The following is a 72,089-nucleotide window of genomic DNA, read 5'->3' as shown; positions in this document are numbered from 1 at the left end:
CTGTTGGATTGAGCTGTACAGGTGTACCCAGTAAAGTGGCTACTGAGTGTGAATGTTATGTTTGCTTCATATTCTGCATGTTGATAATTTCTATTCTTATTCTTCCTACCATTCCACATCATATGAATCATGTAATGTCAGATTAATATCTACATCTTCGCAGAGTTCTCAAGGTCTAAAGCTTCCCTGCTCTTAATCTCATTCTCTGTCTCCCTCTAGTGCTAAGTGGTCCCTGACTGCTGGAAACTTTTAAATACTCTCACATTTCAGCTTGAAAATAGGAATGAGACCGTGCTCACAAGATAAAGACAATTTTGTGAGTTGTTCTAGTTTAGTATTACACTGCTGTGGATGCACATTATACCCTTGAATTAATTTCTCACTGGTTGACCTCTCTCCATCTCTTGAAGGTTTGATTTTGCTGCATTTGAATCTTTTGATTTCTGCACCTGGTTAATCTCATATGTTGACCTTCAGGATATCGAGAGAAATGATGTGGACACTGTGGAGAATCAACCAGCATAAACACACAGGAATGCATCGTACTGATTAGACTTGTCAGCTTTTTTTTTTTTTTCATTTGAAATATTCAGGAAATCATGGGACATGCTTTTCTTGCTGGTTGTTCCAATATGTCAAAGTGTTTTACCTAAGAACAGCAAACACACACAGGCACACACAGTCACACACAGATTCATCGGGCTTTGGGATCCAACAGCTTAGCATGAAAGCAAAGGTGAAACTGAATCTGTAAATTGCAGAGCAGGGAAAAGGAAAAAGAGAGAGAGAGAGAGGGCGAGAGGGATAGACAGAGAGCTGTTATCAGAGCAGGGATGTGTGTAACATCATCCCCCTACTAGAGTTTCCTGATCGGGTCACCTGACCGCTGCCTCGGGGTGTGATTGGCTGATTGGTTCTAGCTGCCAGGTAATGATGTAAGGTGAGTGTGTGGGAACGGGAGAGGGTGATAAACCTGTGTGTGTGTGTGTGTGTGTGTGTGTGTGTGTGTGTGTGTGTGTGTGTGTGTGTGTGTGTGTGTGTGTGTGTGTGTGTGTGTGTGTGTGTGTGTGTGTGTGTGGGAACACGGTAGGTTGATAACAGCTTTTCCCACTGCTGCCATATGACCCTCTCACCTGCCCACCGAACACTGGTTATCACCAAATCCTACACAGCAGGAGGTCTGTGTGTGTATGTGTGTCTGCAAATGTGGGTTTGTGTGTCTCTCTGTATGTCTGTGTATGTGTGTGTGTATATGTGTGTTCATTGGTACTTTTGAGTGTTTGAATAACCTGAGTGAACAGTAAGTGCAAGATTGAGAGGGAGAGTTTTGCAAGACCAAGAAAAAGAAACTAGAATCAGAGTTCAACAAAGAAATCAACCATGCACAAAATGTTACAACACTGCTTCAGTAGCAAGATGGAGGTGTGTTGCCGAACTGCCTGATTATTATATTCAGCACACTGTTTGTGTATTTCAGTTAGAACTAGCGTGTTATGTGTTATGTTGTTTTATCACAGAGTACGATCAAATCTATTTGACTGCTGAATCATGGAGCAAGGACTGTGGATTTTGTTGCAGTAGAACATGATAATGACCAACTTCAACAAGTACTTTAAAGTGCTTGTTTCTTCAAACTGGTGAGGTTTGTGGGGCTGCAACCAGCACATTTTGTGTAACAAATCCAACAAGCATGAATACTTCAAGCAGTGATTGGTCAGGTGAGAAAGTAAGCACTATTTGAACTTATCTCTTTCTCCCAAGGGCTTCTTTTTTTTTCTATGCAACTACTTCAATCACATTTACGTGCAATTGCAACACCATGAATGCCTTCAAGGAGACACTATCCCCATATGTACAATTATTCATTTGAATGGGGCCCCGGTGCAGTCCAGGTGCCAACGCACAGAGCTCTGGCAAACAATCACAGGGTTGTCTGACAGAAGAGTTTAACCTGGCTCAGCCTTTGCTGGACCACAGTGTGGTGTCATCCAGCAAGGTGTTGAAGTGGCCAATTAAAAACATGCAACTGCACATTCCTGGTTGATTGCTTTGTAAATTGAAAGCTGCATTTCCTCAGTTTAGATTAAAGAATTGCAGCGGTGATAACTTTTACAGAGTGGTACAATCCTTTCACACTGTATGATACTACTGTGTAGTGTTTCTGGCATCTGATAAACCTTCAAACTCAAGTATCTGTTCCTCAAACTGGACTTTCTGGATCATCTCAGTCTCATTGTTCCCTGAACCAATACACCCTGACCAATGATGTTTAAACGCAGAGCAAACTAACTTTTGTCTTTAGGTGTGGTCAGATTACACTTTGTATGAATTAGCTTGTTCAAATCATGGCCTTACCCCAACCAGTGACTGTGTCAGCATATATACAGTATAAGCAGATATCACTGAAAGTATTTTAACCTATTCTTCAAAAAAAAATGAATGAATGAATGAAAATAGGTGAGTGTGTGATTTTGGATCGACCTCATGCCTGCACTAGGATTTATCTGATTCTTACATGTTGAAATAATTGATAGTTAAATTTTACTACCATAACCTCCTGCAATGTTTAATGTTCCTACCTGGTTACTCTAACACACACACACACTCACACACAAACACACATACACCACCATCACCAACAACAGCTCCCAGCACCTCCCACCACAACCATCATCACCATCCAACACAGTTCCCATCCTAGTTGCCCAAAACCTTAATTGATCTTGGCCTTCAGTTCAGCATGTGTGTGTGAGTGTGTGCGTATGTGTGTGTGTGTTTTCTGGACAGAGGGAGAGTGAGACAGGGGGAGAGGGAGTGACAGTCAGTGGGAATAGATTTTCTGGGAACTGGGAGCCCCTATGAACACCACACTACATTTAACACACAGACACACACAGACATACACACACACTCCTACCACCCCTCAGCCCCCTCACGCTGGAAGAAGCTGGCTGGTTCTCAGACACCTGGTCATTACCATTGCTAATTAGGTACCATTAATCAGGCCTGTATGAGTGTGTGTGTGTCTGCGCGCGCATGTGTGCGCAAGTGTGTTTTTATGCATGTGGGCATGCATGAGAACTAGACAAAACAGAAAAAAAAAGCAGTTTTTAAAAGACGGGAAGTGGCCAGTTATTTACAGACTCAAATATATTTAACATTTCCAAAAAAAGATGCATGTTTTCCTATTTACTCTTAGTCTAAGTAGAGGATTATGGAAAATGTAGGTCTGCTTGTTCCAGTGGAACATTCCAACATGTATTTCTATTTAATGATGTATTGGAAAATGTTCTGTACATTTTTCATACATTTCTCTGCAACTCAGTCACCATATTTTCTATCTTTCAGGAATTTAGAATATCTAGAAGTTAAAATTACATTTTTTTCTAAATCTTTTTCCTTTTAATCTTTTTTTTTTTTTTAATTGAACATTTTTCCACACAGCATGAGTTTCTAATGAGTGACCAACCAGCTGGTCAAAGGGGTTGAAGAGGTTACATTGCTGCACACAGAGCCTCTCTCCTGAGCATTTCTCATGACAGACAGATTAACACACATAGCCATTATTCTGTGTGCGTGAGTGTGTGTGTGTGTGTGTGTGTGTGTGTGTGTGTGTGTGTGTGTGTGTGTGTGTGTGTGTGTGTGTGTGTGTGTGTGTGTGTGTGTGTGTGTGTGTGTGTGATGATAATGAGCGAGATGCATCAGTGAGCTGTGTCATCCAAGGGCATTAAGGAGGGAGATGGTTTGAAATCAGCACAGACACACACACCTCCCACTGTATCCAGCACATTCCTCCGGTGTTAGCAGAGGCAGCCCTTCCCAGCTCGGCTCACTCAGCCCAAAACAATAAATAAAGAAACAAACACTGAGGGAAACAAAAAGCTTGCCATGTTCTGAATCATCTAATTGGAATTCACTGAAGCAGATAAATAATGTAAGAATCAGCTCAGACATGACTGTACTGTAAACATCTTTGGCTGCAAATCTAACACACAGTTGATGAAGCTGATGATGATTATTAAACATGGTACTTACTGGGAGCATTTTTTCCCAGTACAACTCCAGAACTAATGAGAATAATTTCTCTCCATGCCAGTGAACTAAAAAGCACTAGCATAAAATGGCCATGAATATGTTTCTTTTACTCCATAAACCAACACAGTAGCAAAGCAAGTTTGGTGTTAATGTTAAGGTTTGTTGTTAATTCAACTTTTAATCTGATATTCAGGCAGATGAAACCCATGGCAAGTTGAAAAACTAGGGCTCAGCAACTGTCAAAAACACTAAACCACTTTATATTCTGTAATCTAACAGCAATTCTTTATTTTTTCTTCTTTCTGCGTCTTTTGCTTAACTTTTCTCTCTTCCTCAAAACATGTAAGAAAATATAAAATATTTTCTTACATTCTGACATGCACTCACAAAAAAACCTGTTTGTGTGTGAGATGCCATTAATACAAAGCTTATTGTTTACAGAGTACAGAGCTACTAGACAGGACCCCCCCCACCCCCCCCACCCCCCCAACATAACCCCTAATACCAAACACTCACACAAGTACACACACATATAACTGCACACACTGTGTTTGATGACCCCTGACCAACCCTCTCTTGTTAAGCACAGGAAATTCCAAATGGGTGTAAACAGTTGTTTATTAGAGTCACTGCTAATTCACACACACACACACTTACAAAGCCTCACGTATTAACTCTCAGCATGTGTACACTCACTTAAACCATGCTTGCTCACACACACACATACACACTCTAAAGGATGCTTTACAGACAGCTACTGCGGAGTGTATGTAGGTGTTGTCACCTTGTTATCAGTTGCAGTTATTACTTCACACCTCTGCTACATGAGATTAATGTGACCCCACACATCAACACACACAGAATTTCAGTGTGGTGTGTGTGTGTGTGTGTGTGTGTGTGTGTGTGTGTGTGTGTGTGTGTGTGTGTGTGTGTGTGCGTGAGTGCGTGTGCGTGTGCGTGTGCGTGTGCGTGCGCGTGCGTGTCTGTATGTGTGTGTGTCTGTGTCTGTGGTCAGTGTGTTTCAATATATTTCACGAGCTAGTTGATTCCAGTCTTGTACTAGGATTTGACATTGCAGCTTTCTTATGGACAGTGTGAATTTAAATGGATGAAAAGCATCAGAATATGTAAGATCTTGCCACTTGCATGAAATGTAAAGTAGTGGGGTAAAAAAGAACATCTAAAAAAATGTTACCTCTGAACAATTTGCCAATGCATTCATCAGGAACATTGTCTATCTGGGCTGTATTACCATTTTCTATTCTTTTAACCCTTGCAATAAATACATGTGATCCGGAAATGTCAAAGGAGAGAAATCAGTGACTGATCAGAGTGTCCTGATGATGACCTTAGTGTCCATCCTCTGTTGACACGAGAGTGATGGTCCACTGCGTCTCAAGTGTAAATAAAGCTTTTCATATCCAAGAGGTCTAATCAGGTCTGGCGGACTGTCATAAACCAATCGGAGGAGAATTAAAGCAGCCAATAGGACAACAGGGAGAAGAGCAGATCAGTGCCAAACAAAGCTGCACAATAAGACAGAAACCACCTCAGACAAAAGAGTACATTTACACCGGAGAATGAGACTGAGGGTTATTCATCTGTTCTGCATTATTAATAGTATGTTTCAAAAATAGCCTCACGACTGTCAATATTCATTATGACTAACAGTTTTTAATGAACTGGATGCATTGAACACTGTGTGAATCCAAAGAAAAGCCAGGTGGAGCTCACAGGAAGTGCAGCCCATTAAGTCATTTATGTGACACTGTAACCTAGTTAGCAATTAATCTTTTGGTGACAAGAAAAGAGCTTATTCATTTTGTTCACTCAGAGGTTGGTCAGTTCATTTGGGAAAAAGAAATCACATGTTATGAAATCTGCATATTCCCTTATTCCATCATTTCTCTTCCATTTCCCCTTTGTGGAGTTAAATTAGTCAAAACATGTAACCTGGGCAGAATGGAAGCTGGTTGAAGCATTGAAATAAACCCCCAAATCATGCTAGTTGTACTATGTATCATGTGGTTTCAACTTTCCTCTCAATCAGCACTGTATGCTTCAAGAAAAACTGAAAAGCTGAAATAATATTCCCTAAAAATACAACAATACTTCTACACAAAGTCGTCTTCTACAGTCTGTTTTCCTCCTAACCAGCCGTAGCTCAATGTTTGAACCGTATAACAGCAGATAAAACCCATTTGGCAGATCCAAGGCATGTGGGAGCCAGATTACCAAATGCTCCACACCACATTAGTCCCATATTACATTAAAATCACAGCACTTTGGGTTTCATTTCAAAACATACCCAGAAATTAAAGCATTAATTACTGTAATGATGGTAATCTGAGGGAATGTGACACCACGTTAGAGCATGACAGATTTAGAGTATTTCTGAACAGGGCTAATTTAAAAATGGTTTAATTCTTGCGGAGGTTTGAAGCTGGTAGGAACCCTGGGGTATTGTTTGACACGTTGCCATGTCAACTAGATGGCACACCAAGAAGTTCTCTGAACTTATTTGAACTTGTTCAGTCCAATTGAGGACTGCAGGGTGGGCAGGTTGTTTTAGACACAGGTCCACATTTAAAAGGTTTGTTTCTGTTGACGTGAACCAACCAACAACCCTGCTGTGAGCAAGTCTGATGCAGGAAAACCTTAAATGCTGATAACTTAATCTGTTTTGGTTCTCATACCCAACAAGTACATGATGCATTTGGTTGCAATTTTGATGAGTAATGCTGATACCAGAGGATCAGAAACAGATCAGAGAGTTTGAACATTTTAGAGATTTGTTACCCACACCAAAATGCCTCGCTGTTCAAAATGAGTTTGAGCAGAATCCTGCAACCAAATCCACCATTTAGAGAAAGACTAAGGACATGGCACACTTGAAACAGCTAGTTCATTCGAAGTGCCATTTGATCAGGTCTAAAGGCTAGAGTGTTTATGGCAGTTAGAATGGCTAATCTCAGTGGCACGGCGAAAATCCTGTCTTTCTAGTGAGGCACAAGATACAAAAGACATTTAAATGGGTATAACACAGTTTTACACTTATTTGTATGCAAAAACAGAAGGAGTTGCAAAAAGAACAACAAAAAAAGATTTTGAAACCTCTGCACACCTGACTAGTGGCTGCATGAACATGCTTTTTGGTTTGTTGGAAAAATCAGCCCACCTCATGCTAACCTCATGTAGGGGTGGATGTAGAGAGTTTTAGATGCTGTTCAACAATCCAACAAGCTCTATGTTTGAAGCATACTGATCCCTTTGGCCTTGTACTGAGAGAGAGAGAGTGGTTAGAGGTCAACAGCACCCTCACATTTAAGAACAAAATGTTAGCATCTTGAAGTCGGTAGGATCAACAATGGGAAAGTGCATCTAAATTTTGTCAGACCCCATATCAAGGTAAGAAAATAATGGCAGTGGAGACAGAAGACAGAGACAGACTGGTCTTTCAATGAGACTCTGCAGTTCTCTTCATCTCCACAGAGCCTACACTGATTTTCTGATATACTGGATTTTGAAGTGGATGGAAATCAGTGCTGCCTGCCTTCATAGCTGATTCAGTGTTGATGGTCAGGAAAAGCCCCAGAGGCTATGAACTGACTTGACTTGGCATGAGCCCGGTTAGTTTGAAGGCCACATCGATGTGAGCCAGGGATCACACATGTTGCTTAAAAGGATTAATTGGAAAAGGTTCTTCATTTCATTCAGGCCATGTGAACAGTAACAGACTGTAAAGCAGCAGAGTCAAGTCTTGGCTCGCGCAAGTGCACACACACATACACGTGTGTGTTTGTGTGTGTGTGTGTGTGTGTGTGTAATTCAGAACCAGAAGTAGCACCAATTCGCTAAGTAGTCCAGTTGGAGTGACAGAATGACTAAATGGTCCAAAACGGACAAACAAAGATCCATATGCCCATGCTGTGCATATGCCAGCTAGCTCTCTCTCTCTCTCTCTCTCTCTCTCTCTCTCTCTCTCTCTCTCTCTCCCCCCTCTCAGCAGGCCAAGTCAAATCTTGTTGCTAGGTTTTACATGCTGGCAACTCTCCAAGCCACTCATGCATTGGAGTGGACTGTTGGACTCTGTCAGACACACACATACACTGTCTTTCTCTCTCACACACACATGCAGCCATCATATTTATCATGCAAAGCAAAGTGAAAGCTCCCATTGATAGCACAGCCGAAGCGAGACGGCAGTAAGACAGGCAAAGAGGGAGACAGGCAGAGTGAGAGGGAGGGAGACATTTCTCTCTCCTTAACAACCATCATCTTTAATCACCACTTCTAATTTCTCCTCCTGTTGGCCGTCACAGGCTCCAGCTCCGACCCCCTGTCCACGCTATTAGCATTTTTGGAAAGTGAAGTGAAGTTTTGAGGAGGTAAACCACTCACTGTTGCACTGATATAGCACCTTTGCAGAAATATTACAGTTTATGTATGTGTGTGGTGGGATTTAGTCTCTGTCATTTGACACTGACTGAGACATTAAAACTGCTACAGTAAATAATTTCATTATTAAGATTGGATCAAAGGATTTTGTGAAATCTGAAATGCGTCTGTCTTAGTGACAAACCCACAGACAGTTATCACCCGACTCTGCAGTTCCTTTCCTGTCCACAGAGCATTTTAGAATCTTTCAGCCTGTTGTTTTTGGTCTTACAGCCTCTAACTTTACTGTTTTCTTTCTGTCTCAACAGTTTTATTACCATGTTTCCAGTGGTAGCTGGAAGCTCTGATAAACCCTTTATACACTACCTGCCCAGTCGCTGGTCTCTGTGTTCCATTTAACACAATCAGGAAATTTGTGGATTGCTATGAAGCACGAAAGGAGTTTCATTTACAACATGAGTGAAGCATCATGATTTTGTTTTTGTTTTTTGTTTTTTTTTTGTTGTTTTTGCAGGTAATTGTTTTCTCGTTGAAACACTACAATTTCTGAGTTTTAGTCTCAAGCTAACTTAGTCTGAATGCTGACAGATATTAAAGTGCTTTGATTGATTCCTCTTGGGACTTTTTATACAAGTAACAAGTAGAAGGGGACACATACAGTACAGTGACAATATCCTCTTTATGCAAAGAAGCAACAGGGTTTGAGGGAACAGAAAAAATGTCACTCAAAACAGGTTTTGCCAGTTTTTTTTTCCAGTGAAGTCAAATAATTCCATTTGTTTCTAGTGTAGTTTCACCCCATTTTTCAGTTTCCATGAAACCAAGACACGTTTCAAGACACAAGAGAAAAAGCTTTACCACTCATTTCAGCTAAGGTGATTTGATGGATTGTCTTCAGAAAAGCTTAGTGTCATGATCTGTCCTGATTTCTGGACTTTTCTATGTGCTGTAAAATGGGTGTACTGTCTATTCAGAGGCAGAGTATGATGAAGAGTTACTGTTGCATGGAGAGCCACAGTCAGTTGTCTACCAGGGGATTATTTTGGTGTCTGTTGACCAAAAAAATCAATTCCACCCACTTCCAAAAAGAATACCTTTAAACTCTAAGTCAACCAAAGAGATCAGCACACACAGTGACACACCTGACACACCTGGGTGGGATTTGATGGCAGAAAGAGTGTGAAAGTAAAACCTGTACATTCATCAACATGTCTAAAAAAGGACAATGACCACCCTTTCAGAAGCTCCTGCTCTCCTTTTCTGCCTCTTTTTGTCCCTTTCACAACAAGCCATGAGAGTAAAACTGTTCTTCTGAAGAAGCGATTTAAAGTGACAATAGATGAAACAAAAATACAGCAAACATTTTTGAAACTTTCAGAAGCAAATATTTACTCAATGTGGAAAAGGCGAGGCAGGAAGGTCTCATAGATTCTGGTGTGTGTGTGTGTGTGTGTGTGTGTGTGTGTGTGTGTGTGTGTGTGTGCGTGCGTGCGTGCGTGCATGCATGAGTGTGTGTACTGTATGTGTGCATGTGCGGATGTGTGTTTCCATTTTTCGATGGGATTAACATCTTTACAAAGACACAAACGGCAGGCAGGTAAACACAGAGGGAGAGTTTCCAGTGTATTTGTGTGCGTGTGCATGTGTCATGCAGCTAGCTACAGGTGTACAGGAACAAACTGGCAGATTGAAGAGTGATGTAACCGCAGGGGAACACACTCACACACACTGGCATCCACACACACCGACATGCATGTGTGCCTTTGTACACAAATGTAAAATTCTGGATACTAATACAAGGACAGCACAAGGTAAACGTTAGCGTCTCAAAGCACCTCTGGATACCTGTATCAGCGCAAATAAAACCAATCATGTGTGTCAGGCCATAGAAAAGTTTCTCTAAAGGCACCATTTCTAAAGCATCATTTTGTCAATTGTCATAAAGTAAATACATTTACTCCACTTGTATTAATGTTGTGCTTCTTACCGTCTAAAACTCCATCAGGTTTTGTGCTTATTGGTGAGTGTGTATCACCATCTAGTGGTTGTAAGGAGAACTAAAGAGGCCCCAGAAAAATAACATGGTCAAATGGAAGAATTTATGTTCATATTAATGGAAAACGTGCTAAGTTGGAACTGTATGCTCAAACATTTAAACCTTCATCTGGCCAGAAGTTCACTTTTGATAGAAGAATCCTCTAACATAAACTTCATAACATTCATAACACAAATAAATGTTTTACCAGACAATCATATCATTGAAGTGATTAAAATTAACATTGTGCTTGTTCTTGTTTTATATTACATGATCATCACTATTTTTATTGGTTTGTCAATTATAAAGCATGTTAAATGAAAGTCAATGCTATAACTATTGTTGCACCACATTACATTACTGACTTTAGTACATGTTGCATTGAAACATGAATAATTTGTCAGTGTAAGTTTTAATTTACCTGTTTGGTTTTCCTAAAGTTTAAGTTTTAATCCTTTACTGGTCCCTCAAGCTGGGGAAATTTATTCTCTGCATTTTACCTTATTTATTTTTAAAGATGAAAGATAGTATAGTATCCTCAGCTGAGCCCATGAAAAACAATCCCTATGTGACTGAAAAAATGTATTAATGTAGTACAACTGCAGAATGAGAACCACCTTGACACAAGGACAGCTAATTTAAGGGTGACATACAGTAAGGTGACCTAACATATAACATTACTTTTAAATGATTTTAAATTTAATTACAGCTATAGTATATGACCATGTGATTTGTTTGTCCATTCATTTGTTCCTTCTTCTCAGGCACTATCATTCACTCACAGCACCACACACACATTCAAATAATTATTGGCATTATTTACATAAAGAAGTGAGACCACTGAAATACGAGGGCCTCTCACACATATAGACACACGTGTATAGACAGACACTTTTCAAAAGCCCCCATCCACCTTGCTTTCCTGCTTTGTCTTTGATAGCTGTGGGTGTTTAGCGGCCTGCTCCCTCTTCAGAAGAAAAGATATGGGGGTAAAAGGAGAGATGGAGAGAAAGGGGAGGAAAGAGGATGAAGCAGGTCAGGCAGATGTTTGGTATGTGGCTGATAGAGGCTTTAGATAAACATGCTGGTCTGCCTGCCTCCAAACACGCACCTGACTCCATGTGTAGCAGATAGAAAAGAGCAGGCAACTGGCAACTCCATTTCTCCATTTACCCTTCTTTCCATCTAAATAATGTGGATTCACTTGCACTAGCAATTCAGAAATCCACAACCAAGTTGCTGTGTTAAGTCTTTCCTGAGTTCTTAGTAAATACTAGCTGGTGATTTACTAAATCCACTTGCACCATTAAAACTTAAGACATATCTTAGCGGGTTGTTGTACTTGTGTTAACAATAATAGCAGTATACTCCTTCAATTACATGCATTCCTTCTATGGATTTAATACACACAAACACTGATAGTCTCCCATCTTGTTCATCCTTGCACACACACATGCACAGTAGCAGTAGTAATGGTAGTGTCAGACATTACTTCAGTCAGCACAGATAAGAGAAGTTGTGAAATGAAGTATGCAAATCTTTCCACTTCAGCTCAAACTCAGTCTCATATCAAAACTGTAGCGCGATAACAGCTCCCTCTCACACACACACACAGTTTTAGATAGATTTGGTAACTATGTTGGTGGTCTCTCCCCCTCTTGTCTGCCTTTCTCTTAGATGAGTCTACTGACTGACTGGTATGTACAACTTAATTCCCAGACACAGGAGTCAGACTTTAACAGCACTGAGTAGGTGTAGGTCAGACCAAAAATAACACAGATCCAACATGGTCTTTTTTGGCCAAATCTGATATATATATTTTTGTATTTTCTATCAAAAGTGATCATCAACAGTAATTTTTGCTGATACTGGTCATAAGCATCTGCTTCCACGGCAACTGAAAAACACACACACACCTAAATGAACTGGTTAATTTGGATTTTTTTTGTATCTGTGATTTATTTGTACTAATTTTAGTACACTTGTGATAATTAAGATGTAATTTTAATTTTAAAAAGTGCCTCATTTTGGTAGCTCAAAGAACTTAAAAATGCAGTGTCTGATATCTTTATGTTAAGAACAACTTTTGATACAAAATAGTTTTATCTTCGCACAAATTTGCATGCTGTTTACATTAAAAAGGATAAAAAGTGTATTTTTTGTAAAAATCATGGTAATGTAAACAAATCACAGTGAATCCCTGTATGTCACGACTGACCCATATTCAAGCAGGTCCCCTGAAGATCACAATCACCACTTCTGATGATAAAATAACTACTTCTGTACAAACAGGATGTATTAACTACTTCTATATTTCATGCGCCGTAGAGGAACAGCCCTTTTGAGTTCAGTGTGTGTGCGTGTGCGTTAGGCTGCAGGTGTGCTGTGAGTGTGTGTGTGGGACATTCTCTTCTGGTGCTGGAGCAGAACAAACATGGATTAGAGCCACACCACCATGCAGGTATCAACAACTCCCTGTTCATCTACACACACACACCCAAACAGCCAGCTGCGACGGCTTACATGATGTCAGGCCCATTAAAGTCATGTAGCTGGAGAGGGCAGACAGATAGATGAAAGGCCTGTCATTTAAACAGAGTGAACTATTAGAAGGCTTATAATCGCTGACAGACAGGTTTACTGCCACAGGCATGGAGGCTGCAAAGGCCTGCGAGGTATGTTGAACACAGATTATGAGTTTATGCAGTGTAATACTGTATCATGTGTTTTACGCTACAGCATGAAAACAAACCATTTGTTTAATTTTTTTCATCAAAATTCAGTCATGAATGCTACACACAATGAAGACAGAAAATGCTGCTAGACTCGCTTAGCAGGTATGATGGATGACTGTGATGTTGGCTAAGTCCTTTACACACACACACACACACACACATGCACTCGCACAGTCACTCGTTGTCTCAGTCTGGAACTGTGCAATGCATCAAGAGTTCAACCAGAGGTTTTCCTGATAACATTCAAACACATACGTACAGTTGCAAGTGTACACCTGTGACCAGACTGCCCACTGCATCACGCACACAGGTTTTACTCTCAGACGGCTCTCGTAACCACGTTCTAAAACTGTTCAAGTACTTCAACAAACTAAAAATATGTCTGTAAAGATCACCACAGTGCTAAAAGAAAAAGGCTTCTTGTCTTAGTCTACTTAACTACTACTATTGTTTTTTATTATTAGAGTACCAGTAATTTTGATGTTCTGTATATTGCTTTCCATGCTGCTTTATACTTCTGTTGCACTATATAGGATAGTACAAAGGAAAATATTACTTTTTATTGTACTTTTTACTCCACCTCATCTAGAACAACTGTTACTTTGAGATTCTACATAAAACAAAACAAATGAATATCTTAAAAAACATGATGCATCAGGTTCCACCCTGCTCAGCTGCAACATTAAAGTGCTGCTATCATAACAATCCATCATCAAAAGTAGTTCAATGTCATGATGTGATATAATTAACATTTCAGTTTGGGACACTCACATGTTAAATATGTTGTGTACATTTGATCTCAAATACTTTTTGCTGATGAAACTACTACTACTACTACTACTTAAAATTTACTTAAAGCTACTTAAAATTTTAAATGCTGGACCTTTTCTTTTTGCTGCTTCTACTTAGTGAAGGAAGGAGAACTTTTGCCACTACTGGATAAGCAGAAACAACTTCTCACTAAGCTAGCCGTCTGCTAAAACAAACCAGATGTCACTGAGCATGTCTGAACTCATATGGACACACCAGTCCAAACCAGCTGCCGCTCAGTCAGTCACAAGCTGAAGGAAGGAAAGAGAGAGAGAGAGAGAGAGAGGATAGGGGACCTAAAGGCCAAGGTCAGCAGGGGCCAAGGTAACCATGGCAACGTCAAACACACACAAATGCATTTACACAGGCAGATGCATGTTGTGAGCTATAGTTACCACAGTAACTTAATACAAAACACACACACATCTCATCAGGAAGGGAATGAATGTGTGGTCGACTTTGGAGGCTTCATCACAGTTAATTACAAACACCTTTAAGAGTGCAGTTTCTTTCCAAAGCCATCGCTGTCTCTCTTCACACTGTTTGCATGCTCTGCATATAGGTCCTTTTTTTTAAAAAAGTTTTTTCTTTTGAATATGAAAGAACAAAGACTGTCTCTACGCATATTGAAAAAGAGGTGATGAGTTGAGAGTTCACTGACGAGAACACCAGAGGGCAGAACATGCAGAGTACAGTTTTCTCACCTTTTCACACTCAACTGTAGATGTGTCCGTCTGTTTGTTTGTTTTTTTTGGTTTGTTTGTTTTGTTTTTTTAATTGGAAAGCTGTTTAAAAGTTTCTGTGAAAATCACCCTGAAGTTGGAATCTTTGTCCCAAGCCCTGAATCAGTGTTTTTTTTTTAATACGTTTCTGTCATTAAACTTCTTCCATCTGTATCTGTGAAACGAGAAAGTGAAATAACATCCCAGGCAGGTTTTTTTTTTCTATACCCTCTTTAACCAAACCACTTAGAAAAAAAAATGTTTGTATGTGTCAGAATGATGGAGGGGCAAAGGTTTGCATTTTCAAGCAGCTGCTTGTCCTGGTAGAAATGAAGCAGATCGGAAATGCAGCAAAGTATAGACTGCCCCCCCTCCAAACACACACACACACAGACCTTCAGCATCTTACTCAAGAGAAAACCTTTTGACATGTGCCTCTGAGCGTTTTAGGTGCTATGTGGGTGGCTCTACTGCAGCAGCTGGGCACAGAATCCGAAGACGGCATCACCAAAAACCATGACTCATCTCTGAGATTCAGTTTCTGTTTGATGAACAATCACGGAAAAATGTGTTGCAGTGGAGTAAACTTGAAAATGGGAGCTGAGATAAACAGATCTGCTGTAAAAACATCTGCTGTAAAATCTTATCACATACAAATCACTTAATAAGGGTTATGCCCTAGTTATTAAGATTGTCCTGTTTCACCCTATTTGATGCAGGTCCTGATTATCACTGATAGGATGTTCCATCCACGGGGAGTGAATTATCTACATTCAACAGAATCTGTTGTGCATGCAGAAAAAGTTGCACTCATCGATGATGGTTGAAACTTATTACAACCTCCACCCCAGTTTACTTATCTCACATTTCTTCAAGGTATTGTAAAACTGGAAGGAAGTAGGGCAGAAAGCAAACCATAGTAATATCTTGCTGAAGCAAAACGCAAGGCATCACAGCAAAGCTTTAATTCTTCTTTTTTTTCCACATTAAATAGTAGACTAAGCAGACCATATGGCTCATTGACCACTGTGCATTTGCAAAGCATTTGTTTTCTGGACACTTTTTAGGGCAATTGAGAAGCAATTTCCCATATCTTTTTAAGGCTATATCCCACCAACCCCATTAGTTTATTTTAAACTTTTGTGGCTTTGTTGTTGATTTGGAAAGAAAACAGTCTCCAGTTAATCACCTTTATCACTTGCTCTTCTCACAGTTGAGTTCTGCCTCTTCTCAGTGAAAGAAAAAACCTGCAGAACTGTATGTGGATTATTTATAAGATTAAGTTTCATCCATCTGACACACACACACACACACACACACACACACACACAAAATTTGACCTCTGTCTCTCTGGGTCACGGAGTAAGGAGGTCAGGGTGTTGGGTGAAGAATTAGTAGCTCCTTAGGAAACCCAATACCATCCACCTGGCCACACACACACATACACATACACTCTCACACACACATATATCTGGGCAGTTAACAACACACACACAAAATAGTGAAGCCGCAGTGATTTATCCATGTGGGACCAACTGCTTTCAAGAATCTTGAGTAGCTAAATAGAAACTAAAGTCATACACATGTAAACATACACACACACACACTGGCACAAATGTGCAAAATTATTAGAGTTTTGTATGTGCAATGTGCTTTTATCTTCTCATTCACTGCATTTTATGAATTGCATGACAGGAAATTGTCTTGTAGGTGTAACACCTCAGTTTGTCCTCAAGAGGGAGACTCACACCACACATCAGATCTCAAACACAGCTTTTATTTTGGCAAATTATTAAAAATGAAGACCAATGAATTTAGAACTGGCATCAATACAACATCAAGAATTAACTTCTCCTTGACTGCAGTTAATACCCCTCGCTGCCTGTCTATAAGCGTATTGTTCAATATTTTGAAAACTACAGTAAGCCACTTCCTTTTGTATCCCTTTAATACGTGTCCTGGTTTAAAAGCAGTGTTTTATTTATTAATTTTTTTCAAGACTAAAAGTAAAGTGGTATTGATTCAGCCATTCTATTTAAAAGCCAATCCATTTATTTTCTATTTCCCTAAGAGGCAGGATGACCATTTCAGCCAGGCTCCCCAGAGTCGTGGTCCTCGCAGTGAGACAGATATTCATGCTAATGCAACACGACAGACACTAATATACACACACAGAGGAAGTCTGAGCAAGCACCCGTTACACACAGAGAGGGGGTCTACGCAGAGAGAGGGAAAACTTCTCCTAAGCCTATTAGTACTATTAGGGATACTTGGTGGTAATGATTGAAAGCCACTTAGTGCTGGTGTATTTACCAAGAGGATCAGCCACTGCATGGTTAAACAGGCCTGATGGATTAACTCAGTCCAATACTGACACATACACACTGACCAGGAGAGGAGAGGAGGAGAACAGAGGGAGAAAATCAAGTTTTAGATTATCCTTCCAAAACAGCCTCTGTTTGCCTCTAATTATATGCCAAACTCTTTAAAAAGGAAACACACTCTGATGGGCATCATTTAGTTGTGTCGAGAAGTAACACGCTCATATATAAACCTCTGTGAGCAATAGGTTTGTTTAGATTTTATCATTTTGAGAGCAGGACTAATTTTGCAGGATGACTTCTACCCTTAACCCTGTAGTATGATAAATAATTTCAACCTGTTAGCTTACAGCACTTAATATGACAAGCAATTGTAAGATTGCAGTATAACTGAAGATAAATTCAATACAGAGCTGGGAAACGAGCCAGACATTATCTGGTACAATACCATCCACTTCCATGACAGACATCAAGGGCATTATGGATCACTGGCCAGTGCTCTTCTCTCTGAGGCTCGAAGATTTGTATTAAGCATACAGCATTTCAACTGGCAGCAAATGGCTACAGTATGTGATCTGACTCATGCTCCATGAAGCTTAAAGTATATGAAATTACTTCAGCTAATACAATGCGTGTCACATGATTTCAAGACATAAACAATGGGAAGAGGTTTTGTGAAGTGCAAGCAAGCGTATGGAACAAGACACTGAGTCTGAGTATTTTATATTAAACTCCAAACAGAGGGGATTAAGTTGATGGCTTTCTCTGACAGCACAACATACAGGAGAACTTTAACAAAGTCTGGTTCAAACAGAACATAGTAGCCTTGTAACCTTGAAACTCTGGTAGATTCCTTCTGGGTTTACAAGGTTATCAGGGAAGGATTTTCCCTGAAAAAAAGTTGACATTTAGAGATGCAAGGTTTTTATCTCAACACCAACAACATGCACATTCCTGCCGACCTCTCACATTAAACACTAACAAACTATATCCAATCCAGCTGTGAGGTGGGAGCTCCCAGATGTTACTGCTTCAGTGGTGTTATGTAAGTCAGTGTAACCTAGAGATTATACCCTGACAGTCACATGGGCAGAACTGCTGGGCTCTAGGCTCACATACAAACACAGACAGATAGCGGATTAGCCACAGGATTTGCAGAGTAAAGCTGTCTTTCTTTTGACATATTTGATATTTCTGCTTTTACTGGATACATGGCAGAAAAAAACACAATAAGGCATGTGACATTGGCTATTGTAAGTGATGGATGAGTGGGCCTTGAACCCAAGATGTTGCAAGCGCTGTGACACAGGCAGTGGTTTACTCTGCTGACTCACAGAGTGGCCTGAAGCTTTCTTAATCCTGGAGATAAATGCATGTTGGTGGCGCTTGCCTTAGCTTCACTGTTTCTTCTGGTCTTTACAAAGCTTTTATGATGGAGAAGGCCAGTAGGAGGGGGCTCTGGATGGTAGAGAGTTGAGTCACACTAGCACCTTAAGGAGCAAGTGCGAGAGTATTTGGACTGATGCAAAAACATGCAAATACATTTCTATGTTTCGAGCTTTCGCTCATTCAAGAGGCCAGAAAGGGAAGTTGGAGGGGGGGGGGGGGGGGGGGGGGGGGGTGGGAGGGTACACTGCTGGGCAGCTGCTGCTCTAAATATAGCTGCTGGAACACATTGATTACACAGGGTCATTATCATTTGCCATTTGCTTCTCTTGCCATTGATGGGAACACCACTTCAGTGTTTTCTATCATGTACAGCATTTTGAAGCAATTTAGAAAACACATGGTACAGCCAAAGCTTTCAGATAGTTATATTTTCGTACGAGCATTTCTCTGTGAGGAATCATTAGCTGTCTATACAGTATTGACTGATAGGGATGTACAGCAGCCAAGTCTCCAAGGAGGGAGGGAACAGGAGCAGATTCATCACTGGGAGAGAGCCACTAATACTCTGATGACCTCACTTTATGTGAGGTGCCTTACAAGAGACATCCTGGCACAACTGGAGGACTGGAGAGCATTGCTGAGATATTTAGAGGAAAGGAATAAAAGGCAAATTCATGCTTCATCCACCTAAGAGATTTCCTTTGTAGGAACACCATTTTATGTCTAGCTTCAAGTTATTATGTTTGTAATGTTCCATTATAAATCAGAATCAGAAAACTTTATTGCCAGGTATGTTACACATACAAGGAATTTGACGTGGTGTTGTTGGTGCAAAAAACAGACGAATTGGACTGACAAGTCCCATAACACACAAAGTTGAACAAGAAAAAAAGTTTTAATACTAAAATAAGAGAAAGAAGAAAGAAGTACTAAGAGGAAGAAAGTGTGTACAAATAATAATAGTAATAATGTGCAATGTTGCAAAGTAGATGTAGTGCAAAGAGATAATAATGCCATAGGAGCGTTAATATAACGCATACAGTACAGAGCTGAAATTATGTTAATGTAACAGTCTGTATTGGGGAAATGAGGGTCTGTGCTGTTTGGGGGGGAAGGGGGTGGGGAGCTGTGTTGATGAGGGTGGTGGCAGAGGGAAAGAAACTGTTCCTGTGACGTGAGGTTTTGGTCTTGATGGACCGCAGCCTCCTGCCGGAGGGAAGTGTCTCGAAGAGTGACCAGGGTGGGAGGGATCAGCTACAATCTTACCTGCATGCCTGTACGCCTGCACGCCTGCACGCCTGCACGCCTGATAATGTGGCCCCCCAAAAGGGGCCACATTATCAATCAACAGAAATAAGAGGACTTGAATGAGCAAGGGCCCATGAATGAATGTGAAAGGGGCCAGTTTTTCAGCTCATATTCAGTTAGAACCTAGAGATGAGAAACAAATTCTCCCGGGCTTAACATAACTAAAACACACTTGGAGTAAGCAAATCCACTTTAAGTCTCCACACAACTGGCTCTGTATCAAGTAGCATTCATCAGTTTAAAAAGTGCCTAATAAGCAATCCAGATATGACTCAGAGCCCTGCATTATCACTATTTGGTGTATACAGTATTAGCAGTTTGCACTGCACTGAACACTCTGCAACTTAATCGAACTGCTGCAATATGGGGCTTCTCTTCAAGACAAAGTCTCAACATTGCTTTTTTTTTTTTTTTTTTTTTTTTTACAGCAGACATTTATTTATTTATTATTTGTGGTAGTAATGAAAGCGCTGGTGTTACCAATAATATTCAGGACAGCACCATTCTAGTATAATCCACGACCTTGTGACAGTGAGCCAGCTTGCACAATACCAGTACCCTGAAAGTGAAGCAGTAAAAGCGAGTTTAGAAATTATTAAATGTATTACTTTCCCCAACATGTCAAAATGTCATCAGTGAAAAAGGCCTGTTGTAGAAGAAGGTCATACGCTCTATTCATGTCATTTATGACTTAGTAGTCTAGTACATATTTCTATTATAAAAAGCAAATTACAATCAAATAACCAAAAGCATTTGCCCACTTTGGTATTTGTTAAATCAACCTTTACTCTTAGTTTGCACGTTTTTACTGTATATTAATCATAGGTTGTGTCCATGCATTTAAATGTTTGAATTATACATGAGTCTTATAGTAATATGTACAGTATAGTGCGTGTTATGTCAGTTCAAAATCCTCAGCATCCTCCACTTCTGCAATTCTATCTACAGTACAGGCATCAATGATTTGTGTGTGCAGACAGGCAGGGGGCGGTGAGAGGCCGCTAGAGAGCAGCCTGTGTCTGCACAGAGCTGTGTTGCTGGCAGGGTGAAGCTGATCGTGGCAGAGCAGAGATGGTGCGTAGCTCCCTGGGACTCTGTGGCCAGCCGTCTGTCAGTCCTACCGGTGCTCATTTGTCTGACGTTACCGCGGAATGGGAAAGACCGGATTTGTTTTTTTGCACAGTTACACTGCATGAATGTGTCGCGTAATGCGACCAAGAAGAGCTGCCTTTTCGGGGAAATATTTATGGTTCGGGACGATTTTGTTGGAGTAGCTAGTTGCTAGCGTTGGGCTAGCGACTGTGCTCTTCTACTTCGAACGTATTTTGCAAGGATGCTACGGTGGATACGACAGCAGCTGGTAAACTACTCCCCTACCTTTCCCACAACATTAGCCTTCACAACAGCAGTCACTTAGCACGAAACTCAGCCCACGGACAGCTGTATGAACTTTATTTGGATCAAATTTAGCAAGCTAACCTAGCCAGCTAGCTGTTGCCAATCTGCCTAAAACATAGTTGTGTGTCTCGCAGTGGTAACAGCCAGGTGTAGGTAAACATGTTAGCCTCCTTCCCAGCTAGCTGTCGTTAAGTAGCTGACAATGGATAACTCTACCGACCAGTTAAAACCGGAGTTTCAAGTTTAAATGTGACTTGATTTTAAGTTTTCTAACATTTTAACTACATCCGAATCATTTCCCATTGTAAAAAATACTTTGAGAGTTAACCAAGTTAGGGCTAGCTAGCTGGCTAACACTGTAAAAGTTAAAGAGCGTTTCTAACTCAACTTCATCAAGCTAATGTTAGCTAACAACGTTTGCTCCCACACTCTATTTTTACTCGGACGGATTTCTTTTTTTCATTCTGACTTTTTAAAATCCATGTCAAGAGGTCCAAGAAATGACTTTAACAGCTGGTCAGATATTAGCCTCAAATGTCGATCATGATAACTTACAGTGATCTCTGTTATTTTAGCTTTTATGGCAGCTTTGGATTGGTCCAGTGTTTTTTTTATTTTCTTGTATAGTCAGATCTGCATGTACTGGCTAAAATTTAACATTAACGGCTCTTTATTGACAACATACTCTGACAACAAACTGTATTTGCTGTAATCACCTGTTGTTTGCCTATAAACATGGCTCTGTGGTGACGCATTGATAGGATAGGCATGACTAGAGCAGTTAAACGACAAAAATGGACCATGTCAAATAAATAAGTCCTATTTGCTTCTGATTTTAACTAATGTTGCCAGTACAGGGAGTCATAGGGGCATTGTATATAAACTGAATTTTGAATTATGCTTTGCTTGAGGGTTTATGATCGGTGTTTAAGTCATGCTAAAATGACACAGTGGTTAAATTATGGTTATATGATAGGGTTTTTGTGGTCATTTCTCTTTGTCAAAGCATAGTTCAAAGTTTGGATTACAACTTGCATTGACATACAGTATAAATGGGAGTCGTGTGACTGGTAGATGGGCTGTGTGAGCATGTGAAGGGGGACATGCCTATGCAAATGAATGAGTGCATATTGTGGGCTTAACCACACATTGGCCAAACTGTTGTTGTCACCATAGACTTTGTGAGTTTAATGTATGACACTAATTAAATTCTGCGATTCTTGCTCACTCTGTGTACAAAAAAGTTTTTGTTCTTCTTTTAGAGATTCATTTCTGCCTCTTTTTTTTTTTTACTGAATACCATGGAGAGTTTGTGCCCATAGAAATCGTTGCCTTCTTCTAATTTCAGATAGCTCTGTTCATTTGACCCATCCCACATGATTGACCTGTCTGGTTAATTAAAAATGTAATTAAAATGCATTTCAATACAAGTAGCCTAATGAAAAAGTTTGTTGGGGGCTTTTGAATGACCTTGATATCAGTTGGAATGTATTGCACAGATGTTTGTTCACTCACATATTACTTATCAGTTTTTTTCTGGTGACATGGGTGGGTGTGAAGAAGTACAGAGGAGGAGGGGAAGGTGGTCCAGTCTTGACTGGCCATGTGAAAGGCTTGTAATGTCTCTCTTTTTCCTTCAGTAGCACTGACATCAGGCTAGTAATGCTGCATCTGCATCATAAAAGACCTACTATGATTACAGTGCACATAACAGTTGAAACTGGAAGAATCCTTTGATTGCAGTGTATATATTATTTCTAACCATTTCTAAAGTGTGTCATACATTTTTTAGATTGATTTATAAACTCCCAGGTAACAATTGATGGTATTAAAGTCAACTCACATGGTCAGGAGATCTGAAAAGTGTGATCTGGTTGCTGAAATGCAGCCATTTTAATATCACAACATTCACATCGGCCGTTCAGTAACTGTAGATATACATTATTATTGTTTATGTTTTGAGTTTTATTTCCCCAAGGCATACTTCACAAAAGTAACTCTTTTCTGCAGAAAGGCTTGACATGGCTGGTTTTGGATATTGCTTCAATGCACTAAGGGAGGACACATTTCAAAGCAGTCACTGCCTGTAGCTGCATTAACAAGCAGTGATGATCATGTTTAATTTTAGGGACGAAAAGCCAAAACAAAACTATAGGTTTTTAAGTGCTTACTTTGATACATTACCTGTATAAAAAGTTTCAGTCCTGGAAAACCTTCAGCTTACTTGGCATTTATCACATTACAAATACCATTAATTTTAGCCTGCTCATCTAACAGGATGTCCTGCCGTTTTACAGTGTCATTCATGATCATGGTTGGACGTTGCTGCAGCAATCCTAACATTCCGCTATCATAAAGCAGTAAAACATGATCATTCACTAGTCTGTGCCACCCTTGATAAAACTGTTCATTATCATCTGTAGCTCAGCCTTAGGCTATGCATTTCATGCCACATGTTATTAGATATGTGTTTTGCATGCTTGTGGTCATATTAGTATTACTCTTGTCATCAGTAATACAGTCAAAAACAGCTCTCATCACATTTGACTAGTCAGTCGGTCTATGGCTGTCTCTCTTCTTCTACGTGTTGCAGCTTTTCTGTCTTTACCGTAACTCTTTATGCAACTACATCTCTCCCTCTTTCCATCTCATCCTATTTAATTAAATGCCACTTAGTCTATGCATTGCCTTGGTTCCGTCTCGCAGCCATTGTTCAGGGCTATGATTCCCCCAAGACACTATGGGACTTGTAGGCTTTATGCAGCGAGTAGTTTCTTGACTGTCTACAAATTGATGGGGGCATGAGAGTCTGGGGACAGAATAAAAAGTTCTGATTTCAACTGTGTAGGGTGTTAACAAGAAAGCCATGTTGCAATTGTTGCTATACTGACAGCAGTATTTATTTTTATTTTCATTGCAGTACTTCCAGTAAAAAAAAAGAATGATCCCTGTTATTTTGTTTTGGCCACATCTTGTTTATATTCAGTATCAGTAGCCTCTTTGTACAACCTCTATGGTCAGGAAGCTTTAAAATCCTTCTTAAGCTGAGCTTGTTATTGCCATCCTCTCTTTAGTGATTGTTAATGAAAAGTGGTTTCTACTTAAACTCACCTCATTGGTGTACTTAATGAAAAGGTTAAGTGCCAGTCGAACCCAATCATCAGCCAAGTTTCACATCAGCACAATGCACTTTTCACGCGCTTCTGCTGCTAGAGGTAGTTGCAAATACTTACTGAAATCATTGTTGGTCCTCAGATATGTCAAGATTTCCAAGAGTTTCTGAATGTTTAAGCCATAGCCTACATGTAAGTGCATTATCTGTACAAGCAAATCTAAGAGTCCTATCCGGCACTGGACTCACACTTAAAAAGAATCTTGTGACATTGAGACTTGGTGGCTGTAGTGCAACAGAGTTTTATAGACAGTAAGAGAGCTGGATAAAATGAATGAATAAGGGCTGTTTTTGGCTGTATAAGTAATGAGTGATGTATTTATCAGTCTTGTGTTTAGTGATAGGATACATGCCTTGGGAATCAGCAGTAGGCTCAGTAAAGGTTTTTACTTTCTCAGAAATTCGAGGAGTGAATTGAAAAACAAATCGCTCAACTCTTAAAGTCAAATGCAGCACGTAGTTGTCATTGGCGTATACAGGTACGACTCATTTACTTGAGATATTTTGGACCATTGTTGTTATTTAATATATGCTGCCCCAAGCAGAGCACAAAACTCAGGCAGCTGATTTAGGATAGACCCTAGCACAGGGACAATACATGGTTTTATTACGTTAGTCTCATTCTGGTGTGAGAATATTATACATTTGTATTATTATTTACTGTACAAGGTAGAAGTCACTAGTTCCTCTTGTTGAGACTGACAGTGGCTACATTAAAGCTTCACTGCAGTGCCTATAGTAACATTTGGTAAGGTGCTTCCATTGGTTTCTCAAGGCTGCATCTTTGTTACAGTTACACAGGGCAATTAAGCTAAGCTACTGTGCACAAAGATGTTAATGATTAAGCAACCTAACTGACAGCCGATTGATGTGGCAGCGAGCTAGAACCTCTGACTTCTCAGACTGTCTGAAAGACTGGGTGGAGGAGTGAGACATTTTCTCCTTACAGTAATCATGTCAAGGTGTCTTAAGTAAGATGTTAACAGTCCAAAAGTACAAACCTAACGTAATCTATCTGCAGCTCATTGACTAATGCCAGTGACTCAACAGTTGCTTTGCTAGATGTGGGGTTTTTGCTTTGCACAAAAATCTCTTCCTGGTAGTGGCAGGAAGTGTCTGCAGCTGCACATAGGTTGACTTAAAATCTTTTATTAGTTCATTTCTGTTTAAATGTAACAGCTTCATTGAAGCCGCTCTGCAGCCAGTGAGAAGAAACAGTGGTATCATTGTGCATGTTCCTTTTACCCTCAGAAGCTCCCGTTATAAAGGGCAACAGTATTCTATGTGAATATTATTTAATCTGGTGCAGGATTTTGCTTAAAAAAATAGTCCTCATGATTTACTTGCTTAGTTGACCTTCGTTCTTAAAATGTTCTAATAATAAAGTACACAATTGCGTTCATAGACTAATAAAAAGAAAAGTAAACTTTATTCTGTGGGGCTGGTAGAAGCCAGGAACAGTCAGCGGTGACTCTCCAGAAAGTTTAGATAAATGTTATATAATTTTCAGTCTATTGGTCACAATTCAACACAGCAATGTTGTCTGCATTTCCCTGGTCAGGAATGCACATGCAGTTGAGAAATGCTGCTGTTGGTGAGAGTAGTGTGGTTCCCAGTATACATACGGTATATTTGACGATGTGGTTTCTGTTCTCTCCCTGACTCTTCTGTAGAGAAGCTGCGCATGTTTAAAAAGAACCATGCAATTTAGTGGTTAAACTGGACAGATGCATAGAGTTGAAGTTGATTTAATCTTCACACTATTTCACAACTGTTTCACAAGCACCTCTGCATACTTTGTCATAGGAGTGCAAGACAAACATCTTTTTTTGCCATTTGCCAGTGCTGTTGGGTGTGAGAATATTCAGTCAAAAGAAAATGATTATGTTGTTTCGGGGTACAATAATTATGCATACTTTATAGGAATAACGATTAGAAGTTAGAAGTTGGTCTAAGTGAATATTTAGATATTTTTTGCTGCTGCTCTACTGTGGCCACTGTTTTGACACCCATTAGATTTGTCCCTCTGACTAAAATAAAAGTAAAGCACAGAGAAGCAACAGAGAAATGTCACATGAATTCTCTTTTAAAAGCTGTGAGCAATGTGGAAAAGAATGTATCAGTACAAATGGAAAATCCTAAACATAATGTTTTTATTCCAACAAGTGGATCATTGATTTTATCCCAAGTGATGACAGAAAGGACACTATTTGTGCAAAGTTTTACATAGAGTGCTTACGGCACCCTGAAAGTTAATAAGTGAATAAGAAAAAATAACAAGCCCCTCCAGCTATTGCTACTTTGAGAAATACTGCAAAGGCTTTGTAAAAGTTCACTTGAAAAAAATGATTCCAATTTGTAAAATCAGATGTGCTCTTTTTTTAATCTTACTGCTGGGTGTGGTGTGTGTGTGTGTGTGTTTAGAAAACAGCAGCAGATAGAGCATGGGCGAGTGAAAGACAGTAATAGTTTACATGTGTCCCTGGACAGAGGTGAATCAGTCCAGGAGTGAGTGACGTGGCCCGGATACATTCCTCTGGGTGTGCGTATGGGTGTGCGTGTGTGTATGTGTGCACATTTCTTTCTTCAGATTTCAGACTCGGTTTTAGGGCTTAGGTTAGAATAACGGTTGAGGTTAGGGTTAGGTTAGACATTTACAGTAGTTGTGAGGGTTGAGGTGAGGATAAGGGGCTAGGGAATGCATTATGTCAACTACAGTAAGATAAGAATATTTGTGTGTTAGAACTGCGTCATATAAAATTTGCAAATGACCGCAAGCACTTGCTTTAACCTTCTTAATATAGCAGTTGAGTTGGGTGTGACAGAAAGGACAGTACCAGAGAATTATGTTAAAATTATGCAAGAAATCGTGACATTAATAGTGATGGAAATGCATATGAAATAGCCTAATGAATATCCATCTGTCTATTTTGGTTTCCAGCTGATTGAATGAATGATAAAATGAACCAACATTAGCTGATAATATAGTAACCAGTGCTTAAGACATTCATTTTTGCATTTTTGACTTTTCAGAAATGTGGCTTAACTGTGAAGATACACACGTGATTTTCATTTAAATTTAAAAGACATGTAGAGCGTGTCATCTAAAGGCCACTTCCCGGCAAATTAGCCACAGCTCACCACAGTTAGCCACATACTATTAGAGTCAAAGGCTACTTCCATTCAGTGGTTAAGGGCAAGAGAGTGTGACAAGGCTATTGACTGGACTGTGATGAACACTGTATATAGCAGTTTAGTTGGATTCTGGTACTGGGCTCCAGAAATATTTTTTTATACAAGTTGTCTTAGTTTCATAAACACATCTTTGAACATTACCTACTAATTGGGTAAAATGTCAAGGAAAATAGGTTTTGCTGCTGCAAAAATGTTTTAACAAGCACTCAGAAATTAACATATACAGTAGAGTTAGTTGAGCAAGAGATGTTCACCATGTTCTCCCTCTTGCTATGTAGTGTATATGCCACCATCTGTACTTGCATGATGCACAGTAACAGTAGTGTAGTTTCTGGTATTGTTTCACTTTCTGTTTCTCACTGAAAGGTGCCATAATTTCCAAAAGAACCTCTCCTGCACTAGAGAAAAAATAATGTTGTATAATCATGTAATGGAAACCACATTGAAAAGAGGCACAAAATGTTGCCCCAAGTGGACTTTAGTGTGGTGTAGACTTGCAGGGGTTAGTCCTCCTCCTCTTCAGTGCCAACAATATCAGTTTTGCTTGCTTTAAAATAAGGCCATAATGTTGTATCTCCTCTGCCAAGTCTTGCCAAGTTTAGTCTAATGTCTTGATCTAAGTGTATTTTAAATGTATGAAATGAAACAGTATTTCTCATTCAATTATTTGTGTTTTGCATGTTCTGAGCAAAATTATGTTATGACAGTTAAAATGTAAACATTTATCATATTACTGTTTTTCAATAGTAGTAATTAGTTATCTTCATGGTGTGGGGCTAGAACTAAGTAATATTTTAATAATTGAATAAAATGATGATTAATTTCTTAATTTATTATTTTCCATTAGAAATATGAATTGTTAAGGGGAAAAAAACAAAGCCCACAGTGAAATAAGATTGCTCAGTTTTTCCAATCAACACTCCAAAACCCAAAATATTCATTTTACAATGATAGAAACCAGAGAAAAGCAGAAAATATTCAAATTTATGAAGCTAACTCCAGCACACTGCTTGAAAAATGAATCAGTTGATCATCAGAATAGCTGCTGATTTATTTTCTGTTGATTGACATGTTTCAGTTGCACAGTAGTGTACATGAAAAGGGGTCGGAGGTACACATTTATCAACATTTTGTCCTAAAGTGCAGTAGCAGTGCCCTGCTTATTAAATTAACTTGATGTACTAAGAGTTGTTATGTACTGTAAGTAACCCACTGTCTCCCTTTTTCCCCTCCTTTTTAACCTTTTCCATTCGTCCCTTTTTTCTCCTCCCTTCTTTTCCCCGCTCTCCACATCCTCTCTTTTCTCATATGTCTTCCCTTCCCTCAGGGCTTTGATCCCCCTCATCAGAGTGAGACCAGGACGGTTTATGTAGCAAACCGTTTCCCCCAGCATGGCCACTACGTGCCACAACGCTTTGCTGACAACAGAATCATCTCATCCAAGGTACCACGAGTTGCTTAAGCCAGTACTGGAATTTTCCCCATGGTGTTGTCACTACAGGATTTCACATTTGTCAGTCAGAATGAGGATGTCATTTTTTTTAAACCTGTATCACGAATCTTCAGGTCTTTTCTTTATTTTTCCACATAACTGCCAAAGTCATTTTCTCAAATTCTGTGTCATCACCACAAAAGCACGATGTTGAAACTTTAGCATCTTTAGCCACACATGCAGAACAGATAGGTGATAGAAGCAGTGTTTATGTATTTGTTTACGAATTTGAGGAACTTATTGTTTTTTGAAAAATACGAACCTTGACATTGTGCTTGAGCCTGAGCAATGGTAACACCCATGGCTGAAGAAAAAGATGTCACCTACTCATGAACTGATCTCTGGCACCAGCTTGACCATTGTTTAAAGAAAAAAAAAAAAAAAAACTGCTCTGAGGCTCTGGTGCAGTGGCAGAGGGGTGAAGCATGATTTGTTCATAACAGGATCAACTCAGACAAAAAGGTTTTATGTTGCTGAGAGGATTAGAAAGTCAGTTGGAAGAAAACAGAACAGAAGGATAATAGTCGAAAGAGGCTGCTGCCTGCCATCAACAGTGATGACTGTCACTGATTAGGCAGTTGAATGATTGACAGTAGGGTTAAGTTACCTCAGTTAGTATTAAATCTATTAAAGTCATGCCTTTTCAGAGAAAAGATGGATTTGTGTACTAATGTGACGACTTTCGCCTTAAAAACATAAAAGCAAGTTGTTAAAACATTCAAAACTTGCAAAAAGTCTTAAATGTGGCTTTTTGAAATCTGCAGATACCCCAGTTAAAAAGCCTTTCCTTAGAGTTTGTCCTGTTTCTGAAAACCCTATATGTATGTTTTTTCTTCCTCTTTCAGTACACAATTTGGAATTTTGTCCCCAAGAATCTGTTTGAGCAGTTCAGAAGGATAGCCAACTTCTACTTTCTCATCATCTTCCTTGTACAGGTAATAACACTCACAAATGCACAAACACTCACTATTCCTTATTGCAGGTTCATGCTGTCCTCAGTCAGATGGTGATAGGTCAAGTGTGACCTCAGTTTTCTTGCCCTAAATACAAACGTGTGTGCGTGTTTGTATGTCTGTTTGGGCATGAGTGAGTGACTCATCGACTTCAAGGGCCCAGCAGAAAGTCAGGTCTGCCTCTGTATTAACACATTACACCCACACATTAAGTAATACGTGTGACTTTACAGCCAGCCCGAGGCGTTTGGGCTTCACTTTGCATCAGTCAGCCTGTGCTGAAGTAGGCTTTGGCCTTCAAATTTTCAGACTTCTCCTGATATATTTGGGCCTGTGTAGTGAAGCCAAAGCAATCGACTTGACTCTTGTCTGTAAAAGCCCTCTTTTCACCCACTCAACTTGTCAGTGAAGCTGAAGTCAGCTTGGTCTCAAATCACTGAAAGGAGGGCATCTTTCAATCCTGATATTATGAACATGATGTTTTCTTGGATGGTCAATTTTACCATTTTTCGGTGGCCTCGAGAGGGATTCCTAGATGACTGTTGTGCACTGCTATTTCTCTTAACAAACCAAGTCAGGTCTTGGCTTCATTGCGGTTTATGTGAATTCTTGTTAGAGTTTAATGTTTGTTGTTACTGTTTGTTAAAATGTTCAAATACATCGTTGGTGCTTCTTGTGTAAAGGTACCCTGAGGGGTTTTCTTGTAAACAGAGTTTCAGTTTAGTCAGTGTGACTCGCCTGAGTCCATTGTGTGCATCCTCGAGGCCTAACAGACGTGTAGTGTGTGTGTTATTTCCCATAAAACAAAACTGATTCTTTTTCCAATTAAAAGCTTGCGTTATTTACATCCATGTTTACTTTGCGTCATTCATCTTCTTCTCTGCTGCTTTTGTCAGAACTTCTCTACCACCTGTCGATCAGTGGAAAAGTGTGAAGCCATTCCACCATATGCTTTTTTTTATATACGTCATAACATAGGTTTTCAGTTGTCTATTGCAGCTAAACAATATATGAGGATATGAATTTGAAAAAAAAGTTCAAAGTCTGACAAGAAAACTGTCAAGAAGCACATGCAGTTTTAGTTTCAGTTTTAGTTTTAGTTAACTACTCCCTTGGTCTGTAATCAACAAAATGATAAAATGTGATCTGGGAGTTAATGACTGAAACACTAAGAGGATGTATCACTGTGCTTTCATGTTCTGTGTTTATCAAACGATTGTAGTTTTTGCTCGTTTGCAGAAAGATGTTTTATATAGGTCACCGACATGTTTTATATAAGTGGCTGAGTCACACCATATGAACACATACCAGATACGGTAACTACAGAGTCCCCAGTTCGAGTCCAACCACAGAAACATCAAAAGAAATCTTTAACAATTTGGAAATGAGTGAATGAATCAAAAGTGAAATAGTACTAAGAGGTAGAAGTTTGTTGTTTAAACATTTGCACAGAAAGCTGCCTTGGCTTTAATTTTTTGTATCACTGTAGTTTAGGAAAAAAAAAAATGTAAACCTGAGTGTGAAACCTTTAAAACAAATGGTTCATCCCTGATTCAGGTGAGCTTGGGAAATCTGAGATGTTTCTGGACCAGTAAATGTTACTTTTCGGTGTGTGTTCCTGTGTGGGTAGTTCTGAACTGACAGTTAACCTTTAAGGGAAGTTGTAGGGTTTCCTGTTTGACACATCAACCACTACTTCTCTCTGTTGTATTTCCAGTTTACTTGTTTTCTCTCTAACAGGGCACACGCCCACACTTGCTGAGTCTTGGTATAATTGTGTTTTTTTCCACTGCACTTCCAGTTTGTTGACATCTCTGCATCCCCTCCCCTGTATTTGTTTTTCCAGTTGATGATAGATACCCCAACTTCCCCCGTCACCAGCGGTCTGCCTCTTTTCTTCGTGATCACAGTAACTGCCATAAAACAGGTGAGAACACAAGATCATGATGGCTTCCTCTTTGCTGTGCTGAAAATGAGGAACTAATACACAAGCACAACTATTAAACGTAGATTGTAGATTGCAGTCAACAACTTGTGATATTCAACTTTAGTGTTCTGTTGAATTCAAACTGATTAAGAAAACTTGAACTCACTCCTGTAAGTTTCAACGAGAATTTACTGTGTTAAATGTACAAAAATGACAAAGAGCTTGGCAATCCTGACAAGTGTGGGTCCGTGTGTTTGACTGGTTATTGAATGAATTTTCTCATAGGGGTATGAGGATTGGCTGAGACACAAGGCGGACAATGAGGTGAATGGGGCTCCGGTGTTTGTTGTTCGCAGTGGAAGTCTGGTCCAAACAAGATCTAAGAACATCAGGGTAAGATGAAAACCTATATCTTAAAGTACCTGAAAATAGCTTTTCACGGTTCATAGCCAATAGCTTTAGTTTGGCTGTTAAATTCCTGGTGCTAGTGGTGTTTCTGTGGAAGTAGAGTGTAGAAACATATACAGTATATACATATACACATTGCACAGTGTGTGTTTACACACTTGCAGCACACCCATTAGCATTAACAAGTCTTGCTCCTACCTCTCCTCTAACTGATGAGTTGTCTTTGTTACCTGGATATGCCTGTAACTCAGAACATTGTAGTGCACACAAATCTTCTGAGGTCGGGCATCTCAGAAACACTGTAACTAGTGTGTCTGGAGTCAACACAGAGCTACCTGTCATTTAGTCAAACAGTAAATTAACTTCTCATACTTGAAACTCTTGGCGCTGTTTACCCAGTCATAGCCAGGATACTTCCTGTCACCTGATACAAAGGTGTGCAGAGTTGCTGAGTGTCACAACAAGCTGTAGAGTTTAAAATTGGCAGCCAAAGTTACAATACTGAAATTGCCAACTTGGCTCTCATAGGCAGCATCTAATTATTCAACTTCCCAGCAAGTGTCAATAACAAAGTTTTTGAATACATGGAAAAGCTAAAATGCAAATGCCATGAATACTTTATTGTAAGCAGGCATATTGTCTACTTGAACCTATAATTTTTAGGCCTCTGTTACATGCTTTTAAATATTTGTTTTATAGACTGAAATTATATTAGGGTGCAGCAGGAAATAATAACCTGACTGTAAGACATGTAAGACATCTGAGGACTTAGACACATATTCATAAATTGACCCTGTAGCTTTCAACCAGATCAAACAGCACAATGTAAGATGATTCATTTCTAAATATAGGGATGGCAGTCCAAACAAATGTTTTTTTATCACTTTGGTCCTATAAAAAGGAAATGTGATTAATACAGAAAATATTACAAATAATTAATCACCTTCGTGTGTTTTTTTTTTTTTTTTTTTTGCCTGTCCCTCCAGGTAGGGGACATTGTCCGTGTGGCTAAAGATGAAACGTTCCCTGCTGACCTGGTGTTGCTGTCATCAGATCGGGCAGACGGCACCTGTCACATCACCACAGCAAGCCTCGATGGAGAGACCAACCTTAAGGTAAACCTTTCTGCAAAAAGGATTGTTTGCAGTGCAGTCAACCGTCTGATTGAACAAACAAGAAGGGTGCTTGTGCATCCTTGTGTACCATTGAAACAAAGTGGGGATACACTCATTTAAAAAAAAACATGGCGTACTAGTGGTCAAAAACTCGATAGGTTACCGTTTCAATTGTGTAGCGTAGGAGGACTGATGATGCTGGTGCTGCTGGAACCCGTATTAAAGCTGAATGCATGGAGAGAGCCTCATTGTGACTCATTCATAAGCTGTTTCAATGGATATTGTTTGCATATATTGGGAATTACGCTTTAATTGGTTAGGAAATAGTTAAGTTGGCAGACCTCTGTGTATCTGTCACATGACTGATAACAGCTTGTGCGTGTGCCAGCCAGGTCTGCACACCATGGAAATGGTTTAAAATTACTTGGATATGATTATATAATTTCGGGTGTAGAACCTCAGTCATCTCTTAATTTGGTATTTAAAAAATTCTTCCCTGTCTTCTCCCCTCTCCTCTTCTCTCCCCACCTTACCTCCCAGGCTTGCCAGAGGTTGTTTCTCAATTGTCTCTCTAACAACATCCTGCAGCTTTGTTATTTAAACAGCATGAGGGGTTTTTGTGTTAGCCTAGAGATGTGTTTGTACAATCTATTCACCTTTTTGATGCACTGATAAGTTGTGTACTTTTTCCTTTAGGAAAACTAAAGCCCAGGCTGTCAAAAATACTGTAACTCCAGTGTCCTGAGGTCACATGACCAAATACATCTATCAAAATATATTGTATATGTATGGAAAAAGAAGCTCAGCTATATTGAGCAGTGTCAGAATATATTGAGTGTTAAAGAAGGTCAGAAGGCCAGAGAGCTAACAGCAGTCCCAAACGGATGATGTTTCACCTGTTGTGAAAACTAGAAATTATAATACTGAATATAATTATTGATACCCAGCAAAGACTGCCAGTTAGATCATTTAGATAGATTGATAGATCATTTGAATGCAGCCAGTCCACTGGTGCAGTGGGGCTCCAGCAAAACAATGCACAGCCATCTTGCAAAACTAAGGGCTGTCCAGTAAAAATGTTAAAAGAGGCTGCACTTTTGCTGCAATGCAACATGACGTCATTTGGCAAGGCGGACTATTCACATACATACAAGTGCACATTGCCGATTACTTTGTAGTGTGAACACCATATTTCTAAACCTTTAAATACGTAACCTTTGAATACGTAAAGCTTTAAATACTTATTGGTCCATGTGGAAAGTTGAGGTGCAGCTTCCTGCAGAGCAGCACCAACTAACCAAACCGGTTGTTTTATAAATAGAAAGCTTCTAACAGTATATCTATCTGTGTATCTATATCTATATCTGTATCTATATCTATCACGAGTTTGCTCATGAGATCTCACTGTCATATGTGTGAATATTTCTCCCTTATGAACTGAAAAATATCTTTGTCCCATCTGAAATAATGATTCCCTTTCATTAACATTTAACTGTTTTTTTTTGTGTGTTGTGTATGTAGACCCACTACTCTGTGGCAGAGACAGCCGTGTGTCAGTCAGTGTCTCAGCTGGAGGCTCTGCAGGCTGTGGTGGAGTGTCAACAACCGGAAGCTGACCTGTACAGGTAATCCACACCTGCCTGTAGACACACCTTAAGGAGGAAAACATGAATGAAGTCACTTAAAATAAACAATGGATACTCCCAGCTGAACTCATATTAGAACAATAGACATGAAGATTAATTTCACTCATTTCATCTTCCCCTGAAGAACCCCTGGAAGTCTCTAGACCCCCTGTTAAAAATCACAGTGATTAATACATGTTAGAAATATCCTGCTAGAGATGTATTAGGAGTGAGATGGCCTCATCACCTCTTCAACAACCCCTCTTTCTCTTGTCTGTCTCAGCTGGCTACTTCAGAATCGATCAGTGTATTTTTAGATCAGGCAGTTTGTTTCAATGGCAGTGTTCTCCCCTCCCCCCCTTTGGGTCGCTGTGTCTCTCTTCACACTCCCTGCATTTGAATGCACTTAACTAACCCAGCTATTGTCAGCTTTCTGCAGTAATCTGATCTCCTCAAAATCATTTTAACAACAAACCTAGTTTCCTTAATCAGGTTAAGACTTTCAAATAAGCCTTGTGCAAATTTTGCTGGAGGAGACTGGTTGTATACACTTTTACAAGATTTCTTATTATCTTATTACATACGTGCATATGCATGGCAAATACTCTAATTATACTATAGTATTGCTGTGGCAGCGTTGATGAAAATGAAGATTGCATCCAGTATCCCATGCATTCTTGTTTTCAAAATAATTTAAACCAGTCCATCTGAAACTGAAATGAAAGTCTAAATCTGCTAGTTTCCTTTACTTAAAATTAGTTTTTTGTCAATGTTTAGATTCATTCTCATAGTTAAAGAAAAGCTGTTCACCACAGAGCTGATTCTCTATGTGTTCTGTCAGTCCAAATGCTCAAAAAAATACTTGCACAGGCTGCAGAGGCATTAATCTAATATATTTAACATATGTCAGAATATAGTGGAGAAATATGATTACTGATCAGCTGTATATCAACACAGGCCTTTACAGTACCCTTGTTATTGAAGTGCCTCTAAAAGCCTGTAAAAACATTGTTACTGTGTCTCTCAGTCCACTCAACTGAAATGACTTTGGTTTTTTTCTAGGTTTGTTGGTCGGATGACGGTGACTCAGCATGGGGAGGAGATTGTCAGGTGAGATCAGATTTATCCAGCTGGTTTGACTAATAAATTTGTGCAATACAAATACAAACTGCAGACACTAAAACGGGATTATGCAGGGAGTTAAAATGTTGCTAAACATACTTCTCCAGTAAGTCAGGGGTTGGATTGAGAGTCACCTTAGTAGTGTTTAGTAGGGGAGTGTTCAGGGTTGCACCAACAACCAAATATAATGGAACAGGGGTGGAGAGTGAAAAATGAAAAGTCTCAAAAGAGGCAAACTTATTTCAAGTATTTAATCAGCAGTGTGCCTCTTTGTCAGCAAAAGACAAGACAATGTGTAACTAAATGAAAATTTCTAATTACATATATAAAAGAAGGATGAGCCTCATAGACTGTTTTAGAGTATTTTATTATTTTTATTATTTATATCAAGGTCCTACTGTGTCTTGCTGATACCATAATTTTATAAGCACATCCACCTTTCTCAATATTCATGTTTTTTTTGTTTGCTTCTGTGTCAGGCCACTGGGTCCAGAAAATTTGCTGCTTCGAGGGGCCAGGTTGAAAAATACCAAAGAGATTTTCGGTGAGTCAATACAGTGAGAAGCAAAAGAAATGGTTCTGCTCACCCAAACCTTCACCCCAGAGGGAAGCAGCTAGAGGGGCTAAATTATTTTTTGCAACAGATAATAAAATGTAGTCGTTCAAAAACAAGTTGCTTGTGAATTGCTTCCAGTGGATATTGGAAGCATGACAGAGAGGTGACACGTCGCAGCTGTGGCACAAACAAAGCCGAGCTCCGTGGACATAATGGGTAGGGCAGGCCACTCATTATCATTATGACTGAGCTCTGATTATGTTAACTGAAGACTGCAGGTTTTACAGCAATGTCCCAAAGCCTCACTACAGTTTACTGTGTATGCTGTTGTAATTGTTTGGCATGGAGAAGGAGACCTAGAGCCAGTGATCTACCATGGACACAGGGATAATTTTAGTGTCTTAAGTTCTCATGATTTCAGTGGTCAATGTTTTAATGGACTGATGTCTCACAACCTCAGTGTAATACTTAAACCAACTGTGATGTTGCAGGTGTGGCAGTTTACACAGGGATGGAGTCCAAGATGGCACTCAACTATAAGTGCAAGTCCCAGAAACGCTCTGCAGTGGAGAAGTAAGCACTTTCCGTTGCCTCTCAGAATTTCCGGATTTGCTTCATTAAATATTCATCTCATATTTTCTCATGTCAGGTCCATGAATACCTTCCTCATCATCTACCTGGGCATCTTGCTGTTCGAGGCTGTTCTCAGCACCATCCTGAAGTATGCCTGGCAGGCTGAGGACAAATGGGATGAGCCTTTCTACAACCAAAAGACTGAACAGGAGAAAAACAGCAGCCCGGTTAGTCTGCTTTGTATTAAGCATCAGAGGGACACAGTCTTAGTGATTTGTTTTTTGTAAGTAATGCAGAGTATCAGCCCTAGAGATAAAATGAGGTGAGATTTTAGTCAACAGTCCAGTTCTGCCTTTCTTTATTCCTCTGTGCAACCTGCACTTTCTTCCATTTTCATCTCCTCAACAAAAAATGTGGGGTTTTTCTCTTATCTGCAGATATAAGTTAATAGATATAAAGATGAGCAAAGGCTTGAATCCACATGTACACCTAGAATGGTGTTGATAGGGGAGTTTTAGTGTCTTTACATTTTGTGACGAGGCTTAACAGAGGAAATGTCACTGGGACGGTCTGGTAGCCTATCAGCCCTACCTGCCAACACTAATCAGTCAGAGAGAACAGCAGCCTCTATGTATTTAGACAACGAGGGGGAAAAAAAAGATCACAGTTGTAAACTGGCCATCCTGCTCTCCAGAGACAGAGAGGAATACCAGCAACAAAATAATGGCTGTGTTTTTATATTCAGTGTAACAGGTGCTCCAGAAACTCACTGGCCCAGCTACAGCCTATACCCATTACTAAAGACTTCATATCTCTATATCACAGATACCTCCTTCCTCTAGGGAATCTACCAGTCTTTCAAAAGTCTAAAAATTGTCTAAATTTAAGACCTAAGGATTACATTATCCAAGTCTAAAAGGCATAACTACCAAGAAAAATAGCATTTTCCCCATTCCATGACAGTTACAGTATTTTTGTTTCATATTGAGCTCCATTCCAGGTCTAACATGTCGTAAACCTTGCATTTGCATGACTGCTGATACTCTGTCTCTCAGTCTGCTGTCCTTTCTCTCTCTCCTTTCCTGTCACATAAAGTAATTAACTCCTTAATGGGAATGGATTACCCTGCCTGCTATGATTTAGGAGAATCAGCACCGAAGCACCATCATTCTGTGTGTGGCTTGAGATATACATTTATTTTGCAATCTTACTACTGCCCCTTACAGTTTAAGACAATGCAACCTGTCTACATTTGTTTCACTGAACTTTAGTCAAAGTTTGCTTGGCTTCTTATCTTGTTTCACTGCTTGTCCTCATTGTGTTGCACTCCACTTATGTCTTATCCTAATAAAATTTATCTCTCCTGGCTTCTCTAGATCTTGAAGTTCATCTCAGACTTCCTGGCATTTCTGGTCCTCTATAACTTCATCATCCCCATCTCACTCTACGTCACGGTGGAGATGCAGAAGTTCCTGGGCTCCTTTTTCATTGGCTGGGATTTGGACCTTTACCACGAGGAAACCGACCAGAAAGCTCAGGTCAACACCTCTGACCTCAATGAGGAGCTGGGGCAGGTATGGAAAAGAAGTGCATGCACATACCTATTGCGAAGGAATACACATACACACAGTCACTCACGCATATACACCGAATACATAAATATATATTGTTTTAGAAATGAAGTATTAGAAAACGAGGACTGTTTGCATGAAAATGGCAAATAGCCGATCATGCCTGAAAAACATGTAAATACACATTATGTATTTGTATAATATGGAGTCTTTACCATATATAGAACTGGAATAAATGTAAGCTTATTTACATAAAGTCTAAAAAGAGACATAATGGATAATTCAAGTGTTTGTGTAGTTGTTCAACACTCAAAATTTAATTTAATAGGACCAGGGGAAACTTCTCTGCCTCTCCTTTAGGAAGTCTTAACTTGCATGTGCACATTTGTGTGTGTCTGTTTCTCAGGTGGAGTATGTTTTTACTGATAAGACGGGTACGCTAACGGAAAACGAGATGCAGTTCCGTGAGTGTTCAATTAATGGAACCAAGTACCGGGAAGTTAACGGCAAACTGGTACCGGAGGGAATGACTGACGATTCACCAGATGGTTCTACGCCTCACCTGGTAACTCACATATATTTATATTTTTATATAGATATCTTTATGGTCACATACAGTACATATAGAATGTATGTCAAGAATTTATGTTGTTTCTTCCTTTCTCATTCTTCCTTGTCTTCTTTCCTTCCAGATTGGTGAGGAATTGTTATTTCTGAAGGCGGTGTCACTGTGTCACACAGTTCAGATCAGCTACGACCAGCCAGACTGCCTGGTTGGTGGAGGAGACCCATTCTCTCATGCAAATGGTTTCTCTTCCAATCACATGGAATACTATGCCTCTTCACCGGATGAGAAAGCTTTGGTAGAGGCAGCAAAGAGGTGAGGTTACAGTAGAGCTTTTCAAGGAGACTTCTCCTCTTTCGTAAATTTCAAATAGTGCATAGGTTGAAATCTGAATGGAACCTAGAAATGTAGTACTGAGTGAAAGCTGCTGACAAAAGGTATGAATCAAAGAAAAAGACGTTAAAGAAAAATTACCCCCATCTTTATGTTTACTGTGGTGAGAGCTTGTAGTTTGACCAAATTACATTGATGTGTGATTGTTACAACACAGGAAATTTGTAAATTTCAGCCTTTGCTTTATTGTCTGTGCTGGGGTGCCAATGATGAAAGAAAACAAAACTTTGGAAAACTATTAGTTAAGTGTGATGTCCAGTTTTTTCGACTTAACTTAAAGCTAGTCTAGGTGTAAGAGAGGAGTTTGGGCTTTAGTGAAGCCAAAAACCACCAGTTATAAATATGCCTTTTCTTGACCGTTACACGTTTAGAAATACTGGCTGTTGACATGAGGTGAAATTCTACCTGCTGTACTACCTCTTCTGACTCTCTGTGGCTAAGGGATATTGAAATACTTGTCGACGTTGGACTGCTGGCACTTTTTCTTACTTGCTTGTGGTTCATTTTATTGTCACAGAAATATAGTACAGTGAACAGTGTAATGTGTGGGGGGTGGTTAAAAATCCCTCAAGCAGGTCTGAGTGGAAACTGTGTCAGAAGGGGAAAATCATTAATAGAATGTGACCAGATTCTACTGTGCCAATGTTAAAAACTGTTATAGTAGAAATAAGCAGGAGCTAAAAAAAAAGCTCCAGTTCTATAAGGAAACAACAGAGAATTGACAATTGAGAAACGTGGCTGTGAAGCACCTAGAGCAGCATCTAAATTGTCAGGCTGTGTTGTTTTACTAAATATTTCAGGATGCATGATGCATGAAGTCAGGGATTCTGGCCAGTGTAGTTTTCAAACCATCAAATTAAATTATGTTGAGTAGTGAGGGGCTACACCCATGGCCCAGTGCTTCCATGCTCCATTGTGCCACAGACAGAGTATCTGTGTTGATTTAAACCAAAAGGTGGCACAGTTGGAACCCAGACCTCAATCATCACTGGTACATATAATACTCAGTTAATGTTTGAGTACCATTATAACTCCACAGTATAAACACATGCATGAAGGGCTGGAGACTAGAGTATAAACTGTAGTCACCAGCCTTCCATGACCCTGAGAAAGATTAATAACTGGATGAATGAGCAGTTGAATGGCCTGAGGGGAGTGCCATAGCTAAAAGTTCAAAATTTTTTGGGTCCAATTATCTTCAGAACCATCTAAACTCCAAATTGGATTTTCACCTCATATTTAAAGGTCAAAATCGTCACTCTCTAAAGAATTCTAGCTATTAAGTGCTGTCTTTTTTCCCTCAGAATCGGAGTAGCCTTCACTGGCAGCAGCGGAGATACCATGGAAATCAAAACATTTGGCAAGTCAGAGAAGTACGTCTCACCCTGTGCATCTCTTAAATCACAAATACTCAAACTTATTTTATACGATCATCAGCTATCAAGTGAGGCTTAACATTATCTATGGTTAACCTCAGTTCAAATGTCTTAAAGTTCAAATGTCTTATAATCTGGTACATTCCTGTTTTTTTTTTAGTTTAGATACAACACTCATAGTGCAAAAGGCCAATGTTCTCATTTGTGTTTAATATTCTATACTATAGCAACAAAAACTTGCAGTCTAGACTGTGGGCAAGAAAGGATTATGAAAACAACCTGCCTAAAAGATGTGTATGTGTTTGTCCACTGAGTGAAGTTAATGTTCTCTTTGCTCGTTCAGGTATAAGCTGCTGCACGTATTAGAGTTTGATGCTGACCGTAGGAGAATGAGTGTGATACTACAGACTCCCACAGGTAACACAATGTTCTGCTGCTCTGCATTTTTGGTAAATGGTAAATGGAGTGCATCATTTATATGGTGCTTTTATCCAAAGCACTTCACAATTTCCCACTCATTTCACCGTTCTCTCTCTCTCTCACACACACAGATTGCTAAAATGCAAGATGTAGCAAATGCACTTTAATAATATGGTCCGAAAAAAATGGATAAAAACATGTTTTTCCTTAGTTTGTTCTGTATATTCTGTTTATACAGAATTTCAGAATTTAAATGTGTTCAGTGTGTTTTCACAAGCCTTATTTAATATTTTTGTGTAACTGCTACTTTCTTGCTGTCTTGACTTTCAAGGAGGCAAAGTGCTGTTCACCAAGGGAGCAGAGTCAGCCATTTTGCCGTTCACTACCAGCGGTGAGATAGAAAAGACGAGACTGCACGTTGATGAGTTTGCCCTGGTGAGGAATTGTTTCTTTTACAAGGATTTTTGAAATGTACTTCTCAAAGCCTTTCCCACAATGTACACTATCATTGCTGTTGTACATGTCCATTCACTGGGTATTGGCCTACAAAAAATGAAAAATCACATCAGTTCATTAGACTGAATGGCATCATGGCTTCCATCACAGAACACCATCACCCAGCAACTGCTCTTTTTTTTTTTGACTTTGTGGCATGAAATAGGATTTTCTGTAAATGTGCAGACTAACTGGAGTCACAGGAGTTATGCTGACATGTTCCCTACAGTATTATCTACTGTATATATCTTACTCTTTTACATGTAATGTCTTTTACGCTATTTTTTGTTTAGAAAAAAATTCCATATAGCCTATTTAACACCTCAGAGAATATCCTCTGGAAAATTCCTCCTGAACTTTATGTTGAAAAATTCATGTTTGACTCTGAAATGCTTCTTGAACCATATGTTCATGATTGTGTGATTGTGTAGGCCTGACATTTTCCAGCATTGTAGTGATTTTACTTTTGGCTCTTTCGCTCTCTTTTCCCATTAGACTACAAATTCTTCACCACAACAACTACACACACACACGCACATATCTGGCCCCCACATGATGTTATCAGACGTCAGTACCCAGGAGTCAGTCTTCTGGACTGGGTTGATTTGTGGTCGTCTACCCCTCAGACTGGTTCCCAGATTTAAAGCCAAGCTTGGATAATTTGTTTTTCTGTTCTTTCTCTCTGTTTCTGTTCATTTCCCTTTCCCTCTCTTCTTCTCCTGTCGATATCTTCTTGATTTCCTCACCTTAACCCTTCCTCTCCACACAACCTTCTTTAATTTGTACCTCTATCATTTAATGTCATTTATATCTTTTCTTCTATGCTCTCTTGTTTTTCCTGTTTTTCTTTACCCATCACCCACCTTCCTCCTCCTCCTCCTCCCACTGTAGAAAGGTTTGCGGACCCTGGTGGTAGCATGTCGTCACTTCAGCCCAGAGGAGTACATCGAAGTGGACAGGCGTCTTAATAGTGCCCGCACTGCGCTGCAGCAGAGGGAGGAGAGACTGCAGGAGGCCTTCAGCTACATTGAGAGAGACCTACAACTCCTGGGAGCAACGGGGGTGGAGGACAAGTATGGACATTTAAAGAATCAATTGGAATATATTAGTATTGCCCTTGTTAACTGCTGGATCATCATATTCATAACTCATACCCAGTACATTGAAGATAGCTTGACAACTAGACAGTGCATTCAAAACAGGCAGCAATAGTGCCAGTCAAACTGGACAAAACTGGAGTGTTGGCTGAGTTTAGGTTCTGATCTTCAAAGATGTCCACCTACCATATAATGTCAGATATGATGTGTGAATCAATTAGCACCTTTAGAGGTGCTGTTTGGTGGATTTTTTTTATGCCAGGCTAGCTGTTTCCCCTGCTTCAAGTCTTCATGCTAATCACCTGCCTGCTCTCGCTTCATATTTTGCATAAAGATATGAGAGCGTTACCACGTTTTGGCAAGAAAGGAAATAAATAATTTTCAAAAATATCAAAACCCACAGCTGCTTGGAGCTAAAAAAAGTAAAGAGCAGATAACCAATCCCATAATTATTGTTTGAAGTAAATGGTAAATCTATGCTAATTAAAAATAGTTTAACATAAACTAAAAAATTGGGCATTATAAAGAATAGTAGAAAACACATTGCCAGGAACAGACAGATAGACAGTGGGAGGGAAAATCTCTAACAAACAAACAATGTATAGTCAGCAGGGAGATGGAGACGTCACCTCACTGAGCCTCCCTGGAAATGAATGTTGATATGTGTTTGCATCCGTTCACCATCTGCTCCGCACATAAGCCTCTCACTTCTCCCACTCCGTTTACCTCTCTGCTCTCTCTCTGTTCTCTCTACTGCTCTGTTTCTGTATCTGGAACAAATTCCTCCTCAGGCACATATGGTCACAATCAAAGGATCTCTATTATGGAAGACAAGGCTAAGAATTCCTACTCTTTTCAGTCCAGTATGTGTAAAGTAAAGCAGATTATTCTGGTTATTCAGTGCCTGTTAACCTCTTTAACAATATTAAATGTGGTCAGAAATAGGATAAATATTCTTAATAGAAAAGTGCTGCCCAGAGGCAGGTTTAACCTCCCTCTATTCAGATCTGGATAACATGAAAGCAGCCATGGATGCCAGTAGTTTTTAGTTTCACCTGTTGCTGCTGAAGAAGTCTGTTCGAACTACAGCAGCCTATTAGTCTCAACATATTTTTTTTGTTTGTGTATACAGTACTAGGAGCATGCACATGGTTTTTATTCACTCTCCTCCTTGTCTCCCTCAGACTCCAGGACAAAGTCCAGGAGACCATTGAGGCTTTACGACTGGCAGGGATCAAAGTATGGGTGCTGACAGGGGACAAACATGAAACAGCGGTCAGTGTCAGCCTTTCCTGTGGCCACTTCCACAGAGCCATGAACATCCTGGAGCTCCTGCAGCAGCGCTCTGACAATGAGTGTGCTGAACAGCTCCGTAGACTGGCCAGGAGGTGAGTGTGTGACTCTCCTTTTGACATGCATAGAATATGAGCAGTGTATTTTAAAATGCTTCCTGCAGGTTTGTATTCTGTTAACACTGGAGCTCTTTAAATATTGGATAAGTTTGGTTTTATTTAGAGACCATTTGTTTAATTAATTACTTGTTGCTGTTGTCATATGTGTAAAACAACATATTTCGAATGTTTTTAGGATTACAAAAAAAAGTTGAAATACTATGCAAGAAAATTAAGAAGCAGGCTGAGAATGCTGCAGTTTCATAAGATGTAGCATAAAAATCAGAATAGGCTGAGTTGATTGGTTTAATGCTATGGTTACTTTGATAAAAGCCATGGGCAAAGCCAAAGGAAGGGTCATTGCTATAGTGATTAAATGTATATGTGTATGTTGAACCTAAATATTTAAATTCCATATTTGAGTCTTACAACCTACTTTGCATCAAAACAACCTGAGGTTGTCTCAGCTCAAAAGTGCTCCTAAATGATGAATCTAAAAAATGCAAACTGACTATATAGAAAAAGAATGTGTTTATAACACGTGTAGTAAATAAAACTGTGTAACACGTGTAACAAAACAGTAAGAGTAAAATCTGGTTGGCTCTGTCTTTATCCTTCTCCCCTTCTACCCTAATTATTTCTGCCTCTTTCTCTCCATTTGTTCCCAGGATAAAGGAGGACCATGTCATACAGCACGGGTTAGTTGTGGACGGGGCCAGCCTGTCTTTAGCATTGAGGGAGCACGAGAAGCTCTTTATGGAAGTGTGTAAAAACTGTTCAGCTGTGCTGTGCTGTCGCATGGCTCCTCTGCAGAAAGCTAAGGTACAAGTGCTTGGCCATACACTCAGACCACTCACCCCAATAAATCACTCCTCATGTTTAAAAGAATTTCTGGAGAGTCACATCAGTTTATACTGTTACTGTGTTGATGTTATCAAATCCCTTATTCTTGCTCTGTGTTTATTCACCTAAACTCAGCCCAGATATCAATATTACTTTGTTCTGTCCAGGTGGTACGTCTTTTAAAAACATCTCCAGAGAAACCCATCACTTTAGCTATTGGGGATGGAGCCAATGATGTCAGTATGATACAGGAAGCCCACGTGGGCATAGGTAAACACTCAACACATGCACACACACACACACATGCAATACAGTCTCAAACTCTCACTCTTTTTGTATTTTGCAGTGTCGTCTTTAACGCATGTTTGCATGTGTCTCCAGGTATCATGGGGAAGGAGGGTCGTCAGGCCGTGAGAAACAGTGACTATGCAATTGCCAGGTTTAAGTTCCTGGCTAAATTACTGCTGGTCCATGGTCACTTCTACTACATTCGAATAGCTACGCTTGTACAGTACTTTTTCTACAAGGTGAGAAATACCTGTGGTGACGGAGTTTTGAATTCTTGATTCAGATACATTCCTAGAGTGAGAATTAGATTCTGTGAGTTCAGAAAGAGGTGCTCAGTGATACATGATGCTCATTTTCAAATTTTGGTTCAAATCTCTCTGTCATATCAAGGTGCAGCCAAAGGAGATTCTGATGTACAGAAAGGGGCCTTTGCATCAGCTGTTAGCAGTTAGACAGTGTTCAGTCGTGCCTCCTTGCTCTGCAATGTTTTTAACGTTTCTTTCCTTCACTTTCTTTTCTAGAATGTGTGTTTTATCACGCCCCAGTTTTTATACCAGTTCTTCTGCTTGTTTTCTCAACAAGTAAGTCTCTTTATCTCTCCATTCCAATCACATTTTCATGTCATTATTATTTTGTTTCTGGTCCTGATGTTGCACAGTTCTTCATTTAGGCCACTCTACTGGATTACTTCATTGATTGCATTTCTAAATAGGCAGTAGGTCTTCTTTCAGAAACTCTTGGGATAAGTCTGTCTGATATCCACATCAAGCATGTTGCTGCCATTTGTGTCTTTTTACTTGTATATCTGACTATTTTCCACCTCCCTGCCTGATATGTTCACGATCAGTTTTAGCTAACAAGTTTGTGTTGAGTGAAACGTTGTCTCTGTCCATCCCAGACTCTGTACGACAGTGTTTATCTGACACTGTATAACATCTGCTTCACCTCACTGCCCATCCTGGTGTACAGTCTGTTTGAACAGCTGGTCCATCCTCACATACTGCAGAATAAACCTGGCCTGTACAGGTAAAGCTATTGTTTGTATGTTTGTGAGATGCCGCTTTGGTCACTTTTCATATATTTAAAAGAAATCAATGTTTCTGCTATAAAATGATAGGTTCAAAAAACCGAGAACTTAAACTTCGTTTAATGATAGAAAGTATGCAGCATTTACCTGCACAGTTTTCCTTTATTTATTTATTTATTTTTATTTTATGTAACATTTAATTAAGATCTAGCAAAAACTTGAGTTTGAGTTTGTTGCCATGTGTGTACCATTTGGTCCATAGTTCATTCAACATTTTTTTTTCTTCAGGGATATCAGCAAGAACTCTCTGCTGTCTTTTCGGACTTTCCTGTACTGGACTCTGTTGGGCTTCTGTCACGCCTTTGTCTTCTTCTTTGGATCGTACATACTGATGGGAGAAGACACCACGCTCATGGGCAATGGACAGGTGTGTGTTTGTCAAGTGTGTATGTATGTGAAATACACTTTATGTTGTTACTCTATAGTTGAATCCCTGCTGAGAGGATTCTCCAAAACCATATTAGGAAAGTGTGTTGCTTCAGGGCATAAATGATAGGCAGTAAACAAATGCAGAACAACAACTGGTGTGTGTATGTGTGTGCATGTTACAATGAATTATCGTTATTGATGGGACTGGTTGCCTGCTGGTATTTCTGCAGTCACTTCTGCCCTTGATCTGGCTCTTCTCTTCCTCATTCTATTTCTTCGTTCAGCAACCTTTTATATAGAGCCTGTTTATCTCTATTACAGCATGTATGTCTCGTTAATAAATCAGTTTTAGAAATTTTACTTTTTCTTCACATCATATCTTCTGCATTTCCAGTTCTTCACAAAATCAGTTTCCTTCTCTTTTCTTTCCCACTGCATATCTTGCTGTCTTTCAGTCTGTATGAAGTTTGGTATTTCAGAAAGCACTCACTCCTACTGCTCTCTCTCGCTTGTCTTTTGTTGATTACTCTTTTTTCCTTCTGCCTTCACGCTGTGCATGTCTTCAGATCTTGCGAGCTAACAGGCAGCTGGTAAGAGTCTGCTCTACAGTTGAATGCATGTCTCCTTGGGGGGTAAATGAGAGGCCTATCAGGAGGATTCCTCATCATGTTTTTGTATTGAGAATGATGATGTAGAAAAAGATGAATTTTCATACCTGTGCCTTACAGTACATTTTCGTGTTACCTAACTTTGAGTGCTATCCTGCACTGTTGAATCTCTAAACACAGCACAGATGTAGTTTTCATCTTTTAAACACTGAAATGAGCAGTGTGCTGGAAGTTACAAAACGCTGATGCCTGATGATTGTGGCAAACTGTATTCAGTTTTGTTTCTTAATTTTTCCATGAAGTTAATTCTGCGTCCAGTTCCATGGCTTTTGCTTGAATACCCTTTGTTGAAAAACGTATTCATTCCAATTTTCATTTTATTTTCTTAAAGACTGTACCAAGCCATAGACATTCACACATAGATTTATCATTACCTATAAACACATAGCACACAAGCTTTGTATGTTCCTTGTCTCATGAGCCGACAGATGCAGAGAGAATTTGTTTCTCACCTTGCTGTTCAAGTAACCAGGTTATACATAGTAATATTTATAACTTGTTAAAATAACTGAGGGCAGTGCATACTTTTAGCATGCAGAATCTAGAAGAGGTAAAAGATTTATGTGAAGTGTCACCAGTGCTATCACTAGTGGGTTAAACACTTGTAAATAGATTAACACAGGGGCTCATAGAGCAGAGTTTGTAAAAGACTTTGGTAAAAACTTGGTTTGTTTTTTTTTTATTTGTGATATAAATAAACTAGAACATGAAACTGAAATATTCCTTTAAGGGGACCAGAATTGTTGCCTACTCCCCCGAGTGTCTCTGTGGATACATCCTATTCCACTCACTATTAGCTTTCAGTGCTCAGACTCCAGCGGGGTCTTGAATTGGCTGGCAACAAAACAATGCCTCCCACAGCTCTTAAACTCTAAGCAGAGTGATTCTCATCGCAAGCAGTGGAACCAGCAGCGGTAGTCACTCAGTCGGAGGTCAAGGCCTCATTATAAGCACCATAATACCACCCAACTTGTCAACTCAGGCTGGTGTCTTGTAGCAGCTGTTTCTTTACTCCACATCTTTAAACTAAAGATGTGCTCACCTTGTCCAACCTGTCCTAGCTCCAAACTTATCCAGATTTGTGGTTTTATTTGAATAGTTTTAATTATAATCTGTAAATATCAAGCATCATGTTTTGTCCATTTTTCATTGTAGTGAAATGCCAACAAAATGTCACAGTACTATTTTAATTATGTTACAGTTTATTACAATATCATTATATTGCCATTAATTTGGTCCATATACGTAAACATAGGCAGTAGTTCCCTGTTTTGTAGTCTTTGTTGTTGTTGCAATGTAATAGTGTTGACTGTTTTACTCACTGTGTAGTGTGTGTTTTATTTTTTTTTTAGATGTTTGGAAATTGGACATTTGGAACGCTGGTCTTTACTGTCATGGTCATCACAGTCACATTAAAGGTAAGGTACACCTAATCTTTTGCACAACAAGGTAGCTCAGTTCTTTTACAAATTGTGTTATCTACTATTTCATGACTTCAAAGTAACTTTTTTAAAAATGAGCATTTACTGATAGAATTTACTGACATACATCATGAGGTGGCCAGAAATACATCTCCTTTGGGATTCTTGTGCTCCTCTGTTTTTAAGTCATTGTTCCCCTAGTGGTAAAAAAAAAAAATGCAGCTTTAAGTTGATGGTTTCATTGTGTATTAGCTGAAAGCCAGGGACTCACTTCTGCTACAGTCCCAGTATGAAATACAGTATGTTGTGAAGTATTAGGATGATGTCAGTGGCCATTAATAGAAGAAGGTTGTTTGTCACAGGTTGGGGTCAGGGTCTCTTACACGGAGGACTGAGCACTGAGGCAGATAGCTGTAGTTCATTGATGCCTTACCTCACCCTGTCTCAGTGTTTCACACCTAGCTTTCTTGTCCTCCCCCTTCCTGTGTGTCTGTGTGGTTGTGTCTGTGTATGTAATGACAGCTCGCTCTAGAGACTCATTTCTGGACGTGGATGAACCATTTTGTGACATGGGGTTCGATTGCCTTCTATTTCATCTTCTCTCTCTTCTATGGAGGCATCATCTGGTAAGAACAAGCCCCCCGAAGATTCTCCAATGAGGTTCTATAACACTTATAAAGTGAGATCTCTGCATTTGGTAGAACATACTCTGTAGTGACAATTCAGCAGAGGGAGATTAAATTACATAAACACTCACTGTACTAAATAAAACAATTATGAGAAGTGTTAAATCGTCATATTTGGAGGCTGAAAGTCAGATAGAACAGTACATAATCTAGTTTTATACGACCTTAAATGCCTACATAGGAGAACAACAGACAAATTGTCTCTGCATCTAAAGGAATCATGGGACTCTGTCTGTGTGAATCTCACATTTTTGTCTGGTTCTCTGGCAGCCTCTTTTCAAGAGTCTTTTCAAGACGGTGCTGCACAGCCAACAGCCATCAGTTAATTAGCAACATGTTCAAGCCACTTCTCAAGAGATGCTGTAAAAAAGAGCAATTAAACGTTTTCTCAGGTTTTGACCATGTTTGTTTACATTCCAGTTTTGTCAAATTAAGAGTAGTTGCTTTGAAAAAATCCTCAAACACAAGTTGCTCATTGAAATTTAGTCAAGCTCATATTTACTGTAGAGCAATCATGAATATTGCTTTTGAAAGTGATTGATCTACAGTTAGATAGATCAGTACAATGTGTACATACTTTGCTATTAGTACAGTGCTGAGGCTCTGGATGAAAAAGGCTGATTTACACTAGTGTTATCAGTCTTCTCACTTGGTAGATAAATCTCTGAGGTTTTGTTAGAATCAGCAGTGATTATCTGGGAGTGATCACATCAATCTTAACCACTAACCAGTCCAGTCAGCTCACAGACTGGAAGGAGGCCTCTTGACAGAATTGGACCATAATTGATATTTGTGGTCTGACCTGGGTCTGACATCTCCTTTAATTTCTGTGCTGTCTGGGAATAATAAAATCATTCTGAGTGCCCGGCTCCAACTGCCAATGCGACTTGAATTTATAGTGAAGAGGGCAAACTTAGTAGAGCCTGGCTGCCTGCTTCTATTGTTGTTTTGAAAAGTTTCAGCTGCATCCTCAGACTGAAGCCAATTACCACAGTCAGTACTGATAAAAATTTAGTCAAAATGTTACCAGCATTTTCAGACAAACCAGCTTGTAGATGCTTCCCACCACTGACAAGAAGCATAAAAAATGGTTATTTTTCCCATTTAGCTTCAGTCTATAACCACTGTTTCCTTCCATCTCTCTCAGGCCATTCCTCCACACCCAGGACATGTACTTTGTATTTGTGCAGCTGCTGTCAAGCGGCTCTGCCTGGTTTGCCATCATCATTATTGTCATCACTTGCCTCTTTCCTGATGTGGTTAAGAAGGTCTTCTACAGACATCTGCAGCCCACCAACACACAGAAGAGTCAGGTAACAAAGGGATGAGTGGGAGTGAGTAAAGGTGTGCGATTGAGAGAACAATTTTGCAGTCTGAGAACTTTGTAAAGAAGTCCAGCCAATCTTCTAAAGTGGATTGTTTTCCCTTTGGTTAAAACGTACAGGTTCTATTTCAAATTGGCTGAGATTTAAAGAGACCAGGATTTACCTTTCTCCTTCCCAGAGGTTTCTGTGCTTTTCACATGCCCTGTTGGCCTGACTCCAGGGTGCATTGTCGTCAGTCTTGGTCACAGCAGTTCTCAAATAACAGTTTTATTTTAGTTTTATACACTTTATGTACTGTCATGTATTTTTCGTGGGTATTCTCTCTGCTGTAACTACTCTGGAAATGGAAAATGTTTTGTTTTTCTCCAAAGCTGTCTTTATTTAGCTCTGCTCTCAATAGCAGTTCCATAGGCTTTGGTTTTCTATAAGGTTTGCCAGCCCAGGCTCAAAAGTAAAACTCATTAAAAGTAATGAAACGGCACAGGGAAGGCCAAACGCACTTCAGTAGTTAAACTGTCTTCTGTGTGCAGTGTTAGATTTAATGCTTATTCCTACTTGTATCACAAAAATGGAAATTATATTTCCTGTAAGGTGGCAAGAGCCTGGAGGGAGAAAATAAACTAAAATGTCAAGGTAACTCAGGTTCTGGACAGAGCAAGAAAATGTTCTGTGTCACACTGTTTAAATAGTTCATTATTTTCTCAGCATCTGTGGTCATGAGTAACCCGCTTCTCTACACGAATAGCATGGTGTTAAGTTGCTCACACACACACACACACACACCGCATGACTCCCCCCTCTGATCCAGTGTGCACAGACATATAGACAAACACACAGCATGCATGGTCACCTTTCAGCAGACCCACACTGTTACTGCACTGATTTGTCCAGCTGGAGACTGTTAATGTTTTATCTTAAAAAAAAAAAAAAAAAAGCTGCCTTTTCCATTCCTATGTGGTGTTTGTTGTCTCTGCTTTAACCTTTGTCCAGTTTTGTCTTTCTGTGTGAAATGCGTGTGTGATTCTGAGCGTTGGCTCTGTGTGAATGCATGTGTGTGAATGCGTGTGTGTGAATGAGAGCTTGATTTCTAACCTTTTTGTGTGTCTGTGTGTGTTCTTCCTCCTGCCCTCTCTGTGTACGCTCCTGGTGTAGATGTATTCCAACCGTGTGGCAATAGGTGATGACTTCATCGCTCTGCAGCCTCTGTCCAGAGCCAAGAGCCAGCTGGGCAAAATTAGGTAGAGGAGATGAGACTGATTCAGCCCTGGGCCTAAAATTCATCTAAAATCAATTCAAATAAAACAACTATCCCTGGAGTGCTTTATTCAAGAGCAATTTTTCTTGTTAGGTTTTGGCAGGATATTTTTGTGAATCGTCAGCTATCAATACTGGCTTGTCTCTCTCAATTCAGTTTCTCTTCCATTAGTTTGAAAATATGTATTTTATGGCTCCAACTAACAATTATTTTCTCAAATAGACAGTTAATTATGTCTGTAAAATGTAAAAAAAAATAATGCAAAACGTATTGGTAGACAGTAAAAAGATGTTTACTATCTGATACAGCAAGCACCAAATCCTGACGTTTAAAAGTAGGAAACAGAAAATGATTTATTTAGTTGAAAAATAACCTACATGAGTGATCAATTATCAGTATAATTGGCAATTAATTTTTTTGTCTGGCTCTTAAAAAAACTTTATGATTTCTCACCTTTTCACAAAAAAATGTTTTTACTTTCAGTAACACAATATGATTAAGAAAGTTACATACCTTTCTTTGTAACATTTAAAATACTAACCCAAACGCAACTATATGGCATGTCTGTCTACACTTAATTGGTATTATTTTCCATGTACTTCTTATGCAAATTTTAGATGTGACATTAACTATGTTTGGTCATTCTCATTTATAGCATAACATGGACAACTCCTAAAAAGCAGAAACATTGCTTTATGGAATAAGCACTCCTCTTTATGAGCATTCACACAATACTAACATGCTCTATCTCCCAGGTCTGGACTTGATTTAGTCTTCCTTAGGCCTGTTTCTAACACTGACAGTGCACTTACTGCCGTGATGAGCGCTGTTAGTGTTGGAACTCGGCTTTTTGTTTCACGTCTGTGATTGCATGCCCTGGACAAGCCAATCAGCATTCTCCGTGATTGGGAGTTAAACATATATTTAGGCCTTTTGGGGTCAGAGACAATGCAGAAGAATGTGACATAAAGCATTTCAGCTGCTGCATGTTGTGTTTAAGTGAAAGGCTGACATAGAGAATGTGTTCTCAGACCTCCACCACTCCTGCCTGCTACAGCATGGTTCTGTCATTACTCCCCCCACTGCATGAACAAACAGATGAATGAGTGAATGAATGAATGTCAGATCACCTGAAAATCCTCACTGATGCAATTTTGAAAGTTCCCCTTGCAGTCACTGTCAGTGCTGCCATGCTGGAACCCTATTTGGGATCCTCACAATTTAAGAAGCACTGTTCTGACTGAGATGTCCTGCATCTGCATTAGTCCCAAATCAGAGCACTTGGTCAGACCCGCCTCCTGACCATCAGCCTGGCATGCCATTCATGTTAAAGTGACATATCAATCTTTCGCATGGTGCAGCCCATCAGATCACCCCCTTTTATCAATAGCATGATCCATCTCCTTGACGTATGCCCAGCCGAACGCCCTCAGACTGGTTTCGCCACTTGAGAACACTGTCCTCACCTCACAGTTGTCCACCTGCATGGTTTCCGCAGACCCACAGAACAAGACTGAAAACCCACTGCTGCATGACAGACTCTTGGACTGGTCTGAGCTGCCTCGTACAGCAGCATGATGCATGACAGACAGCTGTGTTATTATCACAGCTATTTTAGACTGATGACTTGAAGATCCTGTGCTGTCATAGCAGATATCACTATAAACAGCCTACAAGGGACATGCTAACAATAGTGTGAGCTCTCTTTGGTGAAGGGAAAAGCCCAAAACCCAAAAATATTTCCATGATTTTGGACAGCCTCTGTCTTGATAAGTGAACACAAAACACATGATAGACTTTTAACAGTTTGCTTATAATGAAGTGTCCAAGATCATGTGAATTAATCTTTTGCGATGTATAGGATTAGCATTTTTGTATTGTAGGGATTTTTAGGTTAATTTAAAAGCTAATTTTGCTGCATGCATATTTTTATCTTCAGAGTTATATTACAAATTTGTATGGTTCTGAAGCACATACTGGGAAGAGTTTCCACCATATTTTAAAAAAAATTGCAGTACACTTAGTTGCCAGTTTATACACCTTGTAAAAACCAATGCGGTCTAATAAACCTTCAACCTGGCACAACTTTATGGTCATTTTGTAGGGTTTTTTTTGTTTGTTTTTTATTGTTTTATACTGTACATAGAGATGTTTTTAGTTTACCCTCATTGATATAAACTCCTCTCAGTATATCAAAAACAGCCTCAAAATGACCATAAAGTTGAATTAACAAGTTTCTGAAACAGCATCAACAAAACATGAATATTAAAACCTTTGTGAAGGTAGGATTTATTTATTTGTTATATTACTTCATTTTAGCAAGGTATGCCTAATAAACTGGTAGCTAAGCGTATACTCCAAGCTACAAATAATATAAATGCAGGTCCCATCCCACAATCTCTATGAGCAGAAACAAACTGTAGACCAGCAGATCAAAAAGGTCCTGTGCATGATGGTAAGGGGGGCCACAGAGCACTTTATGTAAAAGAGCTTCTATTTCACGAGAGTGAGTAATTTGTTTACTGAATCGGTTGAACTACACAAGATGTGCTTACTGAGTTCAAAGGGTGTATTCATGTTAATGTGCTGTATAATGCAATTTATTCAGTTCTGTTGAAGGAATTCCAGTATCTTTCAATCTTATTTTTCCTAATTAGATTAGAGGGAGTTAATCACAAAAGAACCCAGAAGGCTCTCCTGGGTTTCCTGTTGTTTCTCTATCCTGTAGCTCTAATAGATGCAGCAGCAGGTTTATTGGTTTGGATACTAATAGATTTGCTCTTATCTGTGCTAGAAGGATCTTTGGCCCTCGAGACAATTGGTATGCCTGCAGCTTCTTTCTGCTCATTTGTTGCTCAGTTTTACAGCTATTTCTGAGCTTACCGGCATTCTTGCCAACATGCTCAATTGTCTCTGCTTTTCTGAGAAGTTACAGCCCTCCTCCAGTGACCGCATCTAACCACTCAAATTTTCTGGAAAGTCTCTTCTCAAGCAGTGATTTATGATTATCTCACAGTCCCAATTAAAATACAGCAGGGGGAATTAAACCAGGGATGCACATTGGTCTCCTTACAAAAAGCAGGAAGCAGCTGTTTACTTGCTATGTTGAAGATTGTTGGTGAGGTCACTTGCGAAGGGCTTTAAAAGGCTGATAAGGACTGATATGTATAAGTATATTAGAGCTCACTGTAGAGTGAGGGTCAGAAATTTCTTCAATTAACTGCCTCCCTACAGTGCAGCCTGGACTGACGTTGACAGACTGACCACTTACCGCTTACTCACCGACTACTTAATCTGCTGGTTGGTAAATAAGCAGCACTGAAAAAACATATCCACCTTAACTTTGGTTGTTTAGTCTTGTGTTGGATCTTGAAATCATATGTTTCGTCAAGAAAATCTAAGACAATGCCAGTGTTATGAGACAATTTCAAATCTCTATCAAACGTCCACTAGCTTTTAGAAAATTCCTAAAACAAGTACCAGGGAGTAATCTGATCCCATGAGCTGACTTGTTTCAACAAAGATTTAAAGATTGAATATGAGACTAAAGTGGATATTTTTCGCAGTGTGATCGGTTAGGCTGGCCTTACTGGTTACGTTGCTGTGTCGATGTCTGACCTACCAGCAGTCTACTTGGCTGACTGATGGTTGAGCTGTTTGACTAGCCAGCAAGGCTCACTGTAAGCATCTTGTGTCCTTCAGATGGAAGAGGGTGAGGGTTCAGTCGGCCCAGAATATGACCCTGTTAAAGCCCAGCGGAGCCCAGGGGAGGACAATTGGCACCTGTTAGCTGCTTATCCTCCCCCTGCTACCCCCGGCCCAGACCCCTGCTCCCCTAGGTAGTACCATACATGTACTTCACTCCCATTGTCCCCCCTTGTACTGTCACTGCCCCAGCATTATGGCCTCACCTGAGGACCAACCAACCCTCTGCACCCCCGAACAGCTGCAGTCAACCACATACGCTCTTATGCTTGGTTTAAAAAACCTGCACCTTGGTCATTCTCCCATGGCTGTATGTCACAACTGCCCCTACACTGCCCTTTTATTTGTAAAAATAATAATGCTGTATGTCTTTGTCGATCTCACTTCCTGTATGAGTGACACAACCGTTTCCCACACAGTCATGATCAATTTGCTCCATCACCACCCTTGCATGAATAACCTCATCCTTCTCTACCCAGAAATGACTGACTCTGTCCTCCTTACCCACCCATAATCACCCCCATCCTTTCCCTACCCTGGTCTAAATTCAGCCCTCACTGTTATTGTTCAGATCTGGGTTCAGAGGTTATAGAGAGAGAGAGAGAATGCTGTTGGCATGCAGAGTTCATTGTCCTCACCGTGTTTTTGTTCAGCCATTTATTCCCACCGTTTTCAGTAATGTTACTCCATATTGACGCCTCAATGATGTTCCATTGTCAGCTTGTAAGTATGTGATGTCTCATAAAAATACTTTATGCATTTCAAGTATAATTTTAAGTATGATTTGTAACTGTAAGTTCTTTTCTCTTTAATTTGAGACTTTCAGTGTATTTTCTGTGTATACAGAGCATGCTTTGTCAGTGCCATATATCATACTATAAACCCAAGATTATTACATTTTTTTATGCTGTAAACAAAATGGTTTTGCCAAAGACACTCCACACTCTTATTTGCGCAAATCAATATCATGTGCTTTATAAAAGGACAACGAGCATGAATTGTAGCTGAACTCTGTAGCTACCACAGTAAATCAGCCAGGGGATGATGTCACCCATATTGCCTTCATTGAGGCCTCGGTCAGTTTTTGACAAAACCTTCAACTCTGGCATTTGTTTCTCAGAAAACCTCAGTTTGCAATATATAACTATTAGCAATATGGTTTGGCCTGGTTTTATTTTCTGAGAACCATGTTTCTGTTTCTCTTCTCTAAAACTGGATTACTAATGGCAACAAACAGTTTCTCAGAAATGGCGCAGTGGTGACTTTTCTACCTCAGTAGATACTTTACTGATGAACAACTTTTATTCCAACATGACCGCCACTGGAAACTGAAGCATCTGAACTCTGCCTATTGCTGCCTCTGTGCTGCTCCAGTGGTTGATGTAATGGTTTGTTGGTTAGAGAGAGGTAAATCAGTCATCGTAGAGTAAATGAAAACCCAACAGTGTTTATCACCCATGTGATCATACGGACATAAAAACACCAAGGACGCCTCACCAACAAATAAACAGGTCGAGGATGCATTACCATCCGTGGCTACAGCTGTGGCTTGGCTGTTACTACTTTTTTCTGTGGTTTGGACTGAATGTTTGTTTGAAATAATCACAGTTTTGTGTTGCATTAACAAGAATAAATTTGTATGCCTTTCTTAAAAAAGGAAAAAGGCAATATGTTCTGATAGAGGAAGAGCAAAACCATGCATTTTCCATGGACACCTGACACTGTCAGCATAATTCACATTCAGTTTTGTCCTGTCTGTTTCTTCCTGTTGCCAGCCAAGAAGCAGAGATTTGGTTTCATGCCAACAGTGTCTCCAATTTCTGCTGCAGAGAAATGTAACAATGGCAACACCACAAGCCAAAGCAGTGTGCGATACATGGGTCACACTTTCAGCCATATATATATTTTATATAATGTAATAGGACAATTTTGGTCCACATCAGAGGAGGCAACATCAAATGGTAAGGACCAAAAGTTTAGAAATAGTTTCCTACAAAAGCACATTTATTGAAATTTCTGATGTGCTGATTCTGGATCATAAGAGAGTATCTTAACATGGTCAATTTTTTTCTTTCAGTGGCACAGAAAATAGAACTATACAGTATGTTTCTGTAGCCTAAAGCTAAAATTTTTGATCTTTAGAAACGGCCTCTGTAATTGATAATAGCAGAAAGTACAAATTGAAGCAAACTTTATGGACTTACAAGACCAAGTCACTAAATTTACTCTGAGGCTAATCTATAATTTTGCTTTCCTGTTATGCTGTAGAAAAGAGGGTTCAGGATGCAAACTACATGAGTTTGTGTAACCTCACACTGTCTCTCCTCTCTTTGTCTTTCTGTTCTTTACTTTCTGCTTTCCTCTATACACCGTCTCTCTCGAGTGCTGACTCAGATCATCAGAGCCACCTGATCCCACATGTTTCTAGGCAGCAACTTCATTCAGCTATGTCTTCCAGTGCCAGGTTTATTAATGAAGCAGTGAGAGTTTTCTTTGCACTTCTTCATTAGTATAGACAGTTTTTTATTCTTACGATCACCCTGGCACGTTCAGTACTTGTGTTAAAACAGAAACAGACTGGGCTCCCTGAAATCTGAGAATACCACAAGAGTAGATTACTAAGCACCACATAAAACCTAAATAAAATTTTATTTTGAGGGCAAGGATGTAAAGGAAAAAGCGCTTGGCTTATATTACTGCCTGTGAATCTGATCGGCTGACCTTGGATCACTGTTAGTTTATGCTGCGGGATGTGGATTGGAAGCTGAGTGATCCATCATAGATATGACAGTCTGACAAACAGATCTTAGCTGAGGTTTAGAGGAATTTGAACAGACAGTTCATCATGCTTTTAAGCAGTACAGTATAATTGTTATAATACCACTAATACTATGTTACTATTGTATTATTACCATTATATCGAACATTATAATACTGTGCAAGCTCATCCTGACCCATTGCAGAGAAACAAATACTCAATCCAAGGGTTTATAGCATTGTATGAGTACCTGAGATGCCCCTGAGATGTCTTGTGAGGAAAAAACTCCCAGCTTTTCTTAGGCACTAAATGAAGCTTTTTTGTTATTTCTTTGTTTACCTGTTTTATGATTTATAGATTCATTTGCAACATTTCAGCCCCTTGTGTAGCATGTTTGAAATGTTTTCCCTGTACATCACTGTTCTTGTGACAGCATGCAGTATGTCATCCTCCAGTCACCCTGTCATCCTGTCAGAATGTGACGGTCAACCTATGTTGTTTTGGTATTAATTTCCTCTCTTTCTCCACTCACTTCTCCCTCTTTCCTTCTCTTTTTCTTTTTGTCACTGTGTCCTCTTTTCTGTCCTCTTTCTACTTTCCCAATCTATGCCACTCTCCAACTTTCCACATCACCCTTTCTTGCTCTTTTTCTGCCCTTCCACCCTCTGTGTCTTCTTCCAGTCTCTATCAGCCCCCCAGGCGCAGGGCCTCAGTTGTGTGGAGTCCATGTGCTGCTACCAACATGGGCAGAGCGGCTGTTCCCGCCTGGCCCGCTTCCTGGAGCAAATGACTGGGCAGTGCCAGGCCAGTGCCAACCATTGCCACGCATCCAGCCGCAGCAACAGGTGGGGAGGACGACGACAACAACAAACAATGATAATGAATCCTGATGAATCGTCACCACCACTAGGTTTCAAAAATTTGGGCTGCAGTTCTGACTGCTATAGCCCATGATGGGGCTACGACTCTACTGTAAGTTTCTCTTGTTCCGATTCATAAAAGGCAGAGCATGCAACTTTTGGGGAACCGGGTTTCAGATGGTCATAGAGACTGGTTTAAGGGTGTGGCTTAGCAGGACTTTGGGAAGGCAACTGAAGGAGGAGTTAGAGGCTGAAGATGTGTGGATCAAGCCATCATGGACTGCACTATGAGTTTCTTATTTCCATCAAAGTCCATGTTGGGAGAGTCTGGACATTTTGATTAACCCAACAGAAATATGGGCTTAACCTCATATTCTCAGTAGTTTACTATCATATCAGTGCACCTTGTAACCAAAACCATAGAGACCAATGACTGAATGGATTGTGATGGCCATGCCTTCTACATAGCATGCAGATGTAGATGTTTGGCGGCCTAGCCAGGGAGAATTTGGGTCCCATAGAATGGAGACCTGCTGCGATATACAGGTAGCCAGCAGGTCTCAGTATTACACAACAGTATGTAACCTGTTTTGTCTTGCCTCTACATTAGGGCGTGTCTGTCTATTAGCCCATGTGTCTTTGTCCTAATCATCTATGCTATGATCTGTTGTTCTGTCTGTCCTGTCTGTTTCCAATGTTTCTGTTCAATACTACCTTAAAATCAAAGGTTGGTGTCCAAATGGGAGTTAGCCTGATTAGCCAGTTTTCAAGGAAAACTGTATAATCTGTAATGCACTTTAACAGATGACACCAATGCCTATACGTCAATTATTAAATTGACTTAATAGCTTTAGGTTGACTTCTATATTGTGCAGTAGTTCCCCTTGTTCATTGTAGGGCTTCTTGGTTAGATAGTCAAATCATATATGATCCAAACACCAAATATGGGTGTGCACATATCTAGTGTTAACCAATGATTGAAGAGATGTGAAAGTGCGTCATAAATGGGAGGTTGTTGCGACTTGGCAGTTTTGCATTTTGGTAGCCCTAAGTGACAGTGAGAGGCCAAAATAGCAAAGCACGATATCCGTTTACGAAGTGCAGATAACATTTCTTCTCCACTTCAACTCAACTTTGTGATAAAGAATGGTAAAACATCGACAACTTGATTTTTTTTCTCAGAAAATATTTTGCCTAGTGGAGCTTTAAAGACGGGCAAGCTGAGTTCACAGTTTCCTGGTCTGCTCAGTCGGCAATTTCAGTGTTAATGTCTTTTTAACTGAATCCCACTGACTCTGTGGGGTCATTGATTAATTGACCTGATCAGCCCTTTCTGCTGAGCAATCAATACTCCCCAATACAGCTTGGGACACTAAGCATCGATTAGATCAGTAATGAAGATGTAGCATTCTTGTCCTTTGTGTGCGAGTCTTTTGCGGTTGACCAGTCGGCTGGTGTGGGCGTGCATGTTTGTTCATTCATGACTGTGTGTGTGTGTGTGTGTGTGTGTGTGTGTGTGTGTGTGTGTGTGTGTGTGTGTGTGTGTGTGTGTGTGTGTGTGTAAAGGTAATGACAGCATGCAGGTCAAGTAAGGGTGCACCGTTCCTCCCCCCTGTCCCTTCAGCCCCCCTGGACAGCAACCTGCAAACTCTCTGTGGTTGAGTGTCATCACAGTCAATCAGGTCTGAGGGATACAGCAGTCTTATGAGTAATCTTATTGTACAGACATAAAATTGTGACTGATTTAAATCATTCAGTGTTACTCAGACAAAGCTTGGTGGTAAATGCAACTTAAAATAATCTATTTCACTTGTTATCTGGGTCATTTCATTGAAAGAAAAGAATTCCCACTTCAGGGTCAAATTACCACTAAATGCATGATTCAGGTTAAATTAACTTCTTCCCGAGGGAATGATTGATCTGTTTTCTGACCTTGGCACGAAGCAACCAATTAGATTCTTTCAACTGAGCAAACTGCATCTGATCTGTACTCCTAGAAGGATAAACATAAACAATGAACATAAGAAAAATGCTTTGCTTAGGTGTGCTTTATACTGCAAATATAAAAAAAAATTCTACTTATAGAAGTGGGGCTGAATCTGCAGGTTTAGTTTTCATCCCTCCTCTCCTTTCCTTGTCTGTCCTCTCCTCACCATCACCCCCTCAACACCCACCTTCTGCTTTCCACTTACCTTTGTCCGTCCCTCTTCCCCTTGTTCTTCACCTTCTGGGCTTAAGGAAATAGCAGAGAACCTCAGAGAGCAACTGAGTGACTAGTGAGACACAGCCCACATTTGGCCTTAATGCTAGGATACTGCCATTGGTGTAAGGGAATACATCCACCCAGTCCTATATAACAGGCTTAGTGACTGGAAGGGACATATAGCAAGCATATTTACAACTTATATACAACTTACATAAAGAATTTATCCGATATTTATTGGAAGCTCAACTGTAGCTGGCTGCTTGGCTTAGCCTGTTGTTGCAGCATTGAATGCTGGCCACAGCTGAATAATGTCTTGAGGCGACAAAGCAGGAACAGACACTGATGTCAGGAGTCAAAGATGTTTTTTCATAAGAAACGAGATAGATGCCCGTGTGTACTTGTCACATCCCGGCAGCTGAGTCTCCATCCAAATGTCAAGCAAATTTTACTCACATCTTTGAGGTAGTAAGAAGGAAGAAAATGCAGATAAAGCAGGCTTTTTCCACAGGCTTTTGTAAAAAGCCTTCCTGGACATCAAAAAACATTTATACAGTTCAAAAACAAAGTTCACTTGTTTGTATTTGGATGCACCAATTAGCAGACATGCATCCACTGAAAATCAAACAGTCGCTTGTGAATTCTCCAAGCCTGCTTCAAAAGTTGATCTTGTACCTTCAAACTTTTAATAAAAGTTAGAGCGTCTCTTCATCTTCTCTGACTTATTACATTAGAATTAAAAAAAAAAAAATCAGTGAGATTCAGTGACTGTCTGACATCCCTTGCTCTTCCTGCTCTTCTCCGAAACAAGGGGACCACACCCTAAACCAGAGAGGCTGCTGGGAAGTGTAGTCTCAGAGATTTTTTTTTTTTTTTTGCTACTTCCTGTATCTATTAGTCTTTTTCTACTGGATCCTGAAGCCTTATATGTGCTTCTGAGAAGAGGCCAACTTTGGGGGCATGCTCGTTTTATAACCTGGGGTGTCCCGGACAGGTGGAGTTTACTTTGTCCACTACAGGCTACAAAACAAGAATGACTAGACTCTGTTGTTGCATGGCGGCTGCTGTTGCCTTTGGTATTTTGTACACAATGTATACCTGTATGTATTTGTGCCCCCTCACACACTCCTCCTCTTGCACTTACCTTTTTCTGTCCTCTGTCTTTCTGTGTCCTTGTCCCTCCGTGTCTGAAATCTGCATAATGTTGTTCGACCTCCCAGATTAATTATTCCTGTGCTGTTAATGTCCCCCGTGAGTTCTGTCTTGTCAGAAATCTGCCTGTTCTGTTCTTTCCTTGAGTTCACGTTCCCACTGGCTTATCCCAAAAGTGTTTTGGTGTTAACGTCCTCTTTGTTCTCTCATAACCCGGAGAGCAAAGATGGTTTTAGCACTGAGAGGTTTCAGTTTGACCTCGGCTCTGGTAGACAGCCGAGCTACTGATGTAGCACGTGAGAGTGCCTCCAGTCAAACCATCGTTTGAGTCATCAGCCTATTTAAAGTCCCTGAGTGGCCCTGCTTTCCTGTTTACCAGGTCTTTAAAACGGTTGTCTTCAACTCAGAGACCAGTGTTAGATTAAAGGTTATGAGAATTATTCAGAGTAAAGCAAATCGCATTTAGAAACTGAAAAACAGCAAAATAAATATAGATGGACAGGTGCAGAAACGAGAGAAACAACAAGTCTGAGGTTAGACGGTAATGTTCTCGCTGTTTTTTCTGCGTGTCAAAGCTGCAGACACATCAGGCTTTACCAGTGCAGTCTTGTGAGGATCAGGTGTAGCAGCCAGGATGCAGGCACCATTTGAACTCAGAGGATGTTGAACCACAATCTCTCTGCTCCTCCCTGTTGCCGTGAGGAAGAAGCTCTGATCATTGACTCTGGTTGAACTTTGATGTGAGGTTTGTTAGTTGTGACCTTTAACAGTGGCAAGCTGTGACTTTCATGATGTTTCCATGTAGTAATTTTTGGGGAGGGGGTCTATTCATATAGCCTGAAAATGTTTTGAGAAAAAAGACGAGAATGTGGACTAGATCTGTCAAGACTCTGTCATGTCTCTAAATGGAAATATACAGTATATCATAGATTTTATATTATATACATATTTTAATGTGGAAGAAGAGCATGTGAACATATTTAAATAGCTAAACCTCAGGATTTCTATTTTACCTGCTGAAAATCAGATACTGATCCTGGGTATCTTGAGAGCGGATTCACACTGTGAGGCAAGAATTTTGTTGGTGCTTGTTTATCACAATTTATTTCCCTTTATGGTGGTTGACTTATATCCATGGGTTGAGAAGCTCAAGTCTCCCCTCAATCTCCTCGCACTTCTTTGCTTTCTTTGTTCTGTATGCACTTTTTAATTTATCATAATACAACTGCTGTAGTAGTAGAATGACCAGTAGTCATTGTATCTGCTTTACTAAACCCAGGTCAACTTTAATGATTTTAAATTCAACTTTAATTCAACTCCAGGTTGCATTATTAAAATCTTAAACCCCCTGAAAACTATACTTCAGATCTTTGTTTATTTCTGTACAATGTTAAATATTCATGACTAAATAGACAGCAATTAAAGTCTTGGGAAAAAGAAAAACTTATTCTGATTAAAAAGTTACTTTCCAGGGTTTTAAATGTAGTTGAAAACTGGTCCTGACCTGAGAGACCTGGATTAGTGCGAGTTAATGAGGAGAAACTTTTGATGCTCATCACTAACATCATCACACCCATTACTAACTCTTCACTCTTCCATCCCTCACTCACCTCTGCTTCTTCCGGCCTGGTTTTGTCGATTGTTACCACAAACCTTTGTAAGCTAGTCACAGCCGAACCCCCCTGACCCTTCACCACACACACACACACACACACCCGCACGCACGCACATACAAACACATACACACACACACTCACTGCGTCAGTCTCCTAACCCTCAGTCACTGCTGCCTGTTTTCAGGTCTTGGAGTGACACGGAGAACTTCTACTCCAACGATCGCAGCATCCTGACGCTGTCACCCATCGAAGCCACCCACTGCTGACTCCCAGGGCCACTGACTGTAACTCACAGACCCGGGGGAGACTTACCACTCCACCATGAGTCATAATCACACCCCTGCCACCATTTTATGAACCTACTTCACTTTAAACTCAATGCAGCTGGATGCAAATCGGACTCAAATGGAAGTTGTAGCATCATTTTGAAACCAAAGGACTAGGCCCCTTTGCAGCAGGCTGCGTTATCCTCCACTAATTTGTGTCCCAGAGTGAATCAATTCTTGGTAGAAAGGTTGAAAAGGATGTCAGATGGGAGCTGCAACATGAAAGGAAAGGAAACACGAAGTGTGGAGCGAGTCAGCGCGGCATGAAGCAGACATCTGTGGATGTTGCTCCTGTAGAAACATCACGTCAGCATCTTAGCAGCAACAATGAGATTCCTGCTGCTAACACGGCGTCTGTGAGTCCTACAGAACAATCTGAAAACATCATATTTGAATTCACTACCTTTGAAAGCTGTCAAAGAAGACATGTTTAGTCTTACTTATAACTTATCAGCTCATGAACTCTTATGCAGCTATTTTTCATTTTCAATACAGTTGCCAAACTTATTTTTTACTTGCAACTGGCATCACAGTGACCTTGTAAAGTCTCACATATCCGCAGACACAGAATGGAGATTCCTGATCTAGTCTTGACTTTTTGCTACGAACGTTAGCTAATGTCAGGCATCACCCCTGCTCGAAGCATTGCAGCCTGAGGACTGTAACCTAATCCTGCTGGTTGGGTCAAGTTGACTGTCCTCACCACAGGACAGAGGTGGTTTGACAACACCTCAAACCAGGATCATCCATGTAGCACCAGGACAGAAGCTCAGCAGAGTCAGACTACATTAGGAAAACATCTCAGCCCTTGCAGCTAAGGCCCATCACCACTTCCACAAACCTCCAACCCGGGTGTCTCTATGCGCCATCAGCTGCACTGCTGCACCTTCATTTCTCATTCAGATTGAAAGGGAAAAAGCTAGACCACCCACAGTCCTGTAGCATTTAGATCCTTTGCCGACCCAGCGGTTCTGCTAACTTGTTTCCTTCAGATGGTACGGTATTCCCTCGATGCTGTACGTGGAGCCTCATCTCTACTGTGGTACCAAAGACCAAAGGATTCAGATTCAGAGTTTAACAGAAAAAGTGTTTATTTTTGTGCCTGATTGTACAGAAGCTTATATTATTGTTAAGAAGACAATTATTATTATTCGTGCTGCTTTCTCGTCTTGACTGTTCAGGCCTCTGTCTCCCTGGTGCGTCGTTCTAAAGGAGCCCAGAAGGGGTCTGTTTAAAAAGCCATACATTTTCAAAAGTTTATTTTATTGATAGATTATTGAAGGTACTGCAGACAGAAGCTGTTTGAGCCTGTTGTTACTTTGTACTTGTTCCCCTTGAATGCCTTTTCTCATTCAGCCTGGTTTGCAAAGGCATCTCAGCATCAAAGACCATGATGTCGGGGAAATATTTTGAGGTAATAAAAGAAATCAAGGCAGCAAAATGGACTTAATCAGGTTTTACAACATCTGCACAAACAAAATTTAAGGTGGAATAATCCCTCTTAGCTGCCTAAAAATATTCCCCAGGTGTCCGATCAGATAATGGCATCATTTTGATGTCCGCAAGACAAAAATGGCTTTAATGGCGAGATGCTTTTCCAAGTCAGGGCTAATGCATGTTGACCCAGACAGCAGAATGTCTCTATCTTTAGAGTGATAGATTTATCAGATATATATGATTCAGCTTCAACCGAGATGAAAAGAAAAGCAGAGCGTTTGCACAAGTCACATATCAAAATCACATTTCTTTTCTTTCATTTCTCAAATCATTGCTCGTCTGTCACCATTGAAATCATCTGACTCGTGTTTTTGCTGTTGCGTTGTTTTTGCTGTGTATGTTTCTATCCACCTGTTTTGATGAAGTGTGTGTGTGGGTGTGGGTGTGTGTGTGTTCCTCTGTATGGCAGCCATGTTGGTTTATGGAAGTTTGGTACTTAGCTTTGTAAGTTCTTGTAAGATCAGTGACCACATGCTGCCACCAGGTTAAAGGTCAAAAGTTTGTCTTTGATGTATGTATGCCCCCCCCCAAAAAAAAGTCAAAAGAGGTGAAACTAGGAAAGTTGTGTCAGTTCTTATTTTTGGAGAATCCCGTTGACTCTAGAAGGTGACTGAGAGCTGGCAGAGGTGTAATGTAGAAACCCCTCAAGACAACCGTTTTAAACTTGACATCAAGAACCACACAACAGTACATGCCTCAGCTCACACAGGGAACATACAGAGTCATAGGACATTTCTGTGGTTACTGTTTGAAGAAGTTTCAGTCCCTCCGCAGATCCCAATCTGAGTCATTGTATTCTTGATGTTTATTTTCTATATGGTACACGCTGTTTGATGCATATCTGGACCTGTTATAGCCTTTTCTGTCCACAGAGGTGCAACTGACAGTGAAAGTGTTTATTTATTATTGCATTACTTTTTTTCTCTGTGTTTGAGTTAAACTTTTCTACATTACATATCAAATTTATCTGTGGGTCCTGTAAATGGCCTGAATGCAGCAAGTTCCCGAGATGTTTTACTTGGTCCCAGATGTGAAATCAGGAGCTGCACGCTTGAAGTAGACAGGACATTAGTATGTATGTAACAGGACACTTAAAAAAAGGACAACTCCAGATAAAATCACTCCATCCAACAGATACTGATGCTCTAAATCCGATTTCCAGTAAGCATCTTAGGCCATATGTACACAGGAAATAACTTTTTTTTTTCCTTTCAAACCATTTGACCTCATGTGATATTAAAACGTCTACTTGGATGCACATTTATCTGTTATCTGTAACCCTGGTGATGTCATCTTCATTTTGGCTTGGGACAATAAAAGTGTTTGTTATTATAAACAAGGAGCATGGAGTTTGGAAGATGAGAAGATAATGGGAATTTAATAACAAAGGAAGGTCTAATGAAAGATGCTATTTAGTTGCATTATGGGAAATGTAGGATCCTGCATTACTGGAGCTGGACTAGGACGGAACTGAAGTCTGATTATCTCAGCCTTTGCTGCATTCATTTTGACATTACTTGTTTTATTCTATCTTTTACGAGTCTCCTAACTTTATGGAAGTGCAATACAAAATCCAGATTACCCCTTTAATTCAATAAAGAGAAGGGAATGGTCAAATTTGATCCAGGAGAGTCTAAAATATCCCATCCTGATGTCTCTAATACGGGTTAAATACATTGACTCTTACAATTTACATAATCAACAGCATCTTTTGTTAAACCCTGCACGTCTGGTAAATATCGGAGTCTTTCCAGCTCCACACAAGCTTTCTGTTAAAGGATTGGTTCACATTTTTCTGCTCTATCTTAAAATAATACCCACATGACTGTAGATACTTTGAAAGAGTTGTTGTTCCCCCGTCCAAATCCAGCTGTGAAGCGATCCCTTCTTAGCTCAACCTGATCGCAAGCGGTGAGGAACAAAATCCACAATCCTAGTTCTCAGTAAAAATGCCCTCTAAATTCTTCACCGGCTCAAGTTAGACAAAAGTGGGTATCAAATCTGGCATTTTTATTGTGAAATCCCCTCCAGCGTTTTCTTGTTGCGCTCCAGTAGGGGAATAGTAACATACAGTATATTTGTGAATTTTGTCCCGTCACTTCCACTGGAATCACTTTAGAAAGGGAGCTTTTAATGGCTGGTATGAAGAGGAGGAACAAGTACAATTGAAGCTGCAAGCAGCGGGCGGGCCCTTGCACCCCTTGCGACCGGCGGGAGTCGCAGCCAGTGCAACCATGCACAAGAGTCCTCCTATGTCCTCTCCTCTCTCCTGCTCTTCTCCCCAGAGAAGCACAGCAGTATACAGCAACAGAAAAGACATGGCCCCGCCCCAGCAGGGGGCGCTATAAGTGTATCATCATATGAGCATATAAATGAGTTGACAGTGTGAAGATCATCCTGATTATCTGTGCAGAGCAAACGTAATTTGATTTAATGGACAGTGTGTTCTTTGTAAATTACTTAGCATTTAGTGTTGTTTAGAGTTTGTGTAGACATTTCAACTACATGAAAAATACACATTTCCTATTCCCAGTAGTTGGCACTATTTGTGTATCATGATATCAGTACATCAATCTGTTCTGAATCACATGATCAACATGATTGTAAAGTTTGATCCACATTGGATGATGTGGGAGATACAGGCACAAATACATCCATTTCCTGTGTTGGCGAAGGGTCAATTTCATGGTGGCGCCACGGCCAGACCGTGTAAGCTTTTCACAACTTTTAGTCATGGAGAACTGAAGAGCAAAAAGAGCAATTTTCAGCATGATCTGACCATTCTCCTAGGACAAGTTCGTTAAAGTACAAGCTGTGCGAAACCCAGAATGGCGGCATTTTTCCAAAATGGCGGACTTCCTGTACATCGTAGAACTTTCCTCAAAGAGACTTTTTTTTCTTGTATGGACGTGATGCATCTGTGTACCGAATTTCAAGTCCGTGGGTCTTACTTGGAATATTTTTAACACTCTGGGGGCACTACAGAGCTGTTTGGCCATGCTCGGTTGCATGGAAAGTGTCAAGCAAGAACTTTTGCTGGGGGAAAATTTTGGGCAAAGTTTGGTAAGTTTTTGAGGTCGTTCAGGGGGTCAAATTAGCCGACAACGCGGCGGGAGAAAAATAAGAGAGGAGCAGACTAATAATAGTCCCTTTAGTTACAATAGGGCTTCGCATGAATTTTGTGCTTGGGCCCTAATAAAAAGAAGTCATAGTATAGGAAGGCTTCAAAATAGGCCAAAAAAAGTCAAACTTTAGAACGGCCTCAAAATACACCAAAAAACGTCATAGTATTGTAAAGCTTCAAAATCACCCAAAAAAAGGCATAATTTAGAACGGCCTCAAAATGTCATTAAAAACATCATAGCAAGGCTTCGAAATTGGCCAAAAACAGTCATACTCTAGAACGGCCGCAAAATATGCCAAAAAGCGTCATAGTAGAGTAAGGCTTAAAAATGGGCAAAGTTATATTTTAGTAAGACCCCAAAATGTCACAAAAAACGTCATACAGACGTAAGGCTTCAAATTATACAAAAAAAAGTTATATTTTAGAAAGGCCTTGAAATGTCATACGGCCATGCCAAAAAAAGTCAAAGTTTAGTAACATAAGACCTCAAAATGTCATAAAAAAACGTCATAGTATAATAAGGCTGCAAAATATGCCAAAAAAACAGTAATAGTTTAGTAAGGCCTCAAAATGTCATAAAAAACGTCATAGTATAGTAAGGCGTCAAAATCGGCCAAAAAAAGTCAAAATTCTTTTTGACCTCAAAATGTCATAAAAAACGTCATAGTATAGTATGGCGTTTTTTTCGGCCAAAAAAAGTCAAAATTTTTTTTGACCTCAAAATGTCATAAAAAACGTCATAGTATAGTAAGGCGTTTTTTTCGGCCAAAAAAAGTAAAAAAAATTTTTTGACCTCAAAATGTCATAAAAAACGTCATAGTATAGTATGCCGTTTTTTTCGGCCAAAAAAAGTCAAAAATTTTTTTGACCTCAAAATGTCATAAAAGACGTCATAGTATAGTATGCCGTTTTTTTCAGCCAAAAAAAGTCAAAATTTTTTTTGACCTCAAAATCTCATAAAAAATGTCATAGTATAGTATGCCGTTTTTTTCAGCCAAAAAAAGTCAAAAATTTTTTTGACCTCAAAATGTCATAAAAAACGTCATAGTATAGTAAGGCGTCAAAATCTGACAAAAAAAGTCCAAATTTTTTTTGACCTCAAAATGTCATAAAAAACGTCATTATAGTATGCCGTTTTTTTCGGCCAAAAAAACGGCATAGTAAGGCGTCAAAATCGGCCAAAAAAAGTCACAATTTTTTTTGACCTCAAAATGTCATAAAAAACGTCATAGTATAGTATGCCGTTTTTTTCGGGCAAAAAAAGTCAAAATTTTTTTGACCTCAAAATGTCATAAAAAACGTCATAGTATAGTAAGGCGTTTTTTTCGGCCAAAAAAAAGTCAAAAATTTTTTTGACCTCAAAATGTCATAAAAACATCATAGTATAGTAAGGCGTCAAAATCGGCCAAAAAAAGTCAAAATTTTTTTTGACCTCAAAATGTCATAAAAAACGTCATAGTATAGTAAGGCGTCAAAATCGGCCAAAAAAAGTCAAAAATTTTTTTGACCTCAAAATGTCATAAAAAACGTCATAGTGTAGTAAGGCGTCAAAATCGGACAAAAAAAGTCAAAAAAATTTTTGACCTCAAAATGTCATAAAAAACGTCATAGTATAGTATGCCGTTTTTTTCGGCCAAAAAAAGTCAAAAATTTTTTTGACCTCAAAATGTCATAAAAACGTCATAGTATAGTAAGGCGTCAAAATCGGCCAAAAAAAGTCAAAAAAAATTTTTACCTCAAAATGTCATAAAAACGTCATAGTATAGTAAGGCGTCAAAATCGGCCAAAAAAAGTCAAAATTTTTTTTGACCTCACAATGTCATAAAAAACGTCATAGTATAGTAAGGCGTCAAAATCGGACAAAAAAAGTCAAAATTTTTTTTGACCTCAAAATGTCATAAAAAAACGTCATAGTATATAGTAAGGCGTCAAAATCGGCCAAAAAAAGTCAAAAATTTTTTTGACCTCAAAATGTCATAAAAAAACGTCATAGTATATAGTAAGGCGTCAAAATCGGACAAAAAAAGTCAAAAATTTTTTTGACCTCAAAATGTCATAAAAAACGGCATAGTATAGTAAGGCGTCAAAATCGGACAAAAAAAGTCAATTTTTTTTGACCTCAAAATGTCATAAAAAACGGCATAGTATAGTATGGCGTTTTTTTCGGCCAAAAAAAGTCAAAAAATTTTTTGACCTCAAAATGTCATAAAAAACGTCATAGTATAGTATGGCGTTTTTTTCGGCCAAAAAAAGTCAAAATTTTTTTGACCTCAAAATGTCATAAAAAACGTCATAGTATAGTATGCCGT

At 39.7% G+C, this 72,089-nt stretch overlaps 1 protein-coding gene across 2 annotated transcripts; it reads left to right on the top strand.

Moving 5' to 3' along the window:
• The first annotated feature begins 20,825 nt into the window (after positions 1-20,825).
• atp11b (ATPase phospholipid transporting 11B (putative)) lies at positions 20,826-67,184 on the top strand. Of its 2 annotated transcripts, none has more exons than XM_041039675.1 (30): positions 20,826-21,113; positions 28,846-28,962; positions 29,856-29,945; positions 31,810-31,890; positions 32,176-32,283; positions 33,285-33,413; positions 34,935-35,038; positions 36,101-36,148; positions 36,640-36,704; positions 37,208-37,289; positions 37,366-37,516; positions 38,666-38,863; positions 39,267-39,425; positions 39,553-39,740; positions 41,123-41,191; positions 41,538-41,611; positions 41,946-42,049; positions 43,001-43,182; positions 44,391-44,594; positions 45,266-45,419; positions 45,608-45,710; positions 45,822-45,967; positions 46,250-46,309; positions 46,627-46,754; positions 47,044-47,182; positions 49,205-49,270; positions 49,796-49,899; positions 51,107-51,272; positions 59,684-59,847; positions 65,018-67,184. In XM_041039675.1, the coding sequence occupies exons 1-30, from the start codon at positions 21,087-21,089 to the stop codon at positions 65,097-65,099; spliced, it is 3,492 nt and encodes a 1,163-aa protein (XP_040895609.1). In that variant the 5' UTR covers positions 20,826-21,086; the 3' UTR covers positions 65,100-67,184. The 2 variants fall into 2 exon arrangements, with proteins under 2 accessions (XP_040895609.1, XP_040895608.1); XM_041039674.1 differs by having other exon boundaries at positions 59,684-59,974.
• Positions 67,185-72,089: the final 4,905 nt, after the last annotated feature.

Source organism: Toxotes jaculatrix, chromosome 6 (assembly GCF_017976425.1).
Source record: "Toxotes jaculatrix isolate fToxJac2 chromosome 6, fToxJac2.pri, whole genome shotgun sequence".
NCBI classification, from domain to species: Eukaryota; Metazoa; Chordata; class Actinopteri; family Toxotidae; genus Toxotes; species Toxotes jaculatrix.
This window is presented reverse-complemented; position numbering and strand designations above follow the sequence as displayed.

Bases quoted from the DNA above. Each gene is read 5' to 3' on its own strand.
- atp11b (XM_041039674.1), top strand. From the start codon at position 21,087: ATGCTACGGTGGATACGACAGCAGCTG. The intron at 37,517-38,665 runs GTTAGTCTGCTT...TGGCTTCTCTAG, and splicing joins AGGAGAAAAACAGCAGCCCG to ATCTTGAAGTTCATCTCAGA. The intron at 42,050-43,000 runs GTGAGGAATTGT...CTCCCACTGTAG, and splicing joins ACGTTGATGAGTTTGCCCTG to AAAGGTTTGCGGACCCTGGT.